We start from the raw sequence: 72,089 nt of genomic DNA, 5'->3' as shown, positions 1-72,089 counted from the left end.
TCTCTGAGGAAACTGTTGCTCCTGAAAATTGACAGCTTAGGCAGTAGGAGTGAAGGAGGATTGTTCCGGCTAGCAGTAGTGTCTAAACTGCGGGAGAACATAAAGTAACTATACTGGAGGCAGAGGCAAGGAAGAGAAACAGTGGCCGGGAGGTTGGGATCTGGGGCAGGATTTTGATTGCTGAATCATTATATAGATGTTCCTTTTTGCTTCCTGGTATATTGGAGTGGACAGCAGGAAGTTCCTGAGGTCTCTGAATTGCAACCCAGCTGCCTTGATCTCTGATAATGATTGTATAGCCCTTATCTTCTGCCCCTGTGATTGTAAAAACCCTGTGACTAAATTTCACATATACCCAGTTATATAGTTTTTCAACTTTAGAGTCTTGTAATCACTAAAAACAGCCCCTAATGTTTATTAATGAAGGGTGTTGGGTCAGCCCAGAACTAACACACCCCAAATCTAAACTTATCTTGATTACCAAGACTGGATCTAACTGAAGTGGGCCTGCCTGACATGCACAGTAGCTTAGACTTTAACCTATAAGTCACCTATACCTCTTTGCCATTTTCTTACACACATTCTGTGCCTAAGCGTGTAATCAATCTGTGTATGCACAATCATTAGATCACCTCTAATTACATCATCTGAGGCCACTGTGCTCATTATCCTAAACCCTGCCCACCTTTTTCTCTAATAAGACTATCAGAATTACTGGAGTTTGGGGAGACAGATTTTGGGCTGCTAGGCCACCTGCTTTGCTACTATGTGCTTAGTAATATACTATTTCTCTCTTTGAAACCCTGATGTCTCAGGAATTGGTTATTGAGTGCGCCAGGTGAAAGAATCCATCGTCTTTGTTCAGTAACAAAACTTCCTTCTTTTACGAAAAAAAAAATGCTTAACACGTAACTTGATTTGGAAGAAAATGAAAGCTCAATTCTGTAGGCCAGCAGCACCACTACTCAAAGTAATGTATGCAAGCATATGTGTTTATTGCTGGTCTGAAAAAGCTGAGAGGGACGACTTATAACCAAGAAATAAGGATTTAAGGGGATGATTTCAATATCTGAATCACTATATAGATAGTCTTTTTTTTTTGTTTTCAGGTATATTGGAGTAAACAGGAGAAGATATGAAGTCCCTAAACCATAATTAAGCTGCCCTGATATCTGAAATAATTGTAGAAGCCCTGTCTTGTACCTTTGTGATTCTAAAGTAACTTGTAGGGCAAAGGCCCTAATGCTACTGAAGAATTTGAAGTCAGTTATTAACTAGTTTCAGCCCCTTACATTTGTAAATCGCATCAGCTGAACTCTGCTATTAAAAGATAGCTCTGCTCTGCTCCTTTCCTCTTATGTCCTCCTACTGAAATGATAATGACTCAGCATCAAGGGATTGAGAAAACCTTCTCCACCAAAAGGGGCAAGAGAGAAATGAGATGAAATAAAGTGTCAGTGGCTGAGAGATTTCAAACAGAGTCGAGAGGTTATCCTGGAGGTTATTCTTATGCATTATATAGATATAACTTTTTTAGTTAAGGTATATTGGAGTGGCTAGACGGAAGTGCCTGAAACTGTAGAGCTGTGTTCCAGTAGACATGTTTCTTGAAGATGATTGTATAATGATATAGCTTTTGCAATGTGACTGTGTGATTGTGAAAATCTTGTGTCTGATGCTCCTTTTATCTATGGTATGGACAGATAGTGGGAAAAAAAAAGAAATGATAATGATAACAGTGTCTCCTTTTCTGCTTAGAATTTGCTATTTGAAATTAAAATGACCTCATCTCTCCTTGCTAAACTGTTTAAAAACCTTGAACCCCCTAAACTCAGAAAGACAGATTTTGGGCTGAGAGGCCATCTACTCCCCTACTATGTGCCTAGCAATAAACTACATCTCTCTTTGAAAAAAAAAACAGGCCAAGACTTACAGAAATGCCCTCCTCATACTGTAAGCTAGAAATAAGGATTTGAGGGATGATTTTGATTACTGAGTCATTATATAGATATTCTTTTATTTGCTTTCTGGTATATTGGAGTAGACAGAGGGAAATACCTGAAATTGTAATCCAGCTGCCTTGATCTCTAATAAGATAGCCCTTATCTTCTGCCCCTGTAATTGTAAAAAACCTTGTGACTAACCTTCATTTGTACCCAGTTTTCCAGTTTTTCAACTTCAGACTCTTGTAATCACTAAAGACAGCCCCTAATATTTATTCATAAAGGGTCTTGGGTCTGCCAAGAACTAACTCACCCTAAGCCCAAAGTTATCTTGATTTCTGAGACTTGATGTAACCAAAGTGGACCTGCCAGATATGTGCAGTAGTTTAGACTTTAACCTACAAGTCACCTATATTTCATTCCACCATTTTCTTTCATATATTCTGTGACTAAGCATATGATCAATCTGCATATGCTCGATAATCAGATTACTTCTAATTACATTATCTGGGGCCACTGTGCTCATTATCCTAAATACTGCCTATCTCTTCTCTAATAAAAATATCCAAATTACTGCAGTTCAGAGAGACAGAATTCAGGCCACTAGGCCATCTGCTCTCTGCTCTCCTCCTACACGCCTAGTAATAAACTCTTTCTCTCTTCGAAACCACAGTGTCTCAGGAATTGGTTACCAGCACTTTGGGCAAAAGTTTCCATGGCCTTCGTCCGGCAACAATATGTACGCTTTGACGCAGGTGTTTGTGTATGCGTGTACACGCATGTGGTATCTTTTTTTCCTGCTCCTTCTTTGCTCCCCTCTCCAAAACTAAGCTCCAAGATGGACTTTAGTTAACAATAATATTGTAATAATCTTTCATCTGCAGTAACAAATGTACCACACCTGTACCACGGGTCAATAATGGGGGGATGGATCAGAGCTATGGGATGTTCTGGATTTTCTTTCTCTTTCTGGAATAATGAAAATATTTAAAATTGGTTGCAGTGATACATGCTCAACTATGTAATAATATTGTGAGCCGATGTATGAATATATCTCAATAAAGTTGCATTTTTAAAAAAGTGCCCAATGAAGATTGATTAGTTGTCAATTAAGCCCCTTAAAGTTGGAGAATCTTGTCTTGAGTGGTATCTCCATCCTTCCTCTCAGAATTTCTTGCTTCTTCACTAGAAGTTTCCCTAAAGTCCTGAATTCCTGATACCAGGAAGGCCTTCACGATTGCTCCACGTTCAGATGTTCTGCAACATCCTGCTGGCAGCTTGCACAGTTCTGACCAGATGACTAGTTACAGGAGGGCAGAGAGGGTGGGGTCGGGTCTGCTTCATTGGCCGAGCTCAGAGGGAGCTCACTGAGTGTTGAGGGAGCAGATGAGACAGCTCAGATTCACAGAATTTGCAGCTCAACTGTCCTTAGTGGCACCAAGCTGTAGCATGCCGGCTCCCCACATCATCCTGCAGGACCAGCCTGTGGCCCCCCCAGCTGGAGGACCAGCTGCCAGCACCCACTGCCCCCAGCTATCAACCTCTCGAGTCCTTTCCTTGGGGCAGCCTGCACCCAGTGCCTGGTCCACGTGAGGGCCTCTCCCCCTGCCCTGAGGCTGAGGCCTTTGCTGCAACTGCCTACAGCACAACTTCCCCTCTGCCAGGACTCCTTGCCTGCCTTCCCTTTTCCCACAGGCGCTGATCCCAAAAGCACTCTCCATCAGACATCCTGCATGCTAATCTTCACCTCAGATTTGCTCCCCTGGAACCCAGCCTGAGACTTCTTCCAGGTAAGCTCCTGACACAGACGAAACCTCTTGCTCCGGCTCAGATTCCTTACATCTCAGCCCAGAAGACTCCTCAAAGGAAGAAGCTGGAAAAACAAATTCACCCCAAATTGTGCGACTCTAGATGTGTCACTTCACTCTAGTTGCAGAGAAATTTCCATGTTAGAAGAGGATGCTTTAAAGATAAAAATAGCTCACTCTATGCCTCTCTTTGCCTGAGAAAATGGCAACACAGCCACACGAGTTGGTGCTGTTTGTATGTCTGGGTATCTTTTGTTGGTCACCCACTGCAGAAGTTTTCAAAAAACTTGTCTTAGATAAAAGACACTTTGACACTTAGATCAAAGTGTCTTAGATAATTGGAGGATAGACAGTGCTGCACCATCCTATTATGAGGTAGGAAGAAACCCTCCTGACTATCGAGGGCAAAAGTGAATGAAGAAGCCTGATATTCCTATGAATCACGTTATCTGGCAGGTTACCAAAGAAGGCTTAGCCACATTTGATTGTATACTTTGTATGGATGAAAGCAATCTGAGAGATTTGAACAGAAAAGGTAGTGACGTTAAAAACTACAAAGCAAAAATTGAACTACTTGGGAGCTGTGATCCACACAAACAACTTATTGTTAAAGGTTCCTATCATAGGAATGACTGACTTGGAGTCTCTGGAGCAGCAGGTGCTGCAAAGGCTTTTTGAAGAAGTCACAGTAAAGCTGCATCCACGCTTTGCCAACAGTGAGTGACATCTTTACAGTGATATTCTAAGTTTTTCAGACAATCCATGTGCTAAAGCGCAATGTTGGGTGGGCCATGTAGGCTCAGCGGCAGAATTTCCACCTGCAATGCCAGAGACCTGGGTTCTATTTCCAGTGCCTGCCCATAAAAAAAAAATAAAAGAGTAATGTTTCATAGCTCAAGGCTACAACTTTATTTTCTTTCTTTCTTTTTTTTTAAATAAAAAGAAAACAGAAAAAAATTCATACGTACCATGTCCCTTACCCCTCCCTTTCATTGATCACTAGCATTTCAACTTTATTTTCAATTGATTTATTGTTTCTTATTTAAAAAAATTATTGTAGATGGAAATCAATGTTGTTTTTGACAGAATAATTAATAAAAATCTTTGATTCAGACAGCTTGTGGGCACATTAAATGTTCTTAAACAAATTGGACCTCTTATCTTGCCCCAATTGCAAAAATAGTGTGACAAACGAAAGAGCAGAACCACAAAATACGTTTCGTATGTTTTGTAACAATCATTTCTTTTCAGTGTTTACCCTTAGTGTCCAGTGACAGCTAGCCTTTTAAAATGCTTAATTATGAGCTTAGTAAATGATTAAAAATAACTTTCAGGCCCAAGTCAGTATCTGAGCCCATCGGGACTTTTAATCTACCTCTTTATTAAACCAATATGTATAACTTGATGGACAAATGTCCCCTATTCACCTATACTACCTCTCTTTTTACCCCAGAGCCTTTTATTGAATTACATACCCACCTCCCCATAGTAGTTCACAATCTTGATTGAAACTATTCTGGGACAGGTCACGGTGGCTCAGCAGGCAAGAATGCTCGCCTGCCATGCCAGAGGACCCGGGTTCGATTCCCGGTGCCTGCCCATGTGAAAAAAAAAAAAGAAAGTATTCTGATTCACACACACCCAGAGCACACGCTTGTACATTAAAAGGCTAGGAAAGAAAACAATTTATGGTATAAATCTTTAGCATTATTCTTAATTTTTATTTATCTAGTTTATTTCAGGAGGAAGTCAATTTTTTGCTCCCATTTGGACTACTGTGCCTTGGAAAATTTAATTATATCCAGAAAGGACACTGGATGCTGTTTTGTCTTATGCTCATTTTGACAAATGTGTCTGCTTTATATGTATTTTTTATGTACTGCTCCCTCAACACTCATATAACCCAAATGTCAGATATTATATACTGGCTAAGATGGGGAAAAAATAGCTTCAAAAGCTGGAAAAAGAGGAGTCTATTATGTCAAAGTCCTTAATATATGTTGTGTTCTTTTATCAGTGTTTCACTTATGGGTAACTTCTGCGTACTGAGGTAACTGTAATTTCAAATTCATTTGGATATATATCAGAAAAGGTTGTTTTCAAAATAAACTGAGGAGTATAAAAATACAATTGAGATATTAAAAAAAGAGAGAGAAAAATAAAAGCTCACTCCTTCCTGAAATGAATCTAATGATACCGTTTCAGGCCTCTGGACCCTGGGTGGAAGGTAGAGTTGTGAGCGAGGGAATGTTCTGGAGGCTGTCGAAGCAGGAGAGAGGTGGGTGGTTTCCAAAGCAGCCTTCAGTCTCTGATTCCTCACCCCCAGAGAGGAGCTCTCATGTTTGTCAAAAAGAAGCACGTTAAGGAATCGTGACGGTAGGCAGGAAAGGATAGGTGGAGGTCCCATGTCACTACCTCCAGGGGTCAGCAATTTTGGACAGGATTGAAGTCCTGGCATGCTCATGTCAAAGAGGCTGAGGGGAATGGAAGCTTGAAGACAGGCAACATTAGTTATGAAGTGGCGCTGGCTTCCAGGCAGCCTGGTGTTGTGCTGCACTAGTCGACTAAACCTCATCAAAACAAACATCCCAACGAAATTTGTGGCTTCAAGCTAAGAACCAACGACCAGCTCAGCAGCTCAAAGGACTTGGTTGTATGTGTGTCCAACACTTTCTTGATAAAAGTTAGAAAACCACTGGCATTTCCTGGACATGAAATAAATGCCCCAGGCAATCAAGCTTAAGATAATAATTTGCAAAGGGAGGCTTTCATCCTTGGGGAGCTGTCTGGGGAGTTAGAGGGGGTGGTAGCATTTTTTTCATGCTGCTGATATTTTTACCTGTGTCTGATTAAGAGCTTATGGCTTTCCATCACTCACAGAGAATGCACAAGTTGTAATGGTCCTTGACAAGATCTTGATTAGCAGGAGTTGGTGAGTTAGGGCAGGAACCACGTAGGGGACCTCAGAGAAGAGGGAGATGACCCACGTCCATGGTTCCTACAGCCCTGGATGGATCCAGAAATTGTTTATTTTTTTGTGGGTGGAATCATTGGATGTCAGCCCAATAAAAGCAAAATACAACAAAGCCACAAGCCAAACAGTGGTGGTGGCTGTGGGCTTGGCTATAAATGTGGAAGGACCCTGGACATCCTCAGAATCAGGCAATTTAATCTCTCCATCTTTCTAGAGAAGATGAGTTTATTTAACTTTCAATTATAGGGAATTTGAATATATGCAAAAATCTACAGAATAGTACAACAAACCCAATGGGTCCACCACCAGCCCCCCACAACCATCAGCCCCTGCCAGTTCTGCCCCATCTGTACCCCATCCCATAGTTTTTAATGTAAATTTTAGACATTCTATCATTCCATTCACAAATATTTCAGTATGTTGCTTGAGAAAGAAATACTCTTTTAAAAAACATAGCTACAATAATACATTATCATACTTAAAATAAATGAACAATAATTTATTAATATTGCCAAATATTTAGCCAGCTTTTAAATGTCCAATTGTCTGATAAGGAACATAATTTGTATGATTCCACTTTTATGGCAATGGCAAAGGTAACATCAGAGGCTTATAATACAGAATATAGGGGACCTAGAGATATATGAAAGCTTGAGATGGGTGAAAAGACTATGGAACTATTAAATTTTACCATCAGGGAATACCCCCAATACTGTGTCAAACTTTAGGAACACCCAAATCAATAGACCAAGCCTTTGATCTTGAGGCTTGCTTTTGTGAAGCTTATGTAGATACAAGAGAAGCTTAACCTACCTATAAGTATACCTAAGAGTTACTTCTGGAGGACATCTTTTGTTGCTCAGATGTGGCCTCTCTCTCTCTAAGCCCAATTCTACAAGTGAAATCGTTGCCCTTCCCCCGCCAGGGATGAAAGTCTTCCTGACAGCATGGGAGATGACTCCCCAGGGATGAGCCTGGCCTGGTACTGTGGAATCAACAATGCCATCCTGACCAACAGGTGGAAAAGAATGTAACAAATAAGGTATCAATAGCTGAGAGTTCAAATAGAGTCAAGAGGCTACTCTGGAGGTTGCTCTTACACAAGTTTCAGTCAGACATCGCTACCTATCATAGCTTGCCAAACACCAATTAAAACCATCCCTGCCAATCCCAAAGAACACCTATGGTATTATATAAGATTCTACAAATGTTCCATACGTTAGGATAACTGTCCAGAAACCTACAACCTCCAGATGAGTCCCTGGACCAGAGAAGTCCTGAAATGCAGAGGGGCCGATCTCTCCAGAACATCAACCAGTTCCATCCCCCTATCCCATATTATTTACAGCCCCTTCCGACATGAAAAAGTTAGGATGAGCATAGCCCAAATAACCCTAAAGAGTAGGAGAAAGATCAAAGGAGAAGGTGGAATTACATAGAGAAGATAGGGTTTAACAAATGAGTATGATTGCTAAATCTTATATTGATATTTCTTTTAGTCTCCAGTGTCTTAGAGCAGCTAGAAGTAAAAATCTAAAATTGTGAGACTGTAACCCATACCAAACCCTGAAATCGGTCCAACAACGAATTGTTGTGGTGTGCTTTGAAATGTATTGCTTTTTGTATATGCTATTGCTTTCTTGTATATGCCACATCCTTAAATATCATTCTGCAGGAGTAGCTCACCAGCAGGCAAGTCTGAGCTCTGCATGGTTTGTGGTTGCTGACAGAGAAACAGCCCCAAATCTGGCAATCTGTCTTGTAAAAGGGAAGAAGGATGAGTACATTGTGGCAATTCTGTTCCTTATGTTTCAGGAAAAAAAAGCAATCGTGACTGATTTGAAACAGATATGAGAAGTTCCTTTCTTTTTAAGAGAAAAGCTTATTAATGCTCAAAGAAAATGTTCAAGAGAAACAAAAGTTCTATTTTGGAATCATGATTTCCAATGCTCTTAGTCCCTTTAAAGTTTTCACTAGTTGTGTTGCTAAATGGCCCACACCCTACACTTACCCTGCACAACCCCAGCTATTCCACTGACACTGCAAGGAAGACGATACTATCCAGCCCACACAACCCTGAGACCAAAGAACATTCTAGAGAGAAGATTGCTCATGAGTTTAATTAGGGGGTTTATGGACAAGAGTAAGACCTTTCCAGTGGTGGCATTGGAAGATGAAAGTCTGTCCCAGTCATGTAGGCAGTTGAGTGACTTGCTCTCAAAATGGAGGAGAGGGTAAGGCCAAGACCATGTGTTTTATTAATGACAATCAAAAATATTGTGTAGTGAGTACAATTGTTTACCAGGTTCTATGGAAAGAAAATGAAGTTCAATATTCAAATAATCTAATATAATTTATTTCATTGGTAGGGACAGAATTTTTTATATGAGTTAAAGTGTGTTGAGTAAGAACACAAGTCAATAGTGATTGTTATAATGCCAACCACTCATTGACCAATTCCCAAAGGCTCGGCACTGTCCTTGCCATTTTACACATACCTCATTCAATCCTCACGACAACTTTGCCATTTTATGGATATAGATCTTGAGGTTCAGAAATGCAGAACAACTTGAGCAACATCACACAGGTAGTCAAGTGGCAGAGCAGGAGCTCAGGCCCAAGTCTGCAAGCCTGTGTTCCAATTGCTACGCGGTCCCATGGTACCTCTGGATCAATTAAGTTGTCATTAAGATGTGTGCTGATAAGTTGGGCACCCATGGGCATCCAATGGCACCAAAGTTATAAGCTTCTTTCTTCTCAGAAACTGTCACAGTTATTCAGGAACATGCCTGCATTATTTTGCTACCAATTCTATCCAAGAAGACGGGTCCTGTTTCCCCTTCCAGTTGCTCCCAGGGAACCAAGCGACCTAAGAGTTGATTGACATGTTGGGTAGAGTCACTTAGGGGAGAAGGGAGACTTTTGTTCAAGGCAAAATGAAGACAGCACAGACATGCTTTGGGAAAAAGAGTTTAAAACAAAAGTACTGAGAAGAAAAAACTGATAGGTAAAAATTTGACTCATCATGTCTGTGATTTTCAATGAAGGGGTGATTTTGCCAACCTGGGGATATTTTACAATTCTGCAAAATTTGGGTCACAGTTGGGGGTGGGATGCTATGGACACCTAGTAGGAAGAGGCCAGGGATTCTGCTAAACTTCCTGCAATGCACATGACAGCCCCCACTCCCCACTCCTCCCAATACAGGATTATCTGGCCCAAATGCTTGCTTACAGACTTATTTTCCTTCCCCTCAGTATTTTTTCTAAGGGTCTCAAAAGAGAAGTTTGCAGAAAGAAACCTTAGAATTATTATTTCTCAGGGGTAGGGGAGATAGGTCAAAGTGTCTCTTCATCACAAACCAATCACAGATTTGGAATTCTTACAGTTAATTTGACCAGTGTCAAAAGTGGAAAGAGATAACCCTGACCTGGAACTCACTGTTCTTGAAATCCCGAGTTGTCCATCTGGCTGATTTATACTAAGTGCACCAGAAATTGTCAGCCCCCCAAGAGAGTACTATGCAAGGACGCAGGATAGAACTCATTTAATTTGGTTTTTTTGGGGGGATGGGGAGGGGAGGGGGAATGCCAGTAAAATGTTCATTTAAAAAAATTTTTTTTTTAATTAGGGAAGTTGTGGGTTTACAGAAAAATCAAGCATAAAATACAGGGTTCCTGTATATCAACCTATTATTAACATCTTGCATTAGTGTGGTACATTTATTACAAGTGATGAAATTACATTTTTATAATTGTACTATTAACTATAGTCCATGGTTTCACTTAGGGCTCATTGTTTGTGTTGCATTGTTCTATGGATTTTTAAAAATTTTTATTCTAGTACATACACATAAGCTAAAATTTCGCCTTTTAACCACACTGACATATATAATTCAGTGCTGTTAATTATATTCACAATATTTTCCAACATCACCGCCATATATTACCAAAACATTTCCATTTTTGAAATAGGAATGCTCAACATTTTAAGCCTTAACTCCTTATTCCCTACCCATACCACATACCCTGGTAACCTATATTCTAGATTCTCGCTCTATGAGTTTTCTTTTCCTAATAATTTCATATCAGTGAGCTCATAAATATTTGTCCTTTTGTATCTGGCTTCTTTCACTCAACATGGTGCCTTCAATGTTGATGCATGTTGTCACATGTATCAGAACTTCACTTCTTTTACTATTTTATGAGTAATACAATAATCTGTTGTATGTATATACCACATTTTGTTTATCCATTCATTGGTTGGATTGGGCTTTTCTTTGAAGTAAGATTTTTGATGACTGATTGAATCTCTGAATCTCTTTACTTGTGATTGATTTGTTGAGATCTTCTAATTCTTCCTAAGTCGATGTAGCTTGTTTGTGTGTTTCCAGGAATCTGTCCATTTCATCTAAGTTGTCTAGTTTGTTGGTATACAGTTGTTCATAGTATCATCTTATGATTTCTTTTGTTTCTTCAGGATCTGTGATAATGCACCCCTTCTCATATCTGATTTTGTTTATTTGCATCCTCTCTTTTTTTTTCTTTGTCAGTCTTGTTAGTGGATCATCAATTTTACTGATTTTCTCAAAGAACCAATTTTTGGTTTTATTGATTCTTTATACTGTTCCCTTGTTCTCCCATTCATTTAACTCTGCTTTAATCTTTGTCATTTCTCCTCTTCTATTTGCTTTGGGGCTAGTTTGTTGTTCTTTCTCAAGTTCCTCCAGGTGAGCAGTGATGTCCTCAATTTTTGCTTTTTCATGTTTTTTAATATAGGCATTTAGGACAATAAATTTCCCTCTCAACACAGCCTGTGCCACATCCCATAAGTTCTAATATGTTGTATCCTCATTTTCGTTTATTTCCAGGTAGCTACTGATTTCTCTAGCAATTTCTTCTTTGACCCACTTGTTGTTTAAGAGCATGTTATTTAATCTCCATGTATTTGTGAATATTTTCTTTCTTTGGTGGTTGTTGAGATCCAACTTCATTCCATTGTAATCAGAGAAAGTGCTTTGAATAATTTCAATATTTTTAAATTTATAAAAACCTGTTTTGTGCCCCAGCATATTATCTGTGCTGGAGAATGTTCCATGAGCACCAGAGCAGAATGTATATACTGGTGTTTTGGGGTGCAATGACCTATATATGTCTGTTAGGTCTAATTCATTTATCAAGTTGTTTAACTTCTCTATTTCCTTGTTGATCTTCTGTCTGGTTGTTCTATATGTAGAGAGTGGTGTATTGAAGTCTCCTACTATTATTGTTGAAACATGTATCACTCCCTTCAGTTTCCTTCTGTCCTTCTTTTTCTTTTATGATGTCGTTACATTTAAAGTCTATTTTTTCCATATTAGTATAGCTACCCCTGCTTTCTTTTGGTTATAGCTTGCATGGAAAATCTTTTTCCATCCTTTCACTTTCAATCTATTTGTATCCTTGTTCTAAGATGAGTCTCTTGTAAGCAGCATATAGCTGGTTTATATTTCTTAATCCATTCTGCCAATCTGTATCTTTTAATTGGTAAGATTAGTCTGTTAACATTCAAAGCTATTACTGCAAAGGTGTTTCCTGAATCCACCATCTGATTTTTTTATTTTATTTGTCAGATTTATATATTCTTTTTTTCCTTCTTTCTCTTTTTATCCTTTAAGTTACCCTTACCAGTACTCTTCAATTCTGTGCCCTCCTCCAGACCTCCTACTCCTGTCTTTTTTTTTCAACTGGCAGAACTCCCTTTAGTATTTCTTACAGGCTGTGTCTTGTTGACAGATTCTTTCAGGATTTGTTTATCTGTGAAAATTTCAATCTCTCCCTCAGTTTTGAAGAACAGTTTAGCTGGGCCCAATTTTTTGGCTGAAAGTCTTTCTCTTTCAGTATCTTAATATATCAAACCACTGCCTTCTTGCCTCCATGGTGTCAGTTGAGTAGTCTGAACTCAGTCTTATGTGGTTACCTTTGTATGCAGTTGATTATTTTTCTCTTGATGCTTTCAGAATTTTCTGCTTCTCTTTAACAGTTTACAGATGATTGGTATGTGTCTTGGGGGAGGCTTATTTGGATTTATTGTATTTGGAGTTCATTGAGCTTCTTTGACTTATATATTTATGTTCTTTATAAGGGTTGGGAACTTTTCCCCCAATTTATCCTCAACTAATTTTCTGAGCCCTTTACTCCTCTCTTCTCCTTCTGGGACACCAATGATTCTTATATTTGTATGCTTTGTTTTGTCCATCATTTGCCTGAGATCCAATTAAAATGTTTTCATCTTTTTTGCCATTTGCTGTTTTGAGTGTTCAAAATCAGTTGTCCTGTCCTCTAGTTTGCTTATTCTTTCTTCTGCCTCTTCAAATCTGCTATTGCCTTTCTGAGACTCTTTGCACCTCTTTGCATGGGATGGCATTAGTTCCTCCCACAGAGGTTTGTCCTCAGTATTAAATGAAATAACACACAGGAACTGGCATGAGGAAAGCTGGGCTCCTATTATCTTAATAATATACAAGTCCTATTATCTTAATAATAGGACCCCAAGGTGGTCATGAAGAGTAAATAAGTTACTGCATGGGAACCAGACTGACCAATGCCTGGAATAGCGTGAACCTTTATGAAATATAAGGTATGATTGTTATCAAATCCCCCGTCTTCCCTATGGAGAGAGAAATGGTAATGTTTGGGCAGGGCTGGTTGAGGGAACTGGTTTAGGATAAATATGAAGATGGCCTCATGGAATGTGGTTAGACCTGGAGCTGTCAAGAGCAGGTTTTCTCAACCTCGGCACTGTTGACATTTTGGGCTGGATAATTTTTTGCTGTGGGAAAGGCTGTCCAGTGCATTGTAGGATGTTTAGCAGCTTCCCTGGCCTCTACCCACTAGATGCCAGTGGCACCTCCCCAGACCCCGTTGTGACAACCAAAATGTCTTCATACATTATCAAATGTCTCCTGGGTGACAAAATCTCCCCCAGAGGAGGAACACTGCTCTAGAAGTGACAAAGTCAATGCAACAGTCCAAAGTAGAGTCTCCCAGGGGAGTGACATTTACTTATTTTTTCCTAGAGGCCAATTTATTCAGGTAGGGATGACACCACATAATGAAAACATTTCCATTCTATTTTTCTGGTAGTTCATGTTGAATACATTTATTTGGATATATGTATATGTTATGGACTAAAAAGAAAAGGAACAGAAAATAACTTTTATGGAAGGGAAACATTTTAAATGGAAATGTTTTTGTGGCATGTGATTGAGGTTTATTAAGACGGGTAAAAATAGCTGTGAGCTGATGACCCCAGGGTAGCTTTTAGCAAGGTCACAGAGGGTTGACGTCATCTGTGACTTTCCCTGTGCCCCAGCCCCCAACCCCAAGCAATACCAAACATGCGCTTTATTTCCCACCCTGGGCTATGTTCTTTACTTTCTTCCAGAACAGTTCCTACAAGGGTTGCAGGAAGGTCATGTCTGCTCAGGAATTCTGGAAAGCTGGTAACTGCTCCAAAGGCCTAAAACCGACAAGTCTTTCCCTGTTTTCAAGGTGGCCTATGTCATGGTGGCTGGTTAATTTTCTTTCTTTGGAATATTTAGTCATGGTTTTTAGAGCTGAGCTCCTTAGACTCTTATCACCTGGAGATCTCGTTTAAACACAGATTCTGATTCAGTAGGTATGGGAGGGATCCGAGGTTCTGTATTTCTGGCGAGCTCCCTAGGTGATGCCTACACCCTGTCTGGGGTCCACTCTGAGTGTCCCTGTGCTAGTGCACAGTTCTACAAAGAGTCTTCTTTCACAGCACCTAAAACTGAGGAATTTCAGCAACCATTTGGAAGCAATGAAGAAGCATTTTGATCATTGGAAAAACTAACAGCCAGGGCATTCTGCTTGTTTGTTTTTGGCTTAAACAGTGGGAATTTATTGGCTCATGGTTTTGAGGCTAGGAAAAGTCCAAATCAAGGCATCATCAAGGCAATGTTTTCTTCCAGAACACTGGAGTTCTGGAGCTGGCTGCTGGTGATCCTTGGTCTTTGATTCCTCCCTCATGTGGCAGTGCACATGGTGGCTTCTCCTGGCCTCTCCCTTCTCTTTGGGTTTCCATTGCCCTTCAGCTTCTTGCTGCTCCCTATGGCCTTCTCTCTTCTGTCTAAATTTTATTCCGCTTATAAAAGAGTCCAATAATAGGATTAAGACCCAACCTAATTGAGTTGAGCCACACCTAATGGAAATAGTCTCATTTTGAAAAGGTCCTGCTTCCAATGGATTCATGCCCACAGGGAAAGATTACATTTAAGAGCCTATTTTTCTGGGGTTCATAGCTCCAAACCAGCATAGAAAGGAAATGGTTCTTGATACCCATAAGGTTTCTGACTCAAATGATTGTATATTCTTACTTTAACTAGATTTTATCTGATTTTAGTTATTTTTTTTTACAGGTGATCTTTAATTATCATATCAAATAGCTGTCAAATTATTTTCTCAAATGTCTATCAAAGGAATATGATGATAAAATAAATTCTACCACATTCTCTTACCCTATTAAAAAGTTGGAGATATGGGATCCCTGGGGTCCTAGTCTATGAGAAATCAAGCTTTTGCAGGATAGCCATCCTTTTATAAATGCCTATTAGGGACTATTTTGGTTTGCTAAATGCTGATGGACTGCAATATACAGAAATGGAATGGCTTTTAAAAATGGAATTTGTTAAATTCTAAGGCTCAAGAAAGACTAATGTCTGTCACATGGGAAGGCACATGGCTGGCATCTGCTGATCCTTGTTCCTGGTTCTGTTGCTTCCAGCTTCTGATGCCAGTTGTTTCTTTTCTAAGATTCTGTGAGCCTCTGCTTAGCTCCTCTGGGACACAATTCTGGGTCCCAACTTACTTAATATCTCATGGCACATGGCATGTCAACTTGGCTCTTCATCTCCAAATGTCTGTGTCTAGGAGTCTCTATCAGCACTCCAAGCATCTCCAGATGTCTGTGTCTCTGTCAGTTCTGAAACATCTGTTCTCCAAGCATTCTGAGCTTCCTCCAAAATGTCTCCCCTTTTAAAGGACCCTATTAGTAAACTAATAGAAATCCATTTTTTTTTTACATGGGCAGGCACCAGGAATCGAACCCGGGTCCTCAGGCATGGCAGGCAAGCACTCTTACCTGCTGAGCCACCGTGGCCCACCCAGGAAATCCATCTTGAATGGGAAGGGTCACATCTCCATCTAATCAAAAGCTCACACCCCCAATTGGGTGTGTCACATCTCCATGGAAACAATCCAATCAAAGTTTCCACCCTAAACAAAAGGTCTGCTCCCAAGAGATTGGATTAGGAAAGAAGACATGGATTTTCTGGTGTACATAGCAATTTCAAACCAGCACAGGGACCTAAGATAAAATATCACAGATAAGATGCTAGTCTTGGGAATACAAAAGGTTTGCAGGTGGGAGCACATATGAAATCAGAAGGAAAGATAGATAATAAAGACTGAGATGGTATAATCTAGGAAATCCTAGAGTGTACAATGATAGCGACTAAATGTACAAATTAAAAAATGTTTTTGCATACGGAAGAGCACAGAAATGTCAATATTGCAGGGTGTTGAAAATAGATGGCCATTCATATTTTAAAACTTCAACTTCTGTGTAACACTAAAGCAAGAAATGTTTATCTGGTACAAAATTTATATTTTGACTAATACATTTCCTAATTTAACTTATATGGACAGTTTAATTGAACCAAATACATGGAACCTTGTATAGGGCATGAGATTTCTTCTCGAGTCAGTGTTGGTTGTTCATGCCTTTCTAGGAAGTTTTTCATTTCATCTACATTGCCTAGTTTATTAGCATAAAGTTCTTCATAGTATCCTCTCATTGCTACCTTTATTTCTGTGGGGTCAGTGGCTATGTCTCCCCTTCCATTTTTTATTTTATTTACTTGCATCCTTTCACTTCTTCTTTTTGTCAACCTTGCTAAGGGTTCATCAATCTTATTGATTTTCTCATAGAACCAATTTCTGGCTTTGTTGATTTCCCCAATTGTTTTCATGTTCTCAAGTTCATTTATTTCTGCTCTATTTTTCATTATTTCTCTCCTTTTGTTTGCTTTGGGGTTAGTTTGTTGTTCTTTCTCTAGTTCTTCCAAGTGAATAGTTAACGCCTCCATTTTTCCTCTTTCTTTTTTTTTTTTTGATACAGATATTTAGGGCAATAAATTTCCCTCTTAGCACTGTCTTGGCTGCATCTCATAAATTTTTATATGTTGTGTTTTCATTTTCAGCTGCCTCGAGATATTTACTGATTTCGCATGTAATTTCTTCCTTGACCCACTGATTATTTAAGAGTGTGTTGTTGAGCCTCCATATATTTGTGAATTTCTGGCCCTCTGCCTGTTACTGATATCCAACTTCATTCCTTTATGATCTGAGAAAGTGCTTTGTATGATTTTAATCTTTTTAAATTTATTGAGACTTGCTTTGTGACCCAGCGTACGGTCTATTCTTGAGACTGATCCATGAGCACTTGAGATAAAGGTGTATCCTGCTGTTGTGGGGTGTAATGTTCTATAAATGTCTGTTAAGTCTAGTTCATTTATTGTATTATTCAAATTCTCTGTTTCTTTACTGGTCCTCTGTCTAGATGTTCTGTCCATTGATGAGAGCAGGAAATTGAAGTCTCCAACTATTATGGTAGATGTGTCTTTTTCTTTTTTCAGTGTTTGCAGTGTTTGCCTCATGTATTTTGGAGCATTCTGTCTTGATGCATAAATATTTACGATTGTTACATCTTCTTGTTGAATGTTCCTATTATTAATACATAGTGTCCTTCTTTGTCTCTTTTAATTGCTTTACATTTGAAGTCTAATTTGTTGGATATTAATATACCTATTCTTGCTTTTTTCTGATTGTTGTTTGCATGAAATATTTTTTCCCAACCTTTCACTTTCAACCTATGTTTATCCTTGAGTCTAAGATATGTTTCCTGTAGACAGCATATAGATGGGTCCTGTTTTTTAATCCATTCTGCCAGTCTATGTCTTTTGATTAGCAAGTTTAATCCATTAACATTTAGTGTTATTACTGTAAGGGCAGTACTTTTTTCTACCATTTTGCCTTTTGGATTTTATATGCCATATCTAATTTTTCTTCTTTTTACCTTTACTGATAGTCTTCATTTCTCTACTCTTCTCCACACCTCTCTCTCCTGTCTTTTCCTATCTCTCTCTAGTGCTCCATTTAGTATTCCTTGCAGAGCCAGTCTCTTGGTCACAAATTCTCTCAATGATTTTTTTGTCTGAAAATGTTTTAATTTCTCCCTCATTTTTGAAGAACATTTTGCTGGATATAGAATTCTTGGTTGGCAGTTTTTCTATTTTAGTGTCTTAAATATATCATCCCACTATCTTATCACCTCCATGGTTTCTAGTGGGAAATCTACCCATTGTCTTATTGGGCTTCCCTTGTATGTGATGGATTGCTTTTCTCTTGCTGCTTTCAAAATTCTCTCTTTCTCTTTGACATCTGACATTCTGATTAATAAGTGTCTTGGAGTACATCTATTTGGATCTATTCTGTTTGGGGTATGCTGCACTTCTTGGATCTGTGATTTTAAGTCTTTCATAAGAGTTGGGAAATTTTCAGTGATAATTTCTTCCATTAGTTTTTCTCCTCTTTTTCCCTTCTCTTCTCCTTCTGGGACACCCACAACACATATATTTGTGCACTTTATATTGATATTCAGTTCCCTGAGTCCCTGCTCATATTTTTTCATTCTTTTTCTTATTTCTTTTGCTTGTGAGATTTCAGATGTCCCATGCTTCAGTTCACTAATCCTATCTTCTGCCTCTTCAAATCTAACATTGTAGGTTTCCATTTTTTTTATATCTCTTCTAATGTGCCTTTCATTCCCATAATTTCTGTGATTTGTATTTTCAGACTTTTGATTTCTTCTTTTTGTTCATTCCTTGCCTTCTTTATATCTTCCCTCAATTCATTGATTTGATATTTGATGAGATTTTCCATGTCTGTTTGAATGTCCTGAATTAATTGTTTCAGCTCCTGTATCTCATTTGAATTATTGGTTTGTTCTTTTGAATGGGCTATATCTTCAATTTTCCTAGTGTGATTCATTATTTTTTACTGGCATCTAGACATTAAATTTCCTTAATTAGCTTATTCTGGAGACTGTTTTCACTTTTTTACCTAAGAGTTTCTTGCTGGATGACTTTGTTATCTATCTGTTCTTTGACATTCAGTTCAGTTTTTTCTAGACCTCTAGCTTAGGTTTTGTTTAATAGATCAGAATTTTTCAGTTCTTATTTTCTTGTTTCTTACCCTGCCTGTATGGTACCTTTCTTCCCCCCCTTTAGGAGGATCTACTTAGGTATTATAGACCCCAGCCAGATTTTCCCAGACCAAACTGGCCTCCTGTCAGGAGGAAAGAGTCACTTGCAGCAGTTTTCCCTGAGGGTGCAACCCAGCAGATTGAGACTTCCCTGTGAAGTCTCTGGACTCTTTTTTTCCCCATCCTGCCCAGTCTGTGGTGCTCGTCTGCCTGCGGATCCCACCAGGATCAGGGGATGCGGTACCTTTAACTTTGGCAGACTCTGCCTGCTGGGGGTGTGGTAGAGATAGAGGAGAGGTTGTAGGCTGGCTTTAATGGCTTCAGTTTTCCAGGTCCTGGTGTCTGAATTCCTTGAAGGAGGGATTCTACCTGAGCTGGGCCACACCCCCTCCAGGGTAAAGCACAGCCTCCAGGGAATTCCTTCCTTTAACCTGACCAGCCTCTTTGCCTTTTAGGCAAGATTCATTCTGCCCTTGCTTGGGGGCAGTTGGAGCCTGAGAAGTCTTGCAGTTGTGTGCAAAGAGAAGTCAAGCCATAGAAACAGAGCCACAAAAAAGAAAAGAAAAAAAAATCCTCTACAGAGCAGGACCCCCATTCCTCGGGTGTGCCAATCAAGAGCTTAAGTTGGTACGTTGCTGTATGTATGTGCGGTACGTTGCTGTATGTATGTGCCCCCTCCTTTCCTTCAGGACCCACAAGTAATTTGTGTTGTTCCATCTGAAAAAAAACTTCTGCTTTTTTTTTCTTTTTCTGACAGCTCTGCCCTCTCTGAGCTGGGGCAAAAAACAGCAACCTCCGCTTTTATGGAGGTTCAGCTGAGCTGGAGGCTCTATTTTTAATGGTCAGAATTTGTTAATTAATTCCAAAATTGGAGCTTGGTTGAGCTCAGCCCATCGCTGTTAGCAAAGTCTCTTTTCTTTACCCTCTGGGAAGTAGCCTGTTGGGGAGGGGCGCTGGTCTCCACGGCTTGGGGGACTCATGATTCTGAGTGGGATCACAGCTGGTCCATCTTGTCCAGACTGGTGTACACTGTGTGCCTGGTTACTGAAAAGCAGTTGTTCTGTACTGTTCCTGGCTATTTACTAGCTGCTCTGGAGGATGAACTAAATCCCATATCTCACTAAGCTGCCATCTTGGATCTCCTTTAATAAAGAAGTATTTGCAAAGTTCCCTTGGGGGAATAGGGAGAAAGAGGGAAAATTCAGCTTTGCCATTTGGAGAATTCCTGATACTCTCACAAGCAATGGGGACAACCAAATCAATAGGCCAAGCCCTCAATCTGGGTTTTGTCCCTATGAAACTTATCCCTGCAAAGGATAGGCTAAGCCTACCTAAAATTTGACTTAAGAGTCACCCTGAGAGAACCTCTTTTATTGCTAAAATGTGGCTTCTCTCTCTTCCAGCCAACACGGCAAGCGAACTCACTGCCCTCCCCCTCTCTACATGGGACATGATTCCTAGAGGTGTAAACCTGCCTGGCAACGTGAGATAGAAAATCCTAGAATGAGTTGGGACTCAGCATCAAGGGATTGAGAAAACTTTCTCAATCGAAAGCAGGAAGAGAGAAATGAGACAAAATAAAGTGTCAGTGGCTGAGAGATTTCAAACAGAGTTGAGAGGTTATCCTGGAGGTTATTCTTATGCATTATATAGATATCCTGCTTTTAGTTTATGGTATATTAGAGTAGCTAGAGGGAAGTGCCTGAAACTGTAGAGCTGTGTTCCAGTAGCCGTGTTTCTTGAAGATGATTGTATAATGACATAGCTTTTGCAATGTGATTATGTGATTGTGTCCTTTTAACTATGGTTTGGACAGATGAGTAAAAAATATGGATAAGAAATTAACAAATAATCGGGGGAACAAAGGTTAAAAATAAATTGAGTACATTGAGATATTAGTGGTCAATGAAAGAGAGTAGTAAGTGGTATGGCATGTATGAGTTTTTTCTTTTTTCTTTCTTTTGCTGAAGAGATGCAATTGTTCAGAAAAATGATCATGGTGTTGAAAACATAACTATGTGATGATATTGTGAGCCGCCGATTGTAACCATATCAAGAATGTTTCTATGTCAAGAATGTTTGTATGTCAAGAATGTGTATATGTTTGTTCGTTGTTTATAAAAGAAAAAAAAAGCTTGTGGGAATTCAGGTATCTCTAGTTCTACATCAGGGTATGTCAAAGCCGGATGGAATGCAGAGGAGTCTAGAGGGGTTTACTCTCATGTGCCCTCCAGGATTTCTTGATGTTAAGTGTGCAAAGCACAAGTTTCTTTCAAGAAGGATGTCAGAGTCAGAAAAGGTGTCAGGAGGGAGTCTGGAGGGAAGGAAAGAGAGGGGGCGCCTTCGAGCACCTGATGGAGGCCCTGAGTCCATACTGGCACATGATGGCCAGTGCTGTGTGTGGTGCAGGGAGCAGTTTGGAAATCCCCAATGAATGGCAAGGCTTGGGAGACAAGTGGCATAAGATGCTGCTGTAAACTACACTGTCTCTCAAAGGATTTTGCAAGTGCTCACAAAAGTAGAAAGGATAGCCTGACTGTGCTGGTTTGAAAGGATGTATGTACCCTAGAAAAACCATGTTTTAATCTAAATCCCATTTCGTAATGGCAGAATAATCCCTATTCAATACTGTGTGTTTGAATCTGTAAGTAGATCATCTCCCTGGAGATGTAGCCCAATCAAGAGTAGTTGTTAAACAGGATTAGGTGATGACATGTCTCCACCCATTTGGGTGGGTCTTGATTAGTTTCTGAAGTCCTATAAAAGAGGAAACATTTGGGGAAATGAGAGATTCAGAGAGAGCAGAGCAGAATGACATAGACACGAGAAGCAGAGTCCCCCAGCCAGCAACCTTTGGAGGTGAAGAAGGAAAATGTCTCCCGGGGCGCTTCATGAAACAGGAAGCCAGGAGAAGAAGCTAGCAGTTGATGCTGTGTTCACTATGTGCCTTTCCAAATGACAGAGAAACTCTGACTCTGTTTGCCATGTGCCCTTCCACCTGAGAGAGAAACCGTGAACTTCATCAGCCTTCTTGAACCAAGGTATCATTCCCTGGATGCCTTAGATTGGACATTTCTATGGGCTTGTTTTGATTGGGACATTTTCTTGGCCTTAGAACTGTAGACTAGCAACTCATTAAATTCCCCCTTTTAAAAGCCATTCCGTTTCTGTTATATTGCATTCCAGCAGCTAGCAAACTAGAACACCTGAGCCTTGTGGGCCTTTCTGAATGAGGAGATAATGATTGGGCCGTGCCACAGCCTAGATGTGCAGTACAATGAAGCCATTGCATTGTCGGTGTTCACATTGAAAAGAAAATATTAGCTGAGTGGTCCAGAGTAATGAAGGTAGTTATGAGTCCGGCTAAGCATATATATATGTCTGACTAGTCAACAGATTACAAATATAGAGACTGAGTTCAGGTGAGCTCTGGAGGGGTGAGGCTGGCCAGGGACAGACTAGGATAGGGGCCAATGACCAATGCGACTCAGGAGGACTAAAGATTTGTTTATGTGTAACCTGGGAATACAGTGCAATGAGGAATATAATGTCATTGGATCCCAACACTATTTTCCGAGAGCCTCCTTAAAACTCTGCATTTCAGAGAAAGCGGTCTGTATTGAGCACTCAAAGTGCACACACCTGGAACACCTACAGAAGGAAAAGGTGGGGAACAATTTGTGAGGCTGTGTGACCCAGGGACCCAAGCACAGGCTGGCCATAATGGGTCAGGAGGTGATGTCACTGGCTTGGCCATGACTTGATAAGTGACTTGGTCTACTGAGGACAGAGGCTGAGGGTAGGCTCCGAAGTTACCAGGCTAACCCCCCACCCTCACCCAAGAAGGCAGCACAAAGATTATACTTTCCCTGTTCTATTTTGCGTCATGAAAGAAAATTTGGAGACCTTGGGGAAATCCTCTCCAAAAATTCCGAGTAGGACCTAGAACTTTTCAGGACAGGAACACCAAAAATGCCTTGTGTCATGCCCCCTCAACTGTCTAAGGAGAAAAAAATTTTAAGTCTACAGTTTGATGAGTTGATTCATGTATACACCCATAAAAACATTGCTGTCATCAAGGGCATGGGCGTAGTCATCATTCTTATGAGTTCCCTACGTCCCTTAAAATTCTCGCCTCCTACAAACCTCCTGTCTGCAGGTAATGGCTGATCTGCTTTTTGTCACTATAGATTCAATGCACATTTCCTAGAATTTTATATACATGAAAACAAAGTGCATATCCACTGTAATGATTTTATTTATTTTACTTTTTCACTATAATGATTTTAAGGTTCATCTTTGTTGTTGTGTGCACCAGCCACTTATTCCTTTTTATTGCTGTGTGATATTCCATTGCATAGATAAACTACGATTTGTTTATTCATTCACCTGTTGATGGATATCTGAATGGTTTTACAAACAAAGCTGCTATGAACATTCATGTATAAATTGTCATATGGACATATTCTTTCATTTTCCTATAGAAATACCTTGGAGTAGAAGGATGAGGTCATATGAGAAGTATGTTAAGCCTTTAAAGGAACTGCCAAACTATTTCCCAAACAGTCATACCATTTTATATTGCTCCTGCTACAGTGTGAGAGTTTGGTTGCTCTACATCCTTGTCAACAGTATGGTCAGTCTTCTAAATTTAGGTATTCTTCTGGATTTGTACTGGTATCTCATTGTGATTTTAATTTTCATTTCCTTAGTGACTAATGATGTTAAACATCTTTCTGTGTTTATTTGCCATTTAAAAATCTTTTGGTGGGGTGGTACAACAATGGCTCAGTAGCACAATTCTCGCCTGCCATACCAGAGACCCAGATTCAATTCCCAGTGCCTGCCCATGCAAAAAAAAAAGTCTTTAGTGAAGTGTCTATTCAAATCTTTTACCCATTTTTTAAAAATTGAGTTCTTTGTCATCTTATTATTGAGTTATAAGAGTTGTCTATATAGTCCAGATACAAGTCCTTTTCAGATAAACATTCTGCAAACAGTTCTTCCCATCCTGTAGCCTTGAGGAGGCATTTTCTGGCCTGAGAAGTTACTGTTGCAGAGGGAAGATGGTTCAACCAGGCTGGAATCTTTCATTCTGGACTGCTGGTGTTTTAGGAACTGTCTCTTGGAGCCAGACCTCCCTTTGAGGCTTCTCAACACAGTAATGGGAACATTGTTTCACTGTGAACTCAACCTCAGGTTTTTAAGGCCCTTTATGTGCTCCAGGGTGCAATGTTAACCATTACCCTAATAGTGTCCCCTGCTCTCACCCTCATCCTGAAAGTGGGTGACTCCAATTATCTGAATAGCCTGGGGCCCTGAAGTAAATATTGGGGAGGATGACACTATGGTACCTTTGCCAGCACAACCAATAGCACTTCACAAAGGGAGAAGGTGTTTTGATCTCTTTTATGCCTGTTGTTAAAAATTGTGGACCAGCTGTGACCTTGACCTCTCACTTTTGACTTCATTTAAGGTAAAAAAACAAACAAAAAAAATACACTATCCTTCCACAATTTTCTTGCTTTATTTGGGAACACCAAGGGACTTTTTTCTTCCTTGTTATTTAACAGAAAATAAAAAGCAAGCAAGTGTCATATAGCAGCTATCTAGTGCTGCATAACAAATGACCCCTAAATTTAGGGGCCTAAGCAGCCACCATTTATTATTGTTATTGAGCTCTACTGGGTTCACTCATGGACTAGCAGTCACATGGACCATCATCTATACTGTTGGCAATTGGCTCAGCAGAATTCAGCTACCTTAGCACAACTAGCCTCCTTGTTTCTGTCTACGCTGTGCTGCCTCAAATCCTGGTAGTACTCACACTGCTTCCAGCAGAACTGTCTGGTAAGACAGCCAGATGCCCTCTTATGTACTACTGGGCTCAGAAGGGTTTGTAGCCCTCTAGAACTGTCTTGATTTGGGTTTCCCAAAAAGCAGCCCCTGAAGAAAACTTTTGAGTATATACATTTTATTCCAGGAAGTACAGTCAGGGAAGTGGGGAAGTGAGATAAAGAAGGTGAGGCAGCCAAGAAAAGGGTTTCTTTTTCTTTCTTCTTTTATGATTCTTGGCTCTGTGGTCTCTCTCAGCAAGAGATTTACTGAGAAGAATTGCTCCCCCATGCGGCTGGTCTAGACTAGTTGGCTAGGTTCTGCCATTCCCATTTACCTAATTTATTTTTCTTATATCACATTTTAATATTAGGTTGAATCAAATGAAACTGCTTTTTTTTTTTTTAGCACAGAAGTGATTGAATAATGGCAATATTATATGGTCTGATCTCATATTTCCAAGAGTCAAAACATTAGCTCTTGCTAATAGTTCATTGCATTTGAGTAATTGCTGTGGTTTTCAGTTGTGGTGAAAACAAGCAAATACAAAAGGCAAAGTCGGTGAGCCAGCAGGGATGAGATGACCTCCTCAGTTAAAAAAAAAAATCTGTAGATTCACAGAATAAACCTTAAATCGTCTTCATACATAGTAAGCAACAATCGCCTGAAACATCAGCCCATGGAATGACACATCAAAATGAATGGACTCTTCCTGACGTCTGGTCTTTTTCTAGAAAATCCATCGGTGCAAATTCTGTTGTTGTTGTTATTTTCCCCTTCCTCTCCTTCCACTTTCTTCATCCTTATAAGAAAATTGAATTGCAGATTCTGGGGGATAAACAATAAAATGCCTTAATGTAAAACCAAAGCCCTGAGATGTTCTTTTCAACATAAGGGTTTTAGGACCTGGTCACGAGAAGGTTTCATCTCTGGATGGTGATACAGTTTTGCTTTGTTCTTTAACATCTTTATTTTTTGATACCTTGCAGCCCTTAAGCTGGTCCCCATCTCCCTCGGGCAAAGCGTGTGTCCGACGTGTGGCCATCGTTTCATTTTAAATCTCAGTGAAGGTACAGATTTTTTAGAGTCCACATTGAGGGGCAAATGCCACCACCCATCAAAAAAAAAGGCACGACATCCAGGCCAGGCTCCAAGTCGCACTGTCATGGAAGGGAGGGTCCCACGAACACCCCTCGAGGCGCCTCGACGAGTCCCACGGGCTTGGACTGACCTCGCCGTTCTCTTTTGAGACAGAGCCCGGTGGCTGCTGATCCCGGACGGGCCGCCGGGCGCGGCTCCCGGCGAAGACCGGCCGCCAGCAGGAGGGCTGGGAGGCGCGGCAGCCTGACTCCCCCGGGCTCGCCCGGTCGGGCCCCCGCGGCGCCGCGATCACCGAGGGACAGAATGCCGCCGGGCTCCGCCGCCGCGCAGCTTCCCAGGGGGGCAGCCTCTCGCTCTTTCCCCCCTGGATCCACCTCCTCCCCCTCTTCCCCCGCCCTCCCCTCCCCTCCCCGGGGGAGGCTCGAGGCTGGAGTTTGTGTCCCGAAGGATTCGCATCCAGGCGGTCCGGCTGCGGGGGATTGCCCGTTTACCTATTTTGCAGTCTCCACAGGTAGGTTGTAGTCTCCGTGTCTGAGGGCCACGTGGGCAATCACGGAATAGAAATGGATTCAAACTATTCCGGAAACAAGTCTGACCTCCTTTGCCTTGGGGCATAATCATATAAAACCTCTTTTGGAAGTGCATGGGGGCTGGATTCTTGCATTTCAGGACTCTGGTACGCCAGTCCGGGTGTTGGCTACATCTATTACAGCTCAGTCTTGGATGAGCAGGGTGAGACTCCCATCTTTGATTTGTGCATGTGTTACCAGACTTGAAATCTGCTTTTTTAAAAAAGCAGCAGATACTGTTAGTGTTTATCATGAAATGTTTCATCACATGGGATGACAGATTACTGTAGAACCCATTAGATTCATCCCTTGCAGCTTCATGGTTTGAAAGTCTACAATGGAATTCAATCAGTTGGATGCAGCCTCATTTAACAGTAGGGCGAGTTGATAGAGACCCAATACTTCTATGGCTAGTGTGTCAAAACTTGACTGTGAATTGCCTGGTGTGGACATCTGTGCTTACCGTGTTCCAGAACGAAGTGGGATGCTGTGAGAAGTCCCTGCCTCTAATCCTTAGATTCTTTCTTGGACCTCAGCTAAATTTTTTTTCTGGATCTTCCCATTTTTCTGCCTTTCAGATTTTCACGGCATCGTGAGGTTAAGGTTAAGTCTGACTGTTGGTTGTTTTGCCTTGTCCCACCTCAGGCCTTGTACCCCACAATACTTTTAATCTACAGTATAGACATGTACCACTCTGAGTAGTTCCTTGTTCTCCAGGATGAATTATCTCAGTGATTTCAACTTTCCTATGTAGGTTAATTGATTGACAATTTCATTAATCCAAGCAAGTTTTATTGAGTGTTTTCTGTGTGACCACAAAACCTGATATTTTCTTGCACTGTTCCAAAGTCAAGTATTCTGTTCCATTGGTCCTGATCAGCCTCTGGTTATCTCGGAAAATTTCCATCTTTTGTTTTTCTGAGTAGTTTTGCAATGAATAGCTCGGTGTATACATATTACATTTGTCTGCCACTGTGTTCTCCTCTCTGGGGGTTGTACTATTTTGTATTCCACCAATAACGTTTGAAAGCACTTACATCTCCAGAGCTCTTCAGAAGTGTGTTGTTCAGTTTTGTTTTTGCATACTGATAGCTGATAAATCTTACCTTAGTGTGGTTTTAATTTGCATTTCTCATCTCCTGAGTGAGGGTAAGCATTATCTTAGTTTTGCTAAGCTGCTATGACAAACGCCACACCATGGTTTGGCTTTTGCAACAGGAATTTATTGGCTTAGGGTTTCTGAGGCTAGAAGGCTTGCTTCCTTCTGGGGTTGGTATCTTCTGGCTGGTCAGCATTTTTTTTTCTTGGGTTCCCTGGCTTTCCCATCATAAAGTGATATCCTCTTTGTTCTCTTCCTAGAAATAGGATTAAGACCCATCCTAATTCAGTTGGCCACACATTTACTAAAAATAACATCTTCAAAAGGTCCTATTTACAATAAGTTCACACCCACAGGAATGGATTAAGATTAAGAAGATGTTATATATTTTTTTCTTCTGCAGTATATAATCCAGCCTATCACAGGCATTGTTTCATAAGGCCTTTTGCTTTGCTTTTCTATGAACTCTGGATCTCTAGACTGTTTTTCTACAGGTTATTGAACTTTCATTTCCCTCTATTTTTAGGAGATCAGCTTTAGCAGATCTAGATTAGAGATATCAACTTTTTGTCTGGGACATAAACTGCAAATATAGTCGCAGTTGTCCTTGTTTTTGCTTTATTTTTTAATGTGAAAAGTTTTTAGTTTAATCATGTCTCTATCTTTTCTCTGATTATACTAGAATTTGAACCTTACTTAAAATACATTTCCCTGCTTCAAGGATATTATGGAATTAGACCATGTTTATTTCTAATATTTGTGTGATTTTATTTTTACATTTATTCTGATACACTAAGAAAGGGATGCATCCAATTTTATGTTTCCGTTTAACTACGAAGTTATCTCAATAAGAAGTTTTATGAGGGATATTTTGAAAAAGCAACTTGGGTACTGCTATAAAGGGCATCTGTATGATTTCGCTTTGCCACATCAACAACCCATTGTAGGTACTTGTAGCCTTCTTTCTGATGTTCCACAGTCCCCACCTCCATTGGAATATTTCCATGGATGGAGTATTGTCATTCAGGTCTCTGAATTAGGGCAAATTCTCCTTGTTAGAGAAAACGTTCTTGCTTGGTAACACCCAAAAGGTATGAGATGGTAAACAGAGGTGGTGACTAATAGACTCTCTCATCAAAAAAAATCTAAAGATCATGGAAAAGAACAAACCTTGCAGTTTTGTGAAGAAAATCTCATTTTGAGTCCAAGTCTTTATAAAATATTCTCAGTTTTGTAAGTGCTAAAGAATCTTTAGGATAGATGGGCTGAGAATTGGCAGTATCTGTATGGACATCTGGAGTTTCTACCTGACAAGCATCCTGTCTACCTTTCTTTCTAGTGATCTACCATGATTTTCTTTTGCGGAGACTCAGCTCTCTTGGCTTGAGTGGAGCTGACCACATCTACATGTTCTTTGGAGGGACATGAACCCAAAGTTCATGTATTACCTAGGGTTCTCTAGAGAAACAGAATCAGAAGAATATATCCATAGATATAAAATTTATAAAAGTGTCTCATGTAACCATGGGAACAGAATCCAAGGTCTGTAGGGCAGGCCGCAAGCTGGTGACTCCAGTGAACTCTCAGGAGAGGCTGACTGGACAACTGTAGGAATGGAAGAGTCCAAAATCTGAAAGGCAGGCTGTGAAGCTGACGACTCTGATGAAGTCTCTAGACAAACTCCACAGGAGAAGCTTACCAGCTGAAGCAGGAAGAGGGATTGTCTCTTCTGAATTCTCCTTAAAAGCCTTCCAGTGATTACATTAAGTGTCACTCATTGCAGAAGACACTCCCCTTGGCTAATTACACATGCAATCAGCTGTGGATGCAGTCAATGTAATCATGCTTTAAGTTCATGAAGTATCCTCACAGCAACAGACAGGCCAGCACCAGCCCAACCAGACAAGTGGCCACCACCTCCTGGCCAGGTTGACACATGAACCTGACCATGACAGTGATCAAGGAGAGCACCACTGCCTTGGACATGGAAATGGGTTCAGGAACAAGCTGGTGGGAGTGACCTGAGAGAGGTTTTGTGAAAATATCAGGAGAGAGAAGCTGTCTTTCTCTGGCTGTATCTCAGTTAGCAATTGTAAAGTCAGAGTCTCCAGGAAGTATGATGTGGGAAATCCTGGCCAGAAATGACACCAATAAAGAAGAAATGGAGTGGGGGAAGAAAAAAGAAAGAGAGAAAGAGATAGATAGAGAGAGAGAGAGAGAGAGAGAGAGAGAGAGAGAGAGAGAGAGAGAGATTGGATTGTTTCCGTGGAGATGTGACACACTCAGTTGTGGCTGTGACCTTTTGATTGGATTACTTCCATGGCAATGTGACACATACATTTGTGGGTATGGCCTTTTGATTAGGTGGAGATGTGACTCCATCCATTCAGGGTGGGTCTTGATTAATTTGCTGGAGTCCTTTAAAACAGGAAACATTTTGGAGAAGCCTGAGATACAGATGCTTGGAGAACAGAAGTGACAGAGCCAACAACAGACCCAGACGCCTGGAGATGCAGAAAGAAAAAGTCCCCGGGGAAGCCATTTGAAATGAGAAGCCAAAGGACCAGCAGATGCCAGCCACTTTCCTTCTCATCTGACAGAGCTGTTCTGGACCCATCGGCTATTCTCGAGCCAAAATATCTTTCCCTGATGCCTTAGTTTGGACATTTTTATGGTCTTAGAACTGTAAACTTGTAACTTAATAGATTCCCTTTTTAAAAGCTGTTCCATTTCTGATACATTGCTTTCTGCCAGTATTAGCATACCAATAGTTGTAAATTTAGGGCAAACTCATTTTCAACATGAAGCAGCAGGCATTTTAAACTATTTGATTAGGTGTGGTTCCAGAACCTGCTTGGGGAAAAATGTCATATATGATATATGTGACATGTTACCCTCCCAAAATTTGTTCCAAATTCTGAAACACATCTGGCACTACAGCGTTTGGATAGGAGACCACACATCTGTGCTTTGTGTCTCAGGGGAGGGAGGGGATGTTGTTTGCCAAGGCCTGGACTTTGGGAAGGTGTCAGAGAATCCTACCACCACTACTTGAAAGATACCCATCCCACAGACAGCTGGACAGGGATGTGACACCTTATGCACTTTGGATGTAAGTTGTCATGCTATGCTTTTCTTATACAACAAAAATAGTGTGGTAATATTTTTATATACTTTTTAACTGGTTACAAAAATAATGAGCATTCATAATAGAAAATTTGAAAAGGAATGAAGAAAATAAAAAATTGCTTTCATCAAATGGTTTGGAGATAACAACTGTCATCATTTTAGTGTATTCCTCAGTCTTTTGCTATATACATATGTCATTTGAAAAATCAGGACTATACCTTTATACACTTTTGTGTCCTGCCTTTTTGCCTGAATATTTTAAAAACAAGCTTTCCAAGTCTTTTAATTGGGCAAAGGTGCTGTGTAGAATGGTCGAGAATGTGACCTGTGCAAAGCCGCCTGGTCAAGAGCAAGTGGGCAGCATCCAGCTGGGGCTGGCCTCCACGGCCGAGCCTGCCCCTGGCATGGGGCTGGGTGCCACGAGCCACCTGGGGTCTGTGTTAGTCTGGGTTCTTTCTAAAGGCAGAGCCTGGGGTGAGGATTTGAACTCAGCTTGTTTACTTGGGAGGTGACCTGGGAAGTCATGTGAGGGAATGGAGAAGTAAGGCAGGGAGTCAGTATAGCATGTTGCCAGTGAGTGAGTCACAGCTGAGGGCCACTTGGGTTTTGTCCTGCTGGGGACATTGGAGAGACGGCGTGGAGCCCAAGTAAAAATTGTCCTACAGAGCCGAGAGCAAGCCTTCATCCATGGCTGGTTGATGTTGCACTGGGGGCATTAACTGACGTTTCCTGGCTGCCCTGCAGCCCTCCAGGTAAGAAGGGGGAGGCAGGCAGGGGCTTGAGGTAGGCAGCTATTGGTGTGCATGGAAACTGCCCATGCAGCTGCAATTAAACACTGAGTGGGCTGAGAGTGTCGTTCTCTATGGCCCCCTCTAAGTGCTTCTTATATATCTTACCTTGTCTTGGTTTACCATCATGTTCAGTTGTCCCTCTTCTCTTTCAACTATGGGCTCCTTGAGGTCAGGCACTGTTTCCTATCCACAGCTGTATCCCCATACCTGGCACAATGCCTGGGTCAGCTCAGTGCCCAATTAGTACTTGTCAAATGAAGGGATGCTGCCATGTTTGTTTCGGGTTCCCCTGGAGTACCATACTCCAATTCTCCAAAGAGCTCACTGCAGATAAGAAGACAGTATTTTACTGTCACTGTCTCCTGAAGGAGAGTTGATGAGGAATTCCTTTTGGTGGACCTCATGTTGACCACTCTCAGCCCCACCTCTGGAAACCAGGGCTGGGCTCAGTCACTGTTCTGCTTGATGCCCACCCCTGGCAGGAAGCAAACATTTACTTAGGCACTTTGGCAGACCCAGGCAGGGTCCGCCCCCCACTTCCACTCCATTAGCTGGCTCTTGGCTTCAGGATTCTCTTAAGGGCTGGTGGGAGCTCTTCCAGTTTCAAAAAGATGAGCAGATTGACTGCTGCCAGATGTCTGGCTGTTGTCTGGTCCTCAGACAGGTTCATTTGCCAGGTTTTTAGTGATGTAGAGAGAAACCTCTTCTGTCAGTTGGGGGTACACTTAATCCTCTAAGCAGGGCTTGATCCAAAATTTCCATGCAGGTGGGGCCAGGGGCAGCCATCTAGTTGAAAGGGGGATTAAGAGACTGGCATTAGAGCCACCTTAGTGGAGCAAGTACCCTGATTTCACTTGGATTGTCTATTAATTTGGGATGCCTTTATGGAGGGGTTGATAGGTAACACAGGGAGGCTAAAGGGTACCTGCCACCACTTGGCACCCTTGTTCCTTGTAAACCAGACATCCTGGCAATTGAAGGAATGGGGGAGGGGTGGCAAAGCTAGAGCGAAGCAAAGCTACTAGATTTACCTGACCTCTGCTAAATCTGTTTTTGAGGTTGGTTGCATTTTGGAGGCAAATCAGGTTCTGTCTCTGGTAGAAAGAATAACAGTCACTTTGGAACTCAGATGAGGACCTGCTGTTCTTATTCTTGTGTCCCCTGGCCCTGGCCCTGAAATCCAGATGCTTACCTCTCCAGCCACTAGTGCCGTGCAACTGCCTCCATCTGTCTGGCTGTGACACCGCTCTTGTCACGTCATTAACTGATCTGCAGAGATTTGGGAATTTATCATCCTTAACAGTTCACTGAATGAGATCAGACATTTGGGCAGAAACTCATTGTCAAAGAGAAACATTTAATATTGGTAATCAGCAAATAGAAAAGAGGACAAAAAGCCAACTCAAACTAAAAATTTTTCCCCCGTGGGTAAAAGTCATTCAGTTTCAAACAATAAACTGAATTCATTTCTACTTGACAACTTCCCAACTTTCTGTATGGACCAAGAAAAGCCGCTGATTATAGTTGAAACTGAGGCAAAGAGATCCATCCAGAAGATTTTAAAAATAACCTCTAAAGAGATGAACCAAGTGGCTGAACCACTTTCTGGTGGAACGTATTATGGTGCAGCAGCCATTAAACACTGGACCCAACTTAAGGTTTGGGCAACATAACTCTGTGGATTTAGGTACCAGAAGTGTTGCTTTGGCAGCAAGAAATTTGGAATTCTTGATTGAGAGGGACAAAATAAAGGGAATATAGCTTCTTCCCACATAGATAGACTTAAGTAAGACGTTGAGTGGGGATACACTCATCAAATGGTTCTTGGAAAGTAGATATTTATGAAACCACTAATACTCAACTGTTACATGGAATTGTATGGCTATGTGATTTTCTTTTCTCTTCCTCTGCAACTTAAGCAGACTTTGGGATGAAATTATATTTAAAAATGGAACTCTACTAAGAGCAAAGTCACTATGCCAGCTCAGATCTTAGCACTGTCTTTTGGAAGTAGAATTATGGTCTTTCAAAAGAGACCTAGGTTTTAAAACACAAAAGATGATATATCTGCGTTTATGGGGTTTAAAGCAAATAAATCCTACCTACTAAGGTGAGGGATGAGTAGGTGGCAAAACAATCTCTTGGATTTATTTTTTGTCAGTTTCTAAGCAGCCACCATGGAGATTCCTGTTTTTGTGTAGCTCTGTCCTTGAAAGTCCTGGGAGGCTTCTGTGGCCTGGAAACTGGCCATTTCAAACCATTTTTTGTAATAGTGCTAGTCCTTTGACTTTTAGTCCCGATGGCTACAAACTAAATCACACCACCTATATGTTCTTATAAAAGGAAATTCTTGCAGTGTAAACATAAACCCTACAGTTCGGAATGTTTGTAGGGTACATAACCAAGGCAATAAGCCAATGCCGTTTACAGAACAATTCAAGTTTCACATGCCCTACCCCATGGTCTCCATAAACCGTCGAAACATCTCAGAAATTCCAAATCCAAATCCAAATGGCAAGCCATGGAAAATAGTCCATGAGCGTTATAATGACCATATAAAAAATTACATCAGATAGGCAACAAGATTCTACTATGATTTATTGTAAAGTGTGCACATTAGGCCATATTCTTTATTTATCGTTGCTATGCTTATTTTGTGGTCTGGGCTTTGTTTGTTGAGTCATAATGCTCACGGACATCTCATTGGTAAAAATTACAATTGTGACTATAAATCTTATTACATTTAATATGAGTTGGATGCTAAGTGCTGGGAAGTCATGGACATATGCCAGCAGCCGTCTCCCAGCCCTGCCTAACTTCCACCTCCTCTTCTATTGTGTGGCAATGTTTTAGTCCATTTGCATTCCACAACTTGGGGGAGAAGTTAAATCTAATAAAAAGACCCAGCCAGATCTTACTGGAAACCAGGAACAAGCAACCCCTGATGCTAATTGAGGCAGGAATTCTAAGAGGCAGGGTTCCATCCCCTTAGGGTGCATAAATACCACACTCAGACAGCATAGATTTGTTTCTCTTTGCTGATGCAAAGTGGGGTGGGCAGAGATGCCACCTACCAACCCTGATCAGAGCAGTTGGTCTCCCCCAAGACTGGCCCTGAAGGGATCTCTTCCCCTGCTCTTTGGACACTTGGTGCTTTTTAAACAATAAAGTAATCATTTGCTGAGCGTTTCTACTGTGCCTGAGCCTGTGTTCCCACGATGTGCTGTGTAGCAACTTGCTCCACACGAAGGATCACAAATTATTTCCAAGCATTATTTCCAAGCATAATTTTAACTATGCATAGTTAAAATTAAAGAGGGTTTGAAATATTACTCAATTATAAGATGTTATATTAGTGTCAAAATGAATGCAAAGGATGGGAAAGAAAATGTATTTTAGGATTGCTTTATAGAAGATATAGTATTTGTTTTAAAGAAGAAACATGACACCGACCTTAATAATGAGATAAAAGTTGCTAATCCTGTGAAAGGTGATGTTTCTTTTCAAAACCAATCTAAAAAAATTCGGTTAACTGCAAGCCATTGCCAAGTGCTCCAGGGAAGGTATTTCTGCAAGAAGTCCCATCAAACTGCCCTAGTTTCCCCAGAATGATTGTAAGTTAGAGGGGAAAAAGTTGTTTGATGCATGTTTATCCACCTTCCTTTCCACATAGCATGGCCTTCTGTTCATCCTCCCCATTTGCTTGTACACATTCTGCCTCATTAATCTTCTTGACCCAATCTCCTCATCTCTCTCCTCAGAATCCTCTAAGCTTAAGAAAAGATACTACACTCCCTAGACTGGTGAAGTTGAGTTTGCTCCCTGCCTACCCAATATCAATTCTTCACTTGTGACTAGAAAGAAGACATTGTTTTTATTTGAGGATGCAGTGTCCAGTTAAAAGAGAACATTTGACAGCTCCCTTTTGGCCTAGAGGTATGTGGAAGTAACTGGTATGTACATATTGAAGCTTTTTTAAGGAAGCTGACTCAGCTGGTGACATGTGGCCATTTACCCTTAAACTTCTCTTCCTCCTGATTGGATTTAGCATGGACAAGATGATGGCTGGAGTTCCTGCCACTGATTTCTGACCTTGAAGATGGAGAAGCAGAAAGATGGAGTCTGGATTTTTGAAGCTGCCATACCGCCATACCATCCCTGGAGAGGTGACCTCCTGGTTTATTTTCCATTAATGAAAGATTCACCCCATAATTTTTTTAAGCCACTGTGGTTGGATCTTGGCTATATGAGCTGAACTCATTTGCTAGTGATGTGATTGGCATCAAAGGGTCTCAGGCTTGGGACCAATCATTTTTGTAGCTTTTGCAGTGCTTAGTTCTTAGTCCTAACCCAAGATAACTACCAGTTAGGTACCTATTTCAAATTCCCATCCATGTTTACCTATGTCAATTCAAATGTTGCATGCCTTCTACTTTTTCCCAAATATTTACCATCAAGAGTGAGTTCACACTCTATAGCTATTTGTTGTAGAGTGCTTTGAAATTTATTGCTGTTTTGTATATATGCTATTTTTCACAAAAATAACAAGAGTGATATATATATATATATATATGTATATGTATATATATATATATATCTCAAACAGAAAAAAAAAGAATGAGTGCACAAATGAATGGAGGTGGCCTCAGTGTATACTGACTGAGGAATGTAAGGTGAGAACGGTGGTGTACACATACAATGGATCACTGAGGGTTGCAAGAAGGAATGAAGTTGTGAGGCACGCAAGTAGGAGAATGAACCTTGAGGATAGTACATTGGATGAAATGGCAGAAACAAAAAGATAAGTGTTATCATGTTTCACCCATATGAACTAACTATATATACCAATTCAGAGAATTGAAATTGAGGGCATAGGTTATCAGGTTAAGGCCTACTGTAAAGGTTCCTTAATTGTAAACTCTTACAGCATCACATTTATTCCAGAGTTATAACTGTTATTTCCAAATTCTCATGCTGAGCAAAAAATTCTGGATGCTAAGTTTTTTTGTCAATCCCGGTTCATACCCTAGAACTTTGGATACTTGTGTGATACCTGAGACTCAGAGATAGAGCCCTGAAGCTATGAAAGTCAGCATTACCCCATACAACAACTGTTTAAAAAATTGAAAAATTGATCAGACATCAACTAGAGATATGAATCAAGCTGATCTGGATAGGAATAAGGTAAGTCAGAATACAGGGTAAAGGATGATATGGTCTATATTTTAAAACTTCAACTTTTGTGTGGGACCAAAGGAAGAGATGTTTATTTGGTGTAAAACTTATATTTTTGGTAGTACAATATCTCATTTAATTTGTATGGCCTGTTTATTTGAACACCATAATTACATGGAATCTTGACTAAGGAATGAGATTTTGTTGGCTTGTACAGGTCAATGTGATGCCCTGATACATCCTAGAGTTATTTGGGCAGTATTAGTTATGGGAGTCATCATCAGAGAACATCTTTTTTTGCTCAGATGTTGCCTCTCTCCCTGAGCCAGCTTGGCAGATGAACTCACTGCCTTCCCTGCTACATGGGGCATGACTCCTAGGGGTGTAAATCTCCCTGGCAACATGGGACCTGACTCCCAAGACTTGGCATCATGGAAATGAGAAAGCCTTCTTGACCAAAAGGAGAAAGAGAAATGAGGAAAAATAGTTTCAGTGGTTGAGAGATTTCAGAACTGAGAGGTTATCCTGGAGGTTATTCTTATACATTATATAGATATCCCTTTTTAGTTTATGGCATATTGGAGTGGCTAGAGGGAAGCACCTGAAACCATTGAACTGTATCTAGTAGGCTTGATTCTTGAAGATGATGGTATACTATATAGCTTTTACAATGTGACCACGTGATTGTGAAAACATTGTTTTATCCAGGCTATGGGCAGATGAATAAAAAAATAAGGACAAAAAATAAATAAACAATAGGGGGTGATAAAGGGTAAAAAAAAATTGGGTAGATTGCAATACTAGTGGTCAATGAGTGAGAGAGCTAAGGGGTATGGGATGTGTGGGTTTTTCTTTTTATTTCTTTTTCTGGGATAATGCCAATGTTCTAAAAATGATCATGGTGATGAATACACAACTATGTGATGATATTGTGAGAAATTGATTATATATTCTGGATGGACTGTATGATGTGTGAAGATATGTCAATAAAAATTTATTTTAAAAAAAGAATGCATGCACAGGTTTAAGAATATGACTTCTGGAGTCAGACACTCTGATTCTTCCTCTTACCGCTTGTGAGATCCTGAGTGAGTTGTGGGGGCCGTAAAAACATAAAACTCATTGCAAGTAAAAGAAATTGTATTCCACAAATTTGGAGAGTACATAGTGATCTGAACTTAGAAAACCAGACCAGATACTTAATAACCCCATTTCTCCAAAACTTTGGGACTCTGGAAAAATTTTAGGAAATAAACTCCACTTCATTCCTTTGGATTTGCTTTCTAAAGTGAACAATGGCTTATTAATATTTGGGAATATGGGAGAATGTGTGGTTCAGCCAACAGAATACATGGTTACAGATGCGGTGGAAACCATCTGGGAATCTATAAGAGATCCTAAACTCATGTGCTTTCATGTATGCTAGCCTGTAATTTTCCCATTAAAACGAATAGCTCATTCACTATAGTCTATGCTGGGCAAAATAACACCTACTTTTGTGTGTGTCACCAGTGTCTAGCTAATTTATTGTGTTTTTGAATGACCAGACTAATTTTCTCAATTTGCCCTGACACAAGAGTAGATAAACAAGGAAGCAGCGATACATTTTCACTTGGTTACTTTTAAAAAGCTCTTTAATAATCTTTCAAGTACATGCCAGGAGTTGGGGAAAGTGGGCAGGAGGTGAGGTCTGGCCTCTACTTGCTTTACTAGTCACCTGCAGTGGATATCCATCAGGCAGGACCCTCCAAGTTGAGTCACAGTGATGGGGGACTGGGTGAGACAGTGAACCCCCAAGGGTTCCTTCCAGGCATATCAATCTCTATTTTAAGGACATGAAGATTTGATGATATTACATATATCCTTAGGAAGGGAAAGACTTTTCACAGCCCACATGATGGGAGCAGCTCCTCCAGGAGTTCCCTGATCCCAAGAGGTGGGCACTGCATTCTTTCCACCATTTGGGTCACTTCCCATCCTGGTAACAGAAGCCCTTCAGCAAATAAAGGAAGGTCACCTTCTTTACTGGATCCCTAAGTGAATCACTCTCCAAGGAAATGGCTACAGTGCTCTACTTACTAAGAAAACTGAATGAAAAAAACTGCTTAGTTTGATTGATACAGTCTCATTAACACAAAGATAAGTTTAGATTTTAAAAATAGGATGAAAATGTGGAAATCAAAGTTTTAGAATAGAATCTCTTCATAAGGCTTTCTTTAAAGTTTTACCTATTTGCCATCTTCTTGGTCAACCAGTCCAATTAATAAGAAGTCATCACTACAGTGGACAAAGTGTTGTTCTTCAGAACGTCCAGATGGCCCACAACCCTTCGGACTATATTGTGGCAGAAGTTAACATGGCCCCAGGGAAAGACTGTAAATGTGTATGGTTGTCTCTCCCATGTGAATGCAAAGACCTGCTGATCCTCCTTTGAACAGGGATGGAGACAAACACATTCTACAGATCAAAGACATATACCATGTGCCCAAGCCTGGTTAATCTCCTGTAGCAAAGATACCACATCTTGCATAGTAGTTATAATTGGCTTACTATTTGGTTAATTTTATGATCATCCATAGTCATCCCCAAAACCTATTTCTTTTTGTAAGGTTCAGACTGTTGGGTTAAATGGGGATATCACAGTGAATACCAACCCTGCACCCCTTTGATTTTTAAGGATCATATGAATCTTAGCTGTTCTCCACGGAATGTGAGTTTTTAAAAAAATCTAGTTTATTTGCCTGGGAGGGGACAGTTTCAGAATCTTCCCCTTGGTCTTCTCTACTACCAAGCTCTTACCCCGCAGTTCAAGCAAGGAGTATGAGGGTTCTGCCAACCACCTTCAAGGACTTGGAAAATGATTACCACATAAATCAATAGTCCTAGGGGATGTACTGTGAGTTGGACATGATCCAGGACTCCTTTTGTCATCTGAAGGGATCATAATGATGGCTTTGGTTTCCAGGTATCGATGTCAACTCAATCTCTGGGTTGAGTAGTCCTTGAAAAGTGTGGGTATTCCCTTTTCCGCAACAAGTGGCTATGGATCCTTTTAGGGAAGGATGTACAGTTACCATATACACTTACACTTGCCATGGTATATCAAGGTCCTTTCTTCTGGCTCCTCTTTCACTCAGTGGGCCCCAAGTCTAAAAACCAGCTCAAGTCTTGATCTGGGTAAGGGATTGTGATTTTTTCACTGGAGGAGCTGTTCTCAGTCTCCTCATCTGCTTTTTTTTTTGCTGGGACTTGAACCCAGGTCGCCGGCATAGCAGGCAAGAACTCTGCCACTGCGCCACCATTGCCCACCTGAGTTCTCAGTCTCCTAATCATCTATTCTTGCTTTCTTTTGGTTGAATAAAATAAGCAAGATACCTGTTAGCTGACTATCAATTTTGCCCCTGGGAACAACATGTTTTGTTGACCATATCCATAGCTCTCTACAGGTCAAGGGGCCCTGGCTGCCCCACTAATCCTGTCATTCATTACAATAATTTTCCTGTCTTGCTTCTGGCAATTAAGTGTTGGCGATGGCCTGGGTTATTTGGGGATCCTCCCATCCCCACTGCTGTCAGAAAACCCGGTTAGGTAATACCAACTCCTATCGTCAGTCCTGCCTAAAGAGAACAGCCTCCACTAAGCTTCTTAGAGATATTGGCATCCATCTCAGCAGCCTGCTCCTCATTTCTCAGTAAATGGAACATCTTTGGGAACTGCCCCATGGAACTTGGTCATCTACTAGGCTTTACATGGTATATAGACTCCAACATGCTCACTTCTCTGAGGCTTTTGGTCCCAGTTCTGGCATCACTACTTCACTCAGTGTGGGTCATCACTTTTCTCAGGTTTCCAAGGGTTACCTCATTGGTGTGGTAGTATCGTCTTCTGGGATCCTTGCTGATCCCAGAACACATACATCATAGATGAGTGTTCACATCACCAAACACATTATGGATGAGTGTTCCCAGATTGGCAAATTCCTCATTATCCGATGTATGGTCTACCCTCCTTGATCTTGCACCTCAGGATGCAGTCCTGTGACTATCTCCTGGCTCCTGCCAGTACATGTTGGCTGGGTTCTGCAGCTCTGTAGTCAATAGTCCCTCACTTCATGTAGCTGACTCAGCACCTTCCCCAATGGGCCCTGTGGTGACTTGTCCTAGTTGTTGTTCTGAAGTCCCAGCATGGAGGCAGAGAAAGGTCCTATGTGTTATCCGGCAAGGCAGAACCTCAGAGAATCTTACAGAGGCTCTGGAGCTGGGATGGTTCTACTCATTGCCCTGAATTGAGACAAGGGGGCTGGGCCTTTTACTTGTACATTGACCAGACATTGGATGCAAGCTGCCTCTTGGAGAGAGGTCATAGCATTGGGCAAGGAAGCTCACTTGGATGGAGGGCAAGTCCCAGAGAAGCTATCAACTTCTTACGTCATGAGCAGCACCACTCCTGGCTGCTGAAGGAAGGAGTGCATCCACTGTAATCTCCAAGAATAAAGAGAAGATTCTGCAAGCTGCCAGAGAGAAAAAGAAAGGTTAGAGAAAAACAAATAGAGAAAACAATGCTTAATTTAAAAAAAAAAAAAGGCTTCCCTTTCTCAAACGCTAACATCATTGATCATCTGAATACATTTCAGTGAAAGGATCAGTTCAAAGAATAAGATCCAGATATATCAAAACAACCCACTGTATTAAGTCAAGTTTCAAGTAAACCTTCTAGCAGTGGTATTTTGGGTCGTCCTTCATGATTGCCCACCTTAGCCCCCGACTTTACCTCAAAGGAAACAAAAATAAGAATGAAACAATGGGCTAAGTAGGTAAAGAGGAAAGTCCACCAGATGGCTGAGAAGAATGGGGGACCAGCAGAAGATGTGGGGCTGTGAGGATTACTACAAAGTACTTTGCAATGCTGCAAAGACTTACGCACAATACAATGACCAGGATCTATAAACAACTTGCATGTCCTCTTCTGCCATGCAAGGAGGGACAGGACTAGAGGCTGCTTAATTGCATTCTTTTCCTTTGTTTTGAGCTGGCACTTGTTTCTTTTTAATTTCCAAAAAAATCATATTCTTATCTCTAAATACAAAAACAAAACAAAACAAAACCATGACTCAAAATATTGGTGCTAAGCACACAGGACAAACCAGGGAGAGGGCAGTGCCGGGGGTAGCCAATGCAGGGATGGTGGAGTGGACTAGGGTCTTGCACATGTGTGGCAAAGAACAGCTTACCTCCCACTCATCTCACCGGTCAGGTACTTAAAGGGAGCTTCCCCGCATGCAGGGGCTCTAATGATGAGAAGGGAATATGTGACTCTCCACGACATTGTTAAGGTGCCCTAACCCAGCGGGCTGATTCTTGGGCTCAGCAGGCCGTGCTCAAGCTGGTCGTTTTACCGATAGAAAGGAAGCTAAGCATTTCTGTTCCCATCTGTGTTGGGAGGCTGTTTTCTGACATGGGAAATCGGAAGGGGTGGAGTTGGCCGGGAGAAGACCTGGGGAAGCTAAACAGCGTGGTTTTATCTGTGAAATTCCACTTGGGTCAATATTTCTCAGACCTAACGAGTTCATTCTAGTGCCCTCTGCTGGCGGATTTCTAGACTATTTATAAACTATGCCTAAAGATTCATCATTATTACTATTAAAGTTTAGGTTGAAAGAACTATCATGCAAAAAGGTCAGAGTTCCCATACCCTCCACCCTACACAGTTTTTCCCACTGTTAACACTTCTCATTAATGTGATACCTAAGTTACAACTGATGACATAATACTATTATAATTATACTATTAACTATCGCCCATAATTGGCATTTGTGTTCACTATTTGTGTTATACAGTTCTATGGCTTAACAATTTTTATTCTAGCAACACGTATAGAACCTAAAATTTTCTCTTTTACCCACATTCACATCAGTGGTGTTAGTTGCAATTGCAACGTGCTCCCAGGGCCACCCTCCATTACCAAAACAGAAACTCTGCCAATTAAGACTTCACTCATCACCGCCTACTCCAACCTCGCTCCTGTTAAACTGTACCACAGTTCCGGACTCTGTTAATTAGCCTGTTCTAATTATTGCAGATCACTGAGATCATAGAATATTTGTCCTTTTGTGTCTGGCTTATTTCATGCAACATGATGTCTTCAAGATTCACTTATATTGTCACATTTTTAGAACTTCATTCCTTTTTATAGCTGAATAATCTTCCACTGTATCAGGTGGGAAATTCAAGGTGTTCTCTCCCAAGCCCAGCGCCCCCACCACCACCCCACCCCGGAAATTGTAACGTAATCTCCTGAGGAGACACTGTAGAGGGCAGGGAAGGAGAACTCTGCCTTCAGCCTGACCCCATGAGGGTCCTAGAGCCGCTTGGTGGATGACACTGGGTGTGGGAGGCCAGGTGTGCAGTGCTGCCTTGAGATGCCCATCTATGGGCAGGTGATAAATTAGCTATGGATTATAGAACCCAGCTCCTGATACCACTTGGCATTCCTGCCGCTCCATTCACATCCTTTTTTTTCGTTAACATTTTTTTATTAGAGAAGTTGTGGGTTTACAGAACAATCATGCATACAATACAGGATTCCCACATACCATCCCACCACCAACACTTGCATTGCTGTGGAAAGTTTGTTATAATTGATGATAATATATTTTTTAATAGTAGTTACATTTGTTACAATTGATGAAAGATTATTAAAGTAGTATTTTAACTACTGTCCATGGTTTACATAGGGTATTTTCCTCATATTCCCAGCCTATTATTTTTTTCAGGCATGTCTTTATTTTATTACTCATCTACCCATAGACTGGATAAAGGGAGTGTCAGTCATATGGATTTTACAATCACATGGGCACATGATAAAGGCTGTATAGTTGTACAGTCATTATCAAAGATCAAGGCTGCTGGATTATAGTTCAACAATTTCAGGTACTTCCTTATGGTTATTCTGATACACTATAAACTAAAAAGAAATATCTATGTAAGTTCCAGGGAACTACCAGGTTATACACAAAGAGTACAGCATCTGAAAATTTAGAAATAACAGTTAAAACTCAGGAATAAATGTAACTGCTATTAGAGTTTACAACCTAGCAACATTTACAATGAGCTTTATTGAACATTCTGTACTCTTTAATAATCGATTCCCATATGCCAATTTCTGCCTGCTTTCTATCTCCTCATAGCCTGTGCTCTCAAATTCAATTCTCAGCATTTGCTGATTGTATTAGTGAGAGCATACAAAATTTGTTCTTTTGTTTCTGGCTTATTTCACTCAACATAATGTCCTCAAAGTTCATTCACCTAGTTGTATGGCTCACAACTTGAGTCCTTCCTGCAGCCACTCAAGATTCCATTGCATGTGTATACCATTGTGCCCTTCCATTCATCAGTCGTACCCTTAGGCAAACTTCGTCCATTGTGCCGTGAATACTGCCACCATAAACACCAATGTGCAAATATCTATTGGTGTCCCTGCTTTCAGTTCTTCCAAGTATATACCTAATATCAGGGTTGCAGGATCATATGGCAACTTAGACTCTTGTGGAACCACCACACTGCCCTCCAGAGGGGCTGCACCCGTTCTACTTCCCTACTCACCATGAATAGGTATCTCTCTCTGTCTCTCTCCACATCTTCTCCAGTACTTGTATCTTTCTGTTTATTTTTTTTATTAATTAACAGAAAAAAAAGAAATTAACCCAACATTTAGAAATCATACCATTCTACATATGCAATCAGTAATTCTTAACATCATCACATAGATGCATGATCATCGGTTTAGAGGAACTAGCAACACAACAGAAAAAGATATAGAATGTTAATATAGAGAAAAGAAATAAAAGTAATAATAATAGTAAAAAAATAAACCAAAAAAAAACCTATAGCTCAGATGCAGCTTCATTCAGTGTTTTAACATGATTACTCTACACTTAGGTATTATTGTGCTGTCCATTTTTGAGTTTTTGTATCTAGTCCTGTTGCACAGTCTGTATCCCTTCAGCTCCAATTACCCATTATCTTACCCTGTTTCTAACTCCTGCTGGACTCTGTTACCAATGACATATTCCAAGTTTATTCTCGAATGTCTGTTCACATCAGTGGGACCATACAGTATTTGTCCTTTAGTTTTTGGCTGGACTCACTCAGCATAATGTTCTCTAGGTCCATCCATGTTATTACATGCTTCATAAGTTTATCTTGTCTTGAAGCTGCATAATATTCCATCGTATGTATATACCACAGTTTATTTAGCCATTCTTCTGTTGATGGACATTTTGGCTGTTTCCATCTCTTTGCAATTGTAAATAACGCTGCTATAAACATTGGTGTGCAAATGTCCGTTTGCGTCTTTGCCCTCAAGTCCTTTGAGTAGATACCTAGCAATGGTATTGCTGGGTCGTATGGCAATTCTATATTCAGCTTTTTGAGGAACCGCCAAACTGCCTTCCACAGTGGTTGCACCATTTGACATTCCCACCAACAGTGGATAAGTGTGCCTCTTTCTCTGCATCCTCTCCAGCACTTGTCATTTTCTGTTTTGTTGATAATGGCCATTCTGGTGGGTGTGAGATGATATCTCATTGTGGTTTTGATTTACATTTCTCTAATGGCTAGGGACATTGAGCATCTCTTCATGTGCCTCTTGGCCATCCGTATTTCCTCTTCTGGTAGGTGTCTGTTCAAGTCTTTTTCCCATTTTGTAATTGGGTTGGCTGTCTTTTTGTTGTTGAGTTGAACAATCTCTTTATAAATCCTGGATACTAGACCTTTATCTGATATGTCATTTCCAAATATTGTCTCCCATTGTGTAGGCTGTCTTTCTACTTTCTTGATGAAGTTCTCTGATGCACAAAAGTGTTTAATTTTGAGGAGCTCCCATTTATTTATTTCCTTCTTCAGTGCTCTTGCTTTAGGTTTAAGGTCCATAAAACCACCTCCAATTGTAAGTTTCATAAGATATCTCCCTACATTTTCCTCTAACTGTTTTATGGTCTTAGACCTAATGTTTAGATCTTTGATCCATTTTGAGTTAACTTTTGTATAAGGTGTGAGATATGGGTCTTTTTCATTCTTTTGCATATGGATATCCAGTTCTCTAGGCACCATTTATTGAAGAGACCGTTCTGTCCCAGGTGAGTTGGCTTGACTGCCTTATCAAAGATCAAATGTCCATAGATGAGAGGGTCTATATCTGAGCACTCTATTCAATTCCATTGGTCGATATATCTATCTTTATGCCAATACCATGCTGTTTTGACCACTGTGGCTTCATAATATGCCTTAAAGTCTGGCAGCGCGAGACCTCCAGCTTTGTTTTTTTTCCTCAAGATGTTTTTAGCAATTCGGGGCAACCCGCCCTTCCAGATAAATTTGCTTATTGGTTTTTCTAATTCTGAAAAATAAGTTGTTGGGATTTTGATTGGTATTGCATTGAATCTGTAGATCACTTTAGGTAGGATTGACATCTTAATTATATTTAGTCTTCCAATCCATGAACACGGTATGCCCTTCCATCTATTTAGGTCTTCTGTGATTTCTTTTAGCAGTTTTTTGTAGTTTTCTTTATATAGGTTTTTTGTCTCTTTAGTTAAATTTATTCCTAGGTATTTTATTCTTTTAGTTGCGATTGTAAATGGGATTCGTTTCTTGATTTCCCCCTCAGCTTGTTCATTACTAATGTATAGAAATGCTACAGATTTTTGAATGTTGATCTTGTAACCTGCTACTTTGCTGTACTCATTTATTAGCTGTAGTAGTTTTGTTGTGGATTTTTCCGGGTTTTCGACGTATAGTATCATATCGTCTGCAAACAGTGATAGTTTTACTTCTTCCTTTCCAAATTTGATGCCTTGTATTTCTTTTTCTTGTCTAATTGCTTTGGCTAGAACCTCCAACACAATGTTGAATAATAGTGGTGATAGTGGACATCCTTGTCTTGTTCCTGATCTTAGGGGGAAAGTTTTCAATTTTTCCTCATTGAGGATGATATTAGCTTTGGGTTTTTCATATATTCCCTCTATCATTTTAAGGAAGTTCCCTTGTATTCCTATCTTTTGAAGTGTTTTCAACAGGAAAGGATGTTGAATCTTGTCACATGCCTTCTCTGCATCAATTGAGATGATCATGTGATTTTTCTGCTTTGATTTGTTGATATGGTGTATTACATTAATTGATTTTCTTATGTTGAACCATCCTTGCATACCTGGGATGAATCCTACTTGGTCATGATGTATAATTTTTTTAATGTGTTGTTGGATACGATTTGCTATAATTTTATTGAGGATTTTTGCATCTATATTCATTAGAGAGATTGGTCTGTAGTTTTCTTTTTTTGTAATATCTTTGCCTGGTTTTGGTATGAGGGTGATGTTGGCTTCATAGAATGAATTAGGTAGTTTTCCCTCCACTTCAATTATTTTGAAGAGTTTGAGGAGAAACTAATTCTTTCTGGAATGTTTGATAGAATTCACAGGTGAAGCCGTCTGGTCCTGGACTTTTCTTTTTAGGGAGCTTTTGAATGACTAATTCAATTTCTTTACTTGTGATTGGTTTGTTGAGGTCATCTATGTCTTCTTGAGTCAAAGTTGGTTGTTCATGTCTTTCCAGGAACCCGTCCATTTCCTCTAAATTGTTGTATTTATTAGCGTAAAGTTGTTCATAGTATCCTGTTATTACCTCCTTTATTTCTGTGAGGTCAGTAGTTATGTCTCCTCTTCCATTTCTGATCTTATTTATTTGCATCCTCTCTCTTCTTCTTTTTGTCAGTCTTGCTAAGGGCCCATCAATCTTATTGATTTTCTCATAGAACCAACTTCTGGTCTTACTGATTTTCTCTATTGTTTTCATGTTCTCAATTTCATTTATTTCTGCTCTAATCTTTGTTATTTCTTTCCTTTTGCTTGCTTTGGGATTAGTTTGCTGTTCTTTCTCCAGTTCTTCCAAGTGGACAGTTAATTCCTGCATTTTTGCCTTTTCTTCTTTTCTGATATAGGCATTTAGGGCAACAAATTTCCCTCTTAGCACTGCCTTTGCTGCGTCCCATAAGTTTTGATATGTTGTGTTTTCATTTTCATTCACCTCGAGGTATTTACTAATTTCTCTTGCAATTTCTTCTTTGACCCACTTGTTGTTTAAGAGTGTGTTGTTGAGCCTCCACGTATTTGTGAATTTTCTGGCACTCCACCTATTATTGATTTCCAACTTCATTCCTTTATGATCCGAGAAAGTGTTGTGTATGATTTCAATCTTTTTAAATTTGTTAAGACTTGCTTTGTGACCCAGCATATGGTCTATCTTTGAGAATGATCCATGAGCACTTGAGAAAAAGGTGTATCCTGCTGTTGTGGGATGTAATGTCCTATAAATATCTGTTAAGTCTAGCTCATTTATTATAATATTCAAATTCTCTATTTCTTTATTGATCCTCTGTCTAGATGTTCTGTCCATTGATGAGAGTGGTGAATTGAAGTCTCCAACTATTATGGTATATGTGTCTATTTCCCTTTTCAGTGTTTGCAGTGTATTCCTCACATATTTTGGGGCGTTCTGGTTCGGTGCGTAAATATTTATGATTGTTATGTCTTCTTGTTTAATTGTTCCTTTTATTAGTATATAGTGTCCTTCTTTGTCTCTTTTAACTATTTTACATTTGAAGTCTAGTTTGTTGGATATTAGTATAGCCACTCCTGCTCTTTTCTGGTTGTTATTTGCATGAAATATCTTTTCCCAACCTTTCACTTTCAACCTGTGTTTATCTTTGGGTCTAAGATGTGTTTCCTGTAGACAGCATATAGAAGGATCCTGTTTTTTAATCCATTCTGCCAGTCTGTGTCTTTTGATTGGGGAATTCAGTCCATTAACATTTAGTGTTATTACTGTTTGGGTAGTAGTTTCCTCTACCATTTTGCCTTTTGTATTATATATATCATATCTGATTTTCCTTCTTTCTACACTCTTCTCCATACCTCTCTCTTCTGTCTTTTTGTATCTGACTCTAGTGCTCCCTTTAGTATTTCTTGCAGAGCTGGTCTCTTGGTCACAAATTCTCTCAGTGACTTTTTGTCTGAGAATGTTTTAATTTCTCCCTCATTTTTGAAGGATAATTTTGCTGGATATAGGAGTCTTGGTTGGCAGTTTTTCTCTTTTAGTAATTTAAATATATCATCCCACTGTCTTCTAGCTTCCATGGTTTCTGCTGAGAAATCTACACATAGTCTTATTGGGTTTCCCTTGTATGTGATGGTGTTTTTCTCTTGCTGCTTTCAAGATCCTCTCTTTCTCTTTGACCTCTGACATTCTAACTAGTAAGTGTCTTGGAGAACGCCTATTTGGGTCTAATCTCTTTGGGGTGTGCTGCACTTCTTGGATCTGTAATTTTAGGTCTTTCATAAGAGTTGGGAAATTTTCAGTGATAATTTCTTCCATTAGTTTTTCTCCTCCTTTTCCCTTCTCTTCTCCTTCTGGGACACCCACAACACGTATATTTGTGCGGTTCATATTGTCCCTGAGTTCCCTGATACCCTGTTCAAATTTTTCCATTCTTTTCCCGATAGTTTCTGTTTCTTTTTGGAATTCAGATGTTCCATCCTCCAAATCACTAATTCTATCTTCTGTCTCTTTAAATCTATCATTGTAGGTATCCATTGTTTTTTCCATCTTTTCTACTTTATCCTTCACTTCCATAAGTTCTGCGATTTGTTTTTTCAGTTTTTCTATTTCTTCTTTATGTTCAGCCCATGTCTTCTTCATGTCCTCCCTCAATTTCTCGATTTCCTTTTTGAAGAGGTTTTCCATTTCTGTTCGTATATTCAGCATTAGTTGTCTCAGCTCTTGTATCTCATTTGAACTATTGGTTTGTTCCTTTGACTGGGCCATATTCTCAGTCTTTTGAGCGTGGACCGTTATCTTCTGCTGCTGGCGTCTGGTCATTTAGTCAGATTTCCCTGGGTGTTGGACCCCATAGGTTGAAAGATTTTTTCTGTGAAATCTCTGGGTTCTGTTTTTCTTATCCTTCCCAGTAGGTGGTGCTCGTGGCACAGGTTTGTCTGTGGGTTCCACCAGTAAAAGTTGCTGTGGGTCCTTTAACTTTGGAAAACTCTCGCCGTGGGGGAGGTTCGCCAGCCAAAGCGGCTTGGAAGAGTGCCAGCCGGCCTGGGGGTCCGAACGCGGGGAGGGTCGCCGGCCGCCGCAGCCCGGGAGAGCACCCGACTGAATTTCCTAGTCGGCCTGGGGCGCCAAGCGTGGCGGGAGGGCGCCAGCCGCCGCAGCCCGGGAGAATGCACCGTTCCCAGCCGGACTGGGGAGTCACGTGTTTGGAAGGGACCCCCCCGGTCACCGTTCTCCGCGGTCTGGGGATTTCCGACCCAACTCTCTCAGTTGGTCCGGGGGGCCTCGCGTGGTGGGGGCACCAGCCGCCGTGGCCCGAGGGGACCGCCTGCCCAATTCTGCCAGCTGGCCTGGGAAGGAGGAAGGGAGGGACTCCGGCCGCTTGCCATCCCGCCCGGGAAAGCCCGCGCCCCTCGGCGATCTCACCGGAGCTGGTTCTCCCAGACAGTCAGCCATTCCAGGATGGGGTACGCCGTCCCTTTGATCTCCGTCGTGGCTCCAGGAGCTCCTCTGTATCGTCTCCACTCCCCCAGTAGCTGTTCTGGAGGAGGAAAGGTGAGGGTGGCAAGGCTGTCAAGGACGGTGGTGGAGGAGCTGGTGAAGGCGGAAGAGGGCACGGTGGTGGTTGGAGAGCCGCCGGAGCAGGAGGAGAAAGGGAAGGATAGGATGGCGGATGGAGCGCCACCGGAGCAGAAGGGGAAAGAAGGGCAAGATGGCAGTGGGAGCACCGCCGGCGGAGAAGGGGGAAGAGGAGGGCTGGCTGGCTGGTGGTGGGAGCGCCACCAGCGGAGAAAGAGGGAGAGGAGGGCTGGCTGGCTGGTGGCGAGAGCGCCGCCAGCGGAGAAAGAGCTCTGTTTATTTTTTAAACAGTTTTATTCATATTCCATAAATCCATCCTAAGTGTACAATCAATGGCTCCTGGTATAATCACATAGTTATACATTCACTACCACAATCTATATCTGAACATTTCCATTTCTTCCTCAAAGAAAGAAGAGAAAGAAAAAAAAAAAAAAGGAGAAAGAACAGTAATAACAAAAATCTTCTACCCCCCTCTTATATCCCCCTTTTATTAACATTTAGTTTTGGTATATTGCCTTTGTTATACTTAATGAAAAAATATTACAATGCTACAGTTAACTGTAGACCCTAGTTTAGATTAATTATGTTTTTTTCCATATACCATCCCATGTTTAACACCTTGCTTTGGTGACATTCATTTGTTCTTCCCATGTAAAAACTTTCTTACATTTGTACTTTTAATCACCGTCATTGCCCACTTTAGGCTTCTATGTTACACAATCCCAGTTTTTATCCTCTATCTTTTCTTCTGATGTTATACATGACTCCAGCCTTCCTCTCTCAACCATACTCACACTCAGCCTTATTCATTATGCTTATGATGTTGTGCTACAATTACACAGTATTATGCTGTCCATTTCTGAATATTTACAATCCATTTTGTTAAACCTTCAGCATCCAATGCCCAATCTCTACCCGCTTTCTGTCTCCTGATAGCCTGTGTTCTCAACTTTAACTGTCAGAATCTGTGCATTATAGTTAGTTCATATTAGTGAGACCATACAATATTTGTCCTTTTGTTTTTGGCTTATTTCATTCAGCATAATGTCCTCAATGTTCATCCACCTTGCTGCATGCATCATGACTTTATTCTACCTTACAGATGTGTACTATTCCATCGTATGTATATACCACAGTTTGTTTATCCGCTTTGTTGATGGACAATTGGGCTGTTTCCATTTATTGGCTATCATGAATAATGCCACTATAAACATTGGTGTGCAAATGTCTGTTCATGTCTCTACTTTCAGTTCTTCCTAGTATATAACCAGTAATGGGATTGCTATATCATATGGAAATTCTATACTTAGCTTCTTGAGGAACTGCCAAACTGTCTTCCGGAGTAGCTGCACCATTCTACATTTCCACCAACAGTGAATAAGTGTACCTGTTTATCCAATCCTCATCAGCACTTACAGTTTTCTGGTTTTTTGTTTGTTTGTTTCTTGATAATGGCCATTCTAGTAGATGTGACATGATTTTCACCATAGTTTTGATCTGTATTTCCCTCATAGCTAGTGAAGTTGAGCATCTTTTCATATGCTTTTGAGCCATTTGTATTTCCTCTTTGGAAAAACGTCTACCCATGCCTTTTGCCCATCTTTCAGTTGGGTTTTTCTTTTGCTGTTGAGTTGAAGAATCTCTTTATGTATTTTGGATATTAAGCCCTTATCTGATATGTGGGTTCCAAATATTATTCCCCTCTGAGTAGACTGCCTTTTTACTTTCCTGAAAAAGTCCTTTGATGCACAAAAGTATTCAATTTTGAGAAGATCCCATTTTATCTATTTCTTCTTTCATTGCTCATGTTTTGGGTATAAGGTATAAGAAACCATCTCCTACCACAAGATATTTCCTTACGTGTTTACGATATTTCCCTACACTTTATTCTAAAAGTTTTATGATCTTAGCAGCAATGTTTATGTCTTTATCCGTTTTGAGTTAATTTTTGTGTAAGGTGTGAGATAGGGGTCAACTTTCATTCTTTTGGATATACAATTCTCCAAGCACCATTTGTGGAAGAGGCTGCTCTGTTCCAGTTGAGTGGACTTGACCACCCTTCCAAAAATCAATTGTCCATTGATGAGAGTTGTCCATTGAAATAGTTCAACAATGGAATCACTCAATTCAATTCTATTGGTCAATACATCTATCATTATGCCAGTACCATGCTGTTTTGATCACCGTATCTTTGTCATATGCTTTAAAGTCAGGTAGTATGAGTCTCCCAATTCATTTTTCTTTTTCAAGATATTTTTAGCTATTTGGGGCACTCTGCTCTTCCAAATAATTTTGATTATTGGTCTTTCTATTTCTGCAAAGAAAGTTTTTGGCATTTTAATTGGTATTGCATTGAATCTATAAATCAATTTGTGTAGAATTGACACTTAACTATATTTAATCTTTCAATCCATAAATGCAGTATGTCCTTCCATTTATTTAGGCATTTCTTTTAGCAATGTTTTGTAGTTTTCTGTAGATAGGTCTTTTATGCCCTGGTTAAATTCATTCCTAAATATTTGATTCTTTTGGTTTCTATTGTAAATGGAGTTTTTTTCTTGATTTCCTCCTCAGATTGCTCAATGTAAGTGCATAAAAATACGACTGATTGCTGATCTTGTAGCCTCCCACTTTGCTGTACTCATTTATTAGCTCTAGAGGCTTTGCTGTAGATTTTTCAGGATTTTCTACACATAGGATCATGTCATCTGCAAACAGTGAAAGTTTTGTATCTTCCTTTCCAATTTGGATGCGTTTTATTTCTTTTTCTTGCCGATCTAGTGCTCTATCTAGAACTTCCAATGCAATATTGAATAACAATAGTGACAGCGGACATCCTTGTCTTACTTCTAATCTTAGAGGGAAAGCTTTCAGTCTTTCCCCATTGAGTACGATGCTAGTCGTGGACCCTTCATATATGCCCTTTATCATGTTGAGGAAGTTTTCTTCAATTCCTGTCCTTTGAAGTGTTTTTATCAAGAAAGGATGCTGAATTTTGTCAAATTCCTTTTCTGCATCAGTCAAGATGATCATGTTGTTTTCTCCCTTTGATTTATTGATGTGGTATATTGCATTAATTGATTTTCTTGTGTTCAACCAGCCTTGCACAGCTGGATTAAAACCTACTTGGTATAATTCTTTTAATGGGCTGCTAGATTCTATTTGCATGTACTTTGTTGAGAATTTTTCAATCTATAGTCATTAAAAAGATTGGTCTGTAGTTTTCTCTTCTTGTAGTGTCTTTTTCTGGCTTTGGTATTAGGGTGATGTTGGCTACATAGAATGAGTTAGGCAGTGCTCCTTTTTTTTCAAAATTTTGGAAGAGTTTGAGCAGGAATAGTGTTCTTTTTGCAATGTTTAACAAAACTCCCTTATGAGGCCATCCTGGGCTTTTCTTTGTAGAGAGATTTTTAATGAATGATTCAAACTATTTACTTGTGATGGGTTTGTTGAGGTCCTCTATTTCTTCCTGAGTCATTGTTGGTTGTTTATGCTTTTCTAGGAAGTTGTCCATTTTGTCCAAGTTGTCTAGTTAGCAATATAGTTGCTCAAAGTATCCTCTCATTATCTCCTTTACTTCTATGGGCTCAGTAGTAATACCCCCCCTCCCATTACTGATTTTGTCTATTTGCATCCTCTCTCTTTTTTTTTTCTTTGTCAGCCTAGCTAAGGGTCTGTCAATTTCATTGATTTTCTCAAATAACTAACTTCTGGTTTGGTTGATTCTCTCTAATGTTTTCTTTCTTATGTTCTCAATTTTGTTTACTTCTGCTCTAAGCTTTGCTCTTTCCTTCTATTTGCTGTTCTTTCTCTAGTTCCTCTGCGTGAGCATTTAAGTCCTTCATTTTTGCTCTTTATTCTTTTTTAATATGGCTGTTTAGGACAATAAATTTATTTCTCAGTACTGCCTTTGCTGCATCCCTTAAGTTTTGATATATTGTGTTCTCATTTTTCATTTGCCTTAAGATATTTACTGATATATCTTGTAATTTCTTCCTTGACCCACTATTTTTTTTAATAGTTTTTTGTTTATCCTCCATATATTTGTGGATTTTCCAACCCTCTTCCTGTTATTGATTTCCAACTTCTTTCTATTACGATCCAAAAAAGCATTTCGTATAATTTCAGTCTTTTAAAATTTGTTGTGACCTGCTTTGTGACTCAACATGTGGTCTATTCTGGTGAATGATCCTTGATAAAAATGTATATCCTGCTGCTGTGGGGTGCAATGTTCTGTAAATGTCTCTTAAGTCTAGTTCATTTATCATATTATTCAAGATCTCTGTTTCCTTATTGATCCTCTGTCTAGATGTGCTATCCATTGATGATAGTAGTGGCTTAAAGACTCCAGCTATTAGTGAAGAGGTGTCTACTTCTCCTTTCAGTGTTGTCAGTGTTTGACTCATGAATTTTGGGGCACTCTGGCTTGGGCCATAAATATTTATTATTATTATGTCTTCTTGATGAATTGTCCTTTTTATTAATACATAGTGTCCATCTTTGTCTCTCTCTCTCTTCCTCACTCTCTCTTTTTTTATTTTGAGCCCACTCATTTTATTTAAAGGATAAATTACAAATTAAGATACTCTTATATTGAGTACACACTTAGAATTCCTAACATGTAATTTCTTTGGCTTGCTTATCAAAGTGGCAGATGAGGATTTTCCACTTGCATTTGATTTATATTGTGATTTCTCTCATATGGTATACCATCATACTAACTCTGAGAGTTTTGCTATGAAGATGACATTCTTTTGAATTCCCTCCTGTATGAATTTCCTTATATGAATTACAATAGTACTGATAACTAAAAGCATTACCACATTGATTACAAACATAGTGTTTCTTCAGTGTGTGAGTTTTCTGGTGTGTTTAAAGGTTAAAGCTATGGCTGAAATATCTTTATATTCAAAGCATATAGTCTGAGTTCTCTCATTCCATCTAAGGTCAGAACATTGACTGAAGGCTTTCCCACATTGATGACATTCATAGGTTTCCTCTCAAGTTTGAATAATTTCATGTTGTCTAAGAATACAAAAATTAAGATGTTCCCATATAGATGACATGCTTATAGTTTCTGTCCACTGTACATTCTCTCATGTTGCCTGTGGGCACAACTATGAATAAAAGCTTTCCCACATAGATGACATTCCTGGGGTTTCTCTCCAGTGTCAGTTCTCTCATGTTGCCTGAGGACAGGACAATCAACGAAGGCTTTCCCACATGTATAGCAACATAGCATTTCTCTCTCAACATAGCATGTGTTCTCTGTTGTTGAAGATTTGAAGATTGACTGAAGTCTTTTCCGCCTAGATTACATAGGGCTTCTCTCCAGTGTGAATACTCTCATGTCTTCTGAGGGCAGAACAATGAGTCAAGGATTTCCTATATGTATGGCATTCATAGGGCTTCTCTCTAGTGTGAGCTCTCTCATGTTGTTGAATATTAGAAGACTGACTGAAAGCTTTTGCACATAGATTACATTCAAAGGGCTTTTTCCAATGTGAGTTCTCTCATGTTTTCTAAGCTGAAAAAAATTTTATGAAAGTTTTCACTCATAGAAGGCATTCATATCATTTATCTCCAATCTGAGTTCCATTGTATTGTCTGTGGCCAGTGCTTTTAATAAAATCTTTAACATTTCAATGACATTTATATCATTTACTTCTAGTGTGAATCTGCTTATATTGATTAAAAGATGACTGTCGGTCACTGAGGACTTTTCCAAGTAGTTTGCTTAAATATGGTTTATTTCTCATGAGAAGTAATGTATATTGAGTCGCTGTGCATCTGAGAGTGGAATCTTCTTGCAAAAATTACATTTAAAGGAATTCTGTTGAGTGTGGGATATTTGCAATGACATGATGTCAGAATTGCCCTTCTTGTAGGTAAGTTGCTAAATATCATTTCTTGCTTTTTTATAGGCACTTTTCTTGCCTGGACTTTGATTTTGGAGAAATCCCATTCCTTCTCTCCACACTTCCTGTCTTGTGCCAACTGGGAAAGAATATCTGATTTGCAAACCTGACATACCATGATTGCATTGTCAATAGCCTAGCTGGCAATATTTTCTTTTGGATTTTCACTCACAATCAGAAAAGCAGTGGCTGAGTAAATGTACAAGAGCTATGGTCCCCCTTGCCAACTTGTGTCCATTGCAGATGCCCTGTGCAGCCTATGCTGCTGCCCCCTTTCTTCTTTGTGTCTTTTAATTGTTTTCCATTTGGGGTCTAATTTGTTTGAGATTAGTATAGCTACCCTTGCTTTTTTCTGGTTGCTTTTTGTATGAAATTTCTTTGTCCAACCTTTTACTTTCGACCTATTTGTCCTTGGGTCTAAAGTGAGTCTCTTATAGACAGCATATAGATGGAACCTGCTTTTTTTTTTTTTTTTAAATATCCATTCTGCCCATCTATGTCTTTTGATTGGGGAGTCTAATCCATTAACATTTGCATTTAGTGCTCTTACTGTACTTTCTTCTACCATTTTGTCTTTTTGGATTTTATATGCTATATCTTATTTTTTTCCTTCATTTTCCCCTTTGGTTCCTTTACTGTTAATCTTCATTTCTACATTTTTCTCCAACCTTCTCTCTCTTGTCTTTTCCTATCTAACTGTAGCACTCCTGGCAGTATTTCTTATTTAGTATTACTTGTAAAGCAGGTCTCTTGTGTATGAACTCTCTCAGTGTCTGTTTATCTGTAAATACTTTAAACTCTTCCTCACTTTTGAAGGACAGTTTTGCCAGATACAGAATTCTCTTTTGGCAGTTTTTCTCTTTCAGTATCTAAAGTGTATCATAACACTGCCTTCTTGTCTCCATGGTTTCTGCTGAGAGAGCTGCAGGCTTATCAAGTTTCCCTTGTATGTGATGATTTGCTTTTCTCTTGCTGCTTTCAGAATTCTCTCTCTAACTCTTTTTTAAGGACTAGAATAATTATTTTAATACCCTACATGTTATTTATTTACTTTTAATCCACATTTTTTACTCATCTGTCAATATCATAGAAAAAAGGAGCATCAGAAACAAGGTTTTCACAATCACACAGTCACATTGTGAAAGCTATATCATTATACTATCATCTTCAAGAAACATGGCTACTGGAACACAGCTTTACAGTTTCAGGCACTTCCCTCTAGCCACTCTAACACACCTTAAACTAAAAAGGAGATATCTATATAATGCTCAAGAATGACCTCCAGGATAACCTCTCGACTCAGCCACTGGCACTTAGTTTTGTCTCATTTCTCTCTTCCCCGTTTCAGTCAAGAAGGTTTTCTCAATCAGAATTCTCTTTGCCTTTAGCATTTGACAATCTGATTAGTACATATCTTGGAGTAAGTCTGTTTGGATCTATTTTGTTTGGGTTATGCTGTACTCCTTGGACCTGTAATTTTTCCCCTTTCATAAGACGAGACATTTTCAGTGATTATTTCCTTTATTATTCTTTCTGCCTCTTTTTTCCTTCTCTTCTCCTTCTGGGACACCTATAACAAGTATATTTGTACACTTCATCTGTCATTCAATTCCCGGAGACCCTGCTTATTATTTTCCATTGTTTTCCTTATCTGTTCTTTTGTGTGTAGGATTTCACATGTTCTGTCCTCTAGCCCACTAATCCTTTCTTCTGCACTTTGAATGTGCTGTTGATGTCTCTGTTGTGCTTTTCATCTCTTCTAGTGTGCCCTTCATTCCCATAAGTTCTGCTATTTGTCTTTGCAAGTTTTCAAGTTCTTCTTTATATCCTTTATCTTTTTTTGTCATATTTTCTTTCAATTCATTTAATTAATTTAGAAAACATGTTTGAACATCTTAATTAGTTGTTTCAATTCCTATATCTCATTTGAAGTGTTAGTTTGTTCCTTTGGGCATATTTTGTGCTTCCCTAGTATGATCAGTATGTGATTTTTTGCTGGTGTCTAGGCATCTAATTTACTCGATTAGTTTATTTTGAGGTCGTTTTCTCTCTTTTACCTAATGTTTTCCTGTTGGTTGGCTTTGTATTCTAAGTGTTCTTTGACATTTGGTTCAACTTATTCCAGACCTCTAACATAGCTTCTGTTGAACTGATCAGAATTTTTCAGTTCTTATTTTTCTGATTCTTGCCCTGCTTATATGGAAGTCTTTGACATTGCCCTTTCTTGTGTGTAGTTGTTTCACCCCTAGGAAAAAGCTCTTGTTTCCTTCTTCCTCCCCAGGGAATGTTGATCTACTGTTGTTGTCCTCCCCACCCCCATTTGTTTCTAACACTCTTTTCATTGCCTCTAGCAACTTTTACCTGGAGGCCTAGCTCTGGGAGGAGGGTCTCCTAAGATAGGATAGATGCCAGTCAGATTTTCCCAGACAAGACAGGCCCAGGACTCACAAATAGGGTGTAATCAGTATCAAGGTTCCCTGGGAATGAGACCCAGCAGGGTGCCAGTCTTTCCTGTGACACCTCTTAATTTTGTGCTTTTCCTGTCCTGCCCAGCAGGTGGCACTTGTCATCCCACTGCTCTGTACTGGCATGAAGTGGTACTGTGCCTTCAATTCTTATCTGCCAGGGATGTGGTTGAGGCAGAGGCTGAAGCTGAAGGCAGGCTTAAATTTGACCTGATTTCTAGCTCCTGGGGTCTGAAATGTCTAATAACAGTCACCACCTGTGCTGGTCCTTGTATACCCTCCCCCCCTCTTTCTTATGGAAGGCAGGTGCTTTTAGCTCGCTGTTCCCTATTAGGCTGGAGACAGAAATGTTGCAGGGCTCTCAAGCAGCCACTTCCCTCCTGCCAGGAGCATGATTGAGACAGGTTGGGCTCCACTCTTTGTAGCTAGAAACTGCTCCTGAAATCCCAGCCCCTGGGGTCTAAATTTTCTGAATGAGAACTTCCACTTGTGCAGGGCCTTGACCCCTGCCCCCTTTTTTGGGGGAGAATAAGCCCTTCAGGGACTATCTCCTCCACCTGATTATTTTGTCTCTCAGTCATTCCTTAATTCCACCCTTGCCTAGGGCAGGCTGAAAACTGAGGATGTCTGCTGGTTTCTTTAATGGGCTGCTAGAAAAAAAGAGAGAAAGAGAAAGAAAAAATCTGTTCCCAGAGCTGGTCCCTAGTCCCCCCTGGTTTGCCGATCAAGACTTAGAGTTGATAGGTTGTAGAAAAATCATGTAGTAACTACAAGGGTCTAAATATCACCCACCCACACACACAGAGTTTGCCCTATTATTAAAATTTTGTATTGTGCCGTATCTTTCTTACATTTGATCAATCAATACTATTACCTGTAGTCCAGAGTTTACATTAGGGTTCATGTTGTGTGGTCCTGTTCTATGGGATTTTAAAAATATTAATTCTGGTAACATATATACAACATAAAATGTTCATTGCATCTTTTAAAAGCATTTCAAGTCTACCGTATGCACAAAAATATGAACAGCTTGATGAATTTCCTTATATCAAACTTACTTCAGTAAACAGCATCGAGATCTGGAAAGAGAATATTCCCAGTTTCTGAGATGCTGTCTTCATGGCCCCTACCATTCATCCCACCCTTAAAGAGGCCCCTACGCTGACCTCTGGCAGCATGGATTCTTTTCGACAGTGCTTGTCCTTTGTACAGAGAAAATCATACCTATTCCCTTTTGTCTCTGGCTACGTTTCCTCCATATCATATGAGATCCATCCAGAGTCTTAGTTTCTGAGCTGCTGAAACACATACCATACAATAGGTTGGCTTAAGTAACTGGAACTTATTAGCTTACTGTTCTGGGGCTAGGAGAAGTCCAAAATTGAGGTGTCAGTTTGGTGAGGCTTTCTCCCCTCTGACTCTCAGGTTCTGGGGCTGGCTGCCCCCAACCTTTGCAGTTTCTTGTCTTTTCCAATGGAGATGCACATGGTGGTATCCTCTCCTTCCTCTTCTGGGTTCTGTTGACTTTCAACTTACGGCTGCTCCTCTTAACTTCTGGCTTCTGGGTCCCATTTTTTGCGTATAAGCACTTCAGCCATATTGGATTAGGGCTTGCCCTCGCTCAATTTGGCCTCACCTCAACTAATAACAGCTTCAAAGGTCCTGCTTCCAAATGGCTCACACCCACAGGACCAGGGGTTCAAACCTGAACATGCCTTTTTTGGGGGATGTGATTCAGTTGCCAACGCCTTTGCTTGTCCTTGTGGTTTGGATCATCCATCATCATTGCCATAAGATGTTGCAATGTGTCAACCTATCACACACACCACTGAACAGACCCTGTGGCAGATTAAATTATGTACCCCAGAAAAAACATGCTTTTATCCCTAATCCTCATTCCTGTAGGTGTGAATCCTCTTTAAACAGGACCTTTTAAAGATACTATTTTTAATTCAGTTGTGTCCCAACTGAACCAGAGTGAACTTTAATCCAGATCACTAGAAGCCTTATAAAAAGAATCCAGAAGCTCAGAAGTGGGAAAGGAGAGGACACCACCATGTAATGGGAGGCAGAGGTACAACCAAAGGAACCCCAAGGATTGCCAGCAGCTAGTACCAGAATGCTACAGATTTGGGGGAGAAAGCAAGCCATCTCATATCTTAAATTTGGAATTCTTTTATCCTCAAAGTTATGAGCCAATAAGTTCCATTTTTTTTTTTAGCCAACCCATTGTATGGTATTTGTCATTGCTGCCTGGTAAACTAAGACAGACCCTGAGTAGGATCCAAGTATAAGTGGTTTATTGGGAAGATGAAGGACACCCTAGCAGGTGAATGAGGAAGTGAGACAAAGAAAGGAAGACAGCCAACCAAGAGTATACTATCACGTAACTTACCACTGTGGGCATTTGTAACCAGTCCCACTGGGACGTCTGGGAAACATTATGGGAATGCCTCAGACTTATCCCACTGAGGGGTGAGGGACCTGGAGTATAAGTAGCCCAGCACCCTTCAGTCACTGGTTGAGAATGCTAGGCAGGGGTGGGCACTCCAGGCCTGTTGCAGAGATGGGCAAAGAAATTTTGGTGTCAGAGAAAGCTCTTAGACAAAGAAGAATAGGTGATGATGGCTGTTGGAATGCAGGCAGGCAAAGAGATAAAGGTGAGGGTACCTGGGCAGAGCTTGACCAGACTCTCTTATAGACTCAGTGGAGCAAGGCTGTACACCAACACTTCAGTGACCCTCAAAGAACATTCTGGAACAGGTACCCCTCCCATGAAAACATGTTGTCAACCATCCACCATGCCCTTCTCTTTTTCCTCACTTTTCCTTTGGAGAACTATGCTTCCCTCCATTACAGGCAGCCTTCATGGGCCTGCCACTCCTGTTGAGGCCTACCAAATCCTGTCCTTTTGGAACAGAAAAGGGTTGGACCTGAATTGTTGGTGCCTTGATCAATCCCCTGTTGGTTCTCACCGTCTGGACTCCTGAAACTGCTCTACTTCCTTTTGTTCCCCCCAACAGTTTAGGTTTCCTTAGAGCCTGTGGACTGTCCCATATTCTTCTAGCAAAATCCTCCTATGATTGTGTAAGTCTGGGTCCTCTGAGAAGCAGAAGCCAAGATGGAATTGGATTATGAGATTTATTGGAGAAAATGGAGAGAAGACAGACAGAACCCTCAGACGCAAAACCCGTCTGACCCCTGAAGAAGAGAGAGGAAGGAAGGTGGAATAGCAAAGTCTACACACTGCAAGAGCTGTGTTCCACAGCCCTGTTTCTTGAAAATGACTGTATAATGACATAGCTTTTACAGTGTGACTATAATTGTGAAAACCTTGTGTCTGATGCTCCTTGTATCTAGGATATGGACAGATGAGTAAAAAACATGGAAAAAATAAACAAATAATAGGGGGAACAAAGGTTAAAATAAATTGGGTAGATGGAAATACCAATGGTTAATGAGAGGGAGGGGTGAGGGGTATGGTATGTATGAGGTTTTTTTCCCTTTTTATTTCTTTTTCTGGAGTGATGCAAATGTTCAGAAAAATGATCATGGTGATGAATATACAGCTATGGGATGATATTGTGAGCCACTGACTGTATAGCATGTATGGTTTGTTTGTATGTTAAAAATGTTTGTATGTTGTTTTATTAATAAAAATATTATTTAAAAAAAGTCTACACACTGCCGTTCTCAGAAAGTGGTAGCAAGCCTGATGGAGTCCTTACGCCAATATTGCTGGGGTCTCGAGGAATGCGACTGCTTTACTGTCCCCAGTGCTCCCAGCCTTTGGCTGGGCAGCCTGGGGGCAGCAGAGCCTGGGGGCCCAGGGGTAGTGATGGATTCAGAACCCAGCAGCTGGGGCCTTTGGGCAGTTACGGTCGCTACAATAGAAGATGAGAGGCACATTTTCCCAGGCAGCTCTGCCTAAGTTAACAAGACAGCACCAAGCAGTACGGATACTGTGCCTTCTTCCATAGCTCTCTGATTCTTGTTAATAGGTGCATAAATTCAAACACAATGGGCCTTTCTCCTCAAGTTATTTGAAGGATTAATAGTTTAACATCTATGTATCACATTTTGCTCATCACATTGAGCTAATTAACAATTTCATGTTGTTATCTGAAACTCTGGCCCCATGTTCTCTCTCTCTCTTTTATTGTATAATATAGCATATATACAAAGCAAAGAAAGAAAAAAGCAATAATTTTTCAAAGCACTCTTCAACATGTAGTTGCAGAACAGATCCAGAGTTTGTCATGGGCCACCATTCCATCATCTTAGATTTTTCCTTCTAGCTGCTCCAGAACCTCATGTTCTCTTTTTAAGAGGCAAATACTCCTTGATAGATGTGATGGTTGGGTTCATGTGTCAAATCGGCCAGGTGGTAGTGCTCAGATTTCTAGTCAAGTCAGCACTGGCCTGTTACTGCGAGGGCATTTCATGGACTCAAATCATCAGTAGGTAGATTGCATTTATGGCTGATTATATCTATAATCAATTAAGGCCAGTGTCGTCAGTAATGAGAGATCCAATCAGTAGAAGGCTTTAAAAGGAGAACTGATGAATTCAGCAGTCAGAAGAGAGAATTTTCATCTCTACTTCAGCCAGCCAGCTTCTCTTGGGGAATTCATTGAAACTTTATCAGAGTTGCCAGTTTGCAGCCTGCCCTAATTTGGATTTGTGCATCCCCAAAGTCATGTGAGACATTTTTATAAAATCTTATAATATTTACAGATACCTTCTGTTAGTTCTGTTTCCCTAGAGAACACTGACTAATAGAGTAAAGTGAAGCCTGTTAGTTGCTTACACTTTGGTGAGACCTGAATTGACACATGGACCCCACTTTCCAGTTGTGGGACTTCAGGCAAGTCTGGTGACCTCCCTGAGCTTCAGTTTCCTCATCTGTAAAACTTTTGCTCATAGTTTTATGGTGAGAATTAAATAAGATAATGCATATAAAGGTCTTGGCACAGAGTAGATACCTACTCCTTTTCTTTTCTGTTCTGTTCTGTTCCTCTCCTCCTTTCCCTTCTCTTCCTTTCCCTTCCATTCCTTTCCTTTCCCTTCCCTTCCTTTCCCTGTTCTGTCCTTTCTTTCCCTCCTATCCTTTCCTTTCCCATCTCCACATCTTGGCTCCTTCTTCTCAGTTACCAGAATTGTTTTCCTCCTGGCACTGAGATCTATTAATGCATGGGAATCTGATAGGGGTCAGAGAGAAGGCAAGGGGTATCTTGAGACAGAATTTCTTATTTTTGCTTCCAAAAGGAAATGAGAGGGTAGCTCCATCACCTGTACTGCTTGCCAAGAACTTTATACAGACATTATTTTTAAAACAAGGTCCACAGTCCCCGGGCTGGGGCGGGGTTCTGACCCAGCGATGGACATTTTTTGACCAATGGAAAAAGTAGGGGTGCTTTTTCAATGTTGGTTTGTTTTTCTACAAATGGGGCTGGTTTTATATGGCCTGCCCTCCTCGGCCTGGTCTTTCTTGGGGTTAGTGGCTGGCATTTACAGTCAAGCTCACTAGGATTGGGAGCCAGAGTTGGGAGTGGGGGGAGAGCTAGGCTGTGGCAAGCGCTGAGGGCCAGAATTCCACCCCCTGGGCCACCCCAGCCCTGTAGGCCTTACCTTAAAGACTCAAGGCATCTCTATGCTTGCCCAGCAGGTTGGAAGTGCCAAGACTTCTTGCCCCACTGGGGGAATAATGCTTGGGATGGTGGTCTGTGTTGGTTCCCAGAGCGTGTCCACAGGGACGTGGCTTAACTGCAGCTTTTGGATGAACCTTGAAGACATCACATTGAGTGAAATAAGCTAGAGAAAAAAGACAAATATTACATGATTTCACTTATATGAAATAGCTAGAAGAAGTAAATTCCTAGAGACAGAAGTCAGCTAAGTTTACCAGGGGCAGGAGGTTGAGGGAATGGGAAGTTATTGCTTAATGCGTGCAGAGTTTCTGCTTGAGGTGAAGAATAAGTTTGGGCAATGGATGTGAATGCAATTAATGCCACTAAATTGTATAACTGAAGTGGTTAAAATGGGAAATTTTGAGTTATATATATTTATTGATTTTTTTTAAAGTCAGTATTAAAAATATATGGAGGCTATTAAATGCAGGAAAGGAAAATGAAATAAAGGAGCAAGAACTGTTATTAGAGGCTACATATAAAAATAACAAATAACTGCACCTTTTATTTGTCAAGTCCCCATCCTGTCTCACTTCATCATTCCTCCACCCATGTTTTCTGCACCTCCCACATAAGCCATTCACACTTGAATCCGTGTCTTTGGGTCTGCTCTGTAAGATACATGCTCTTTCAGCTTGCTGAAGCTGTTAGAATACAATAAAACAGAAATGGGTTGGCTTTTAATAATAGGGATTTATTAGCTAACAAGTCTTAGGCTGTGAAAATGTCCAAATTAAGGCATCAACAGAATGATACCTTTTATGAAGAAAGGCTGTTGGCATCTGGGACACCTCTGTCACATGGGAAGTACATGACTGGCACATGCTCGTCCTTGTTTCTCGGGTTTCCTTGCTTTCAGTTCTGGTGTCAGTGACTGTCACAGCTTCTGTGGGTCTTTTCTTAGCTTCTCTGGGGCTTAGCTTCTCTTGAGCTCTCTGAGCTTTTTCTGTCTTTCATCCTCTCATAAAAGGCCCCAATAAAAGGATTAAAACCCATCTTAAATTGGATGGGTCACATCTCAAGTGAAATAACCTAACCAAAAGATATCACCAATAACAGGTCTGCACCCATAGGAATGGATTAAAATAAAATGTGGCCTTTTCTGGGGTACTTAATACCTCCAAACCACACCACACTCTACCATCTGGACCCCAAAAAAGACATGTTCTTTCCATATGCCAAATACATTTATTCCATCACAGTATCATAAAAGGCTTAACAGTAACAATACTAAGTACATAATCTCATCAAAATCAGTTACAGGCATGGTTGGTCTGTCCTAAGACAAAATTCCCCTCTGGCTGTGGACCTGAGAAACATAGAACAAGTTTTCTACTTCCAATATACAAAGGAGGAACAGTCACAAGATAAATGTTCTCGTTTCTATAGGGAGAAACTGGAAGGAAAGCAGGGGTCAAAGGTCCCAAACAGTTTCAAAAACCTGCAGGGCAAACTTCATTCAATTCCAAAGTCTTGAAAGTCATCTATAGAATGGTGCTTTTTCCTCAGAGTTTGAGAGAGCAGCAGTCCCAACCTCTCCAAGGGCTTATGAAGCAGCCCTGCTCTCTCCAAATATTGGGGTGAGGGCTCGAACATCTCCAAGAATTGAGGACATGGTCAAACTCTAGTCCTCACCTTCCTCAAGCATCGGGGTGGCAGCCGAACTCTCCCCAGTCTCTGGGGCACACTCTCAATCCCCTCAGAATAGTGAGTGGTGGCCAGGTTCTCCCCAATCCCTGGGGAACGTGCTCCACCCTCTCTGAGGCCTGAGGCACCAATGATTTTCCTGACCATGGAGGTGGAAGGCTTGCCCTCTGCAAACCCCAGGGTAAACACACCCTTTCCATGTGCAGAGGTGGGTTTCCTCTCCTAGTTTCTTGGCTCCCAACCTTGGCTTCCATGGTTCTGTCTTTGAAGTAATTATTTCAATCTGTTCCTTTTCTGTCCCTTTTAGTCCAGGCTGGTAGTGGTTCCATTCATGCACATTTTGCAAAACACTCATCAGTTTCACATGCAGCACACAGGGGTCCCAACCCTCAGACAGCAGGACTTTCCTCCAATCTTTTCTAGATAGTTGCATTTTCAATCCTGACTTGTCCTGAAATGGCTGACTGGTTCCAGGTTTGGTTAAATCCTCACATGGGTCAGTATTCTCTGGGGAGTTGTTTTCTGAAAGCTCAAAATTTTCCAAACTATCAATTTCTGGTCTCTTTGTACCTGAGAGTTCAGTTATCAGCCTATCCCTTTCCTCTCAAATTTCACCATAAACTCCAAGGAGAAGCCAGGCCGTACTTTCACACTCAATTTGGAAATCGCTTCAGTCAAATATCCAGTCTCATAACTTTCAAATTCTCCTTTCCACTCAACATCAGGACTCAGTTTTGCCAAGTTCTTTGCCACTTTAAAGTAAGGATTGCCTTCTTTCCAATTTGCAATGACACATTCATCATTTCTGTCTAAGGCCTCATTGGAAGCACTTTTACCATCAATATTTCTATCAACAGTCTTTTCAAGGCAATCTAGGCCTTTTCTATCAAAGTATCTCACAATTCTCCCAGAATCTTCCCCCTCATTTATAAAGCCTTTCCAGCATTTTTGGTATTTGCACTTTATAACACTGCACTCCTCAGGTACCAAGATCTGTTTCGGTTTTCTAAATCTGCCAGAATATAATATACCAAAAATGAACTAGCTTTTTTTCTTCTTTTTTTTGTCACGGGCAGGCTCCAGGAATCAAACCTGGGTCTCCAGCATGGCAGGCAAGAACTCTGTCCCTGAGCCACTGTTGTCCGCCCTGAGCTGGCTTTTAACAATGGGAATGTATTAACTTACAAGTTACAATTCTAAGGTTGCAAAAATGTCCAAATTAATATATTAACAGGACAATACCATCTCTGAAGAAAGGCCACTGGTATCTGGAACACCTGTGTCACATGGGAAGGAACATGGCTGGTGTCTGCTGGTCCTTCTCTCCCGGGTTTCATTTCTTTCGGCTTCTAGCTTCAGTGGCTTCCTCTTTCAGCTCCTCCAGGGGCTTTTTCTCTCTGAGCTTCCCTCTGGGCTTATTCTGTCTTTTATCTTCTCATAAAGGACTCCAGTAAAAGGATTAAGACTCACCTTGAATGACCTGAGTCACATCTCAAGTGAAATAACCTAACCAAAAGTTCCTACCCACAATAGAGCTGCACCGGCAGGAATGGATTAAAAGAACATGGCCTTTACTGGGGTACAGAACAGCTTCAAACTACCATATATGCTAACACAGATGAAGGGAATGGCATGAAGTTTCAGTTGGGGAAGTAGAACCCAGCTCCACCCCCTCCTGGTCCTCACACTCACAGACAAGGTGGAGGTAGGAGAAGTGAGGGGCTGTCCTGACTCTGCTGCCTATTTTAGTTTGTAAGCTGCTGGAATGCAAGATACCAGAAATGGAATGGCTTTTAAATAGGGAATTTATTAAGTTGCAAGTTTACAGTCCTAAAGCCATGAAAATGTCCAAATTAAGATATCCAGAGAACGATACCTTAACTCCAAATAAAGAGCCAATGAAATTAGGGGATTCTCTCTCAACTGGGAGGGCAGATGGTGAAATCTGCTAGCTTTCTCTCCAATTTCATAAGGCTTCCCTGGGGGCGTTTTTCTTCTGCATCTCCAAAGATCTCCGGATGTATGGACTCTGTTGGTACTGGAGCTGTTTTTCCAAAATGGTTCCCTCTTAAAGGGCTCCAGTAAGCAACCCCAACTTGAATGGGTAGAGACACATCTCCATGGAAACCATCTAATCAAAAGTTACCACCCACAATTGGGTTGGTCACATCTCCATGGAAGCAATCAAAAAGACCCTACCCAGCAATATTGAATGAGGATTAAAGAGCAGGGTTTTTCTGGGGTACACAACAGTTGCAAACCAGCACACTATTGTTTAGCTGTGTGGCCCCAGCCAAGTTCTTCCACCTTCCAGGATCTGCGTTTCCTCAAGGGTAATAGAGAAATAATGATGGTATGGGTCATGCCTGCTGGGATGGGAATCGGAAGAAAGACTTTGTAAACAGCAGGAAGAAAGGGAAGTGGTACCATTTAATGGGTGTCTCACCTATTTCTTCTCTCTCTTATGTTAAAAAGGAGTTACAACTGCTTGGAGAATCATTTTCAGCACTCAGGAGACAGAGAAGAGCCTGGAAGAGTAAGAAAACCCTGAGCCAGGAATCATAGCCGCCAAACTCAAGCTCTACCACTTTGGGAGCTAATCTGCTGGCTGCAGCTAGAGTGAAGTTTGAAGAAGAGTTTCTTGAAATAAGAGAATACTATGAAAAGTAGCAGGAGTGTGGATGCCTGCTTTTCAGCCAAGTACCTTGGGTTGAGATTGATGGAATGGGTCCGAGGCGGACTACAGACATCCTTAGCTGCCTTGCCACAAAGTACAACACTATTGGGAAGAACTTGAAAGAGGCGGCCGGGGTGAGTGTGAACGTGCAGGGCACGATGGACCTTAGGAGGGTGTTTGCAGTGGCTCCCCGAGGAAGAAGAGGAGAATGCTGCTTTAGTCATAAAGAAAGCTAAAATCCATCAGTTTCCTGTCTTTGAAAAGTTTTTGAAAGGCCATAAAGAGGATTCTCTCACTGGCAGCAAATTCAACTGGGTAGACCAGAAGAACTCAGTGCTTCTGTTCTTTCTGACATCCTTGGGCTAAAGGTAGTGTATCAACATCCACAAAGACCCCAGGAAGAAATGAATAGAAACAGAGACTGAACCAGAAAGATATGCCTCCAGGTCAATCTCAAAAGAAGCTACGGGGGGCCAGGGGAGAATGTTCATGAAAGTTAAACAAAATAAAATTTAAAAAGCTGGAAACTGCTTGGAGTCTATCATTAGCCAAGCATTTAATAAATGGCTACATTATCTAAAATAAATACTAAATTGTCTTACATTCCCTTGAAGGTTGACTCTTAAGTAGATAAAAGCTGGAATAGCTTCAGGGTCCCTTGACTTAGAATAATAATGTAAACTGAATCGGAGAGGGAAGGGCTAAGAACTAGTTCCAGGGTGATTCAAATGAAAGGAATCTTTTCAAAAATTTTCAACTGTAAAACCCAGCAGCTAGGTTATACATAGATTCGGGGACAAACCTGCCTTTTGTACTTCTTCGTCCTTGCAGCCTTCAGGAAACAGAACTATGTCGGGGGGACCATTCCATCCATCTGAGGTGACATAGTACAAAGGGTCTTGGAGAAGCCAGGCCACACATAGTTGCTTGCCATGAGACCCAAAGGGTGCAAATTGAGTATTTGTAAAATTGTAGGAATAATATTTAAGAAATGAAAATAATTTGTGAGATGTAAAGACATGGTTCTTTTCACAAGTTATTTTTGACTGCGTGTTCACATCTGACCTAGTCACTGCATGACACATTTTTTTTTATTCAATATATATTCAACCACCCTGCATTTTATCAGCCCTCTCCATGTCTGGTAAGAAATCTGTTATTACCACATTGTACAGGTGAGGAAATTGAGGCTCCAAAAGATAAACGGCCCAAGGTCCCAGAGCCAGTTGCTTTGTCTGGAGCTGAAAGCTGCTGACCCCAGACCCCAAGTTCAGGACCTTTTGACTGCACAGTGTTTTTCTGAAATGCAGCTCAGGGGTCTCAAGTCCTTGGTGTTAGGTCAGGGGAACGGGGAAAGGCACTGCAACTGGAGCTGCAGAGGCTGTGTCACCCTTCCCAACCTGACTTCCGGAACTAATGAACCGCCCCTTCCAGATGTTACCTGACCTTCATCCTTAAAAGCTGCCCACACTGACGCCCACGTGTGGACTCACCTCTCTCCATCTTGGATGCGGTGAGCTCTACCTGGGAGCGCAGAAATAAACTCGCTCACTTTAAATTTCCTGGTCTACTTTTCTTCTTTTTCACCCTTTCGCCTCCTAAACCTTTCACTTGGTTTCACCACCAAGACAACTTGACCATGGCCTTGCTTGCTGCCATCTCGGAGCTTACAGCCTAGAGCAGTGGTTCTCAGCAGAGTGTGATGCTTGGGCCATGTCCAGATACATTTATGTTTATCACAACGGAGAGAGCAAGGAAACAGAGCCACATGGAGAGCTCGAGGCATAGGTGCTTCTGAGAGGGAGTAGAGCACTCACACACATGGGGGGTACCAGGAGGTGCAGGTCCAGGGGGCCGAGGGGGTGGGTCAGCACAGTCACCAGTCCACGTGAAGTCCTGGGGTAGGCAGACATGTGGAGCTTGCAGGAATGAGAGAAGCCCTGCACATCAAACTGCTGATGGAACCATCTTGGGGAAAGGCCACGGGCAGCTGTGGTTTCCAGGTAGATCTTACCTCTGTGGATCCATGGCTGAGCACCTGGTGACGGGGCTGAGCTGCCACCTACCAACAGGTCACAGTTGGGAGGACAAGTGGGACACAGAGCAGAGAGAGGGGAGATGAGCTGGACACCCCTGCCTCTGCCCTTTGCCACATCACACCATGCCAACCCTCAAGTGTGTTGGTTGCTGCTTCACTTCTGCCCCCAGAATCTCAAGTAGGTTATCTTTTGCCCAACTCTAACCCAGAGCCATGAAGGGAAGGGGTCTGGGAAGTGCAGTTTCCAGCTTTTCCAAGTGGACACAGCACAAGTCAGCCCAGTGTTATGAGACATAAATGATGAGCAAGAGGGTGTCTTTGGGAAAAGGAGGGCAATCCAGTGCCAGGATGGAGTTAAATGGGGCACTGGGTTTGTGGGGGCAAGGTCCCAGCCAAGAAGAATGGCAAGTGTCAAAGGCACCCTAGCAGGAAAGGGCCCCTCATGGTCCAGAACCTGAAAGAAAACATTGCGCTTGAGAAACCGAGAGGCCAGAGGGGAGCCAGTGTAGATGGAGAGACCATTAAGGAGACTCAGCTCCTTCCAGCAAAAAAGCACAATGTGGGCAGAGACCAGGATGCTGGGTGGTAGAGATGAAGAGTAACAGAATCTAAGAGGGACTTAAGAAGAGAAATCCACAAAACCTAGTGATGATTTGGACCTGGGGGGTGGATAGAGGAAGATTCGACTCCAGGGCAACACTGGGTTTCTGACTTGTGTCAGATAAAGACCACAGGGAGATCCAGGCCTGGGGAAGATGACCGTGAATTCCAGTTTGGTCATTTTGAATTAGAGGTGTCTATAAGGCATCCCAGTGGCGATATCAAACATGCAGCTGGACACGTGGGTGTGGAAATCACAGGTCTGGAGCAGAGACATCTGTGCTGGATTTATTATTGGGAGGGTGATAACTGGAGTCCTGGATGAGATCACCTCGGGTTGAGGTTCCCCAGGTGCGGTCCATAGACCAGCAGCAGCAGCATCACCTGGGAGGATGGTAGAGATGCAGAATCTCAGACCCCGTCCCACATCTGCTCCGTCTGAAATACTCGGTGAGGAACGCAGGCCCTCTGGGAAATTCAGACGCACAGGAAAGTGTGACTTCAGGCAATGGCTCTCAAACATTGCTTTCATTCTAGAATTATCTGGGGAGCTTTTAAAAGATCCCAATGCCTAGGCCCATCCCAGACCTATCTCAGACCCTATGGGGCTGG

General features: G+C 40.9%; 1 long non-coding RNA gene across 1 annotated transcript; it reads left to right on the top strand.

The window, feature by feature from the left end:
• The first annotated feature begins 35,355 nt into the window (after positions 1–35,355).
• Positions 35,356–69,315, top strand: LOC143684147 (uncharacterized). Its single transcript, XR_013175877.1, has 3 exons — positions 35,356–35,512; positions 35,625–35,742; positions 68,638–69,315. It is a non-coding gene; the product is annotated as an uncharacterized LOC143684147 (long non-coding RNA).
• The last annotated feature ends 2,774 nt before the right edge of the window (positions 69,316–72,089 follow it).

The sequence above is a fragment of the Tamandua tetradactyla genome, chromosome 1, assembly GCF_023851605.1.
Source record: "Tamandua tetradactyla isolate mTamTet1 chromosome 1, mTamTet1.pri, whole genome shotgun sequence".
Lineage (NCBI taxonomy): Eukaryota > Metazoa > Chordata > Mammalia > Pilosa > Myrmecophagidae > Tamandua > Tamandua tetradactyla.
Note: the sequence above shows the minus strand (reverse complement) of the source record. Positions and strands in the feature narration are given on the sequence as shown.